Source organism: Muscardinus avellanarius, assembly GCF_963383645.1.
Source record: "Muscardinus avellanarius genome assembly, chromosome: 11".
In the NCBI taxonomy this organism is placed as follows: domain Eukaryota; kingdom Metazoa; phylum Chordata; class Mammalia; order Rodentia; family Gliridae; genus Muscardinus; species Muscardinus avellanarius.
The window spans coordinates 112,718,005-112,790,093 of record NC_137797.1 but is presented as its reverse complement, the minus strand read 5'-3'; the positions used below and the strand labels follow the sequence as shown (position 1 = coordinate 112,790,093).

Below are 72,089 nucleotides of genomic sequence, written 5' to 3'. Positions count from 1 at the left end.
GTGGCCGGGCCCATAGTGACGGACAGGAAGTCCGGAACCCCAGAGGCAGAACAAAAGTTCTGCGGTAATAGGGCGCCTGGCCGGGGCCCAAAGGGACGGACAGGAAGTGCCGGAACCCCAGAGGCGGAACAAAAGTTCCGCAGTATTAGGGCGCCTGGTCGGGGCCCAAAGAGACGGACAGGAAGTGCCCGGAACCCCAGAGGCGGAACAAAAGTTCCACGTTTATAGGGCGCCTGGCCGGGGCCCAAAGAGACGGACAGGAAGTGCCCGGAACCCCAGAGGCGGAACAAAAGTTCCGCGGTATTAGGGCTCCAGGCCGGGGCCCATAGTGACGGACAGGAAGTGTCGGAACCCCAGAGGCGGAACAAAAGTTCCACGGTAATAGGGCGCCTGGCCGGAGCCCAAAGGGACGGACAGGAAGTACCCGGAACCCCAGAGGCGGAACAAAAGTTCCGCGGTAATAGGGCACCTGGCCGGTGCCCAGTGACGGACAGGAAGTGCCCGAACCCCAGAGGCAGAACTTTTGTTTTGCGGTAATAGGGCGCCTGGCCGGGGCCCATACTGACGGACAGGAAGTGCCGGAACACCAGAGGCGGAACGAACCTTCCCGGGTAATAGGGCTCCTGGCCGGGGCCCATAGTGACGGACAGGAAGTGCCGGAACCCCAGAGGCGGAACAAAAGTTCCGCGGTATTAGGGAGCCAGGCCGGGGCCCATAATGACGGACAGGAAGTGCCCGGAACCCCAAAAGCGGAACTTTTGTTTCGCGGTAATAGGGCGCCTGGCCGGGGCCCATAGTGACGGACAGGAAGTGCTGGAACCCCAGAGGCGGAACAAAAGTTTCGCGGTAATAGGGTGCCAGGCCGAGGCCCAAAGGGATGGACAGGAAGTGCCGGAACCCCAGAGGCGGAACAAAAGTTCTGTGGTATTAGGGCGCCAGGCCGGGGCCCATAGTGACGGACAGGAAGTGCCGGAACCCCAGAGGCGGAACAAAAGATTCGCGGTAATAGGGCGCCTGGCCGGGGCCCATACTGACGGACAGGAAGTGCCGGAACCCCAGAGGCGGAACAAAAGTTCCGCGGTAATAGGGCGCCTGGCCGGGGCCCATACTGACGGACAGGAAGTGCCGGAACACCAGAGGCGGAACGAACCTTCCCGGGTAATAGGGCTCCTGGCCGGGGCCCATAGTAACGGACAGGAAGTGCCCGGAACCCCAGAGGCGGAACGAACCTTCCCGGGTAATAGGGCGCCTGGCCGGGGCCCATAGTGACGGACAGGAAGTGCCGGAACCCCAGAGGCGGAACAAAAGTTTCGCGGTAATAGGGTGCCAGGCCGAGGCCCAAAGGGATGGACAGGAAGTGCCGGAACCCCAGAGGCGGAACAAAAGTTCCGCGGTATTAGGGTGCCAGGCCGAGGCCCATAGTGATGGACAGGAAGTGCCGGAACCCCAGAGGCGGAACAAAAGTTCCGCGTTTATAGGGCGCCTGGCCGGGGCCCAAAGGGACATACAGGAAGTGCTGGAACCCCAGAGGCGGAACAAAAGTACCGCGGTATTAGGGCGCCAGGCCGGGGCCCATAGGGATGGAACGCATGCAGACCCAAGACAACAGCTCCCCACCTGTACCTATGGCTGAAGCCCCACAATCAGTGCACACACCGCTTAGGTACCACCTCTCCGAGGGCCAGGGAAGGTGGAAGGCCATAGACAGCACATCTCCCTTGCCCAGTGAAACCATCTTTTGTGTGTGTGTGTGGGGGTCTGGAACCTTAGGGGCATTCTACCTTGGAGATACAACCCCTGACCTATTTTTATACTTTATTTTGAAACAGGGTCTCACTAAGTTGCAGGGAACCTCACTAAGTAGCTGATCAGCTATCTCAGCCTCCTAAATGCTGGGATTACAAGCATGAGCTACCACGCCTGGCTGAAGCCAAATTTTGGGGAGACCTTCCCTGAGGAATAAGTTGCACTTACCAGATCCAGACGTAGATCATTCCCAAGCTGAAAAAAATTCCCATGAAGTGAACCACATTCTGGTGAAGAGTCCCTGCTGTGCTGATCTGAAGGACCCTGCAGGACTGTGCTGATCCTATGAGCCGGCCACAAGGAAGACAATCAACAAGTTCCATTTGAGATACTTGGGTCGCTCGCTGGGAACCATCTGTCCCTGCACCCCTCCAGAGCTCTCAGGAAGGGAGTCCCCTGAGTTTCAGGGTGGGGAGAAGATGCGCTGACTGCAGAGCCTCCCAGAAGCTAGGTGCCCTGTTGAGTCCTGGTTTCTCTGGCCTCATTGCACTGGAGAGAGTTGGAGGGGAGAGAAAGCAAACTTTGAGTGGTGAAAGATGGACAATTCAAAGGACATGCACAAGGCAAACCTGGTGGCACAGTATGATCTCTGGGGATGCAGAAATCCTATGTACTGTGTACCTGGAAGAACCTGAGAATGTCTGGGAGGGTTGCTATTTCCTATTTCTGATAATATGTTCTGTTATTTAACTTTTGTTCTGGGTTTACTCTTCTGATCACTTCCATTCCTGTCTATCGGTTCCAATAAATCGCTCTATTATATAACTTTTGCTCTGGGCTTTTCTGTTCCACTCACTTCTGTTCCTGTCTTTTTCTTTGCAGTACTCGAGACAAATCCCAGGAGCATTCTACCTCTAAGCGACACCCCCAGCCCTAAGTGAGTGTGTGTGTGTGTGTGTGTGTGTGTGTGTGTTACTGGGGGTGGAGCCCAGGGGCCTTGTACCTCCAGGCTCTACTCTCAGGCCTATTTTATATTTTATTTGGAAACATGTGCCACTACACCTGGCATTGTTCTTTTTGAAACAGGTCTACTGAGCTACAAGGGGCCTAAGTAGCTGAGGGTTCACAAGCCTGCACCACCACCCCTGGCTCCTGGGATTTCTTGGTTGTTGGGTTTTTGGGGTTTCTATCTGTGAAGTTTTATTTTGATCTAAGGATTTTCCTTCACAACAAATGTTATTATAGAAACGATAGCAAAACTGAACTTTTAGTTGTAAATATTACTCAGGCAGCAAACTAGTTGGTCAGTGTTGTTTTTGAAAATAGATCCCAGAGATCCAGCCTGTCATCCCCGTCCTTGGCAGGCTGAAACACGGGTTCACAGCCAGCCCCAGTAACTTAGAGAGGCCTTCACCAACTCATCGAGACCATTTCAAAATAAAAAATTAGCCAGGAGTGGTGGCACGCACTTATAATCCCAGTACTCGGGAAGCTGAGACAGAAGGATCACAGATTCACAGCCAACCTCAGCTATTTAGTGAGGCTCTCTGCAAGTTATAGTGAGTCCCTGATTTAAAATAATAGGGCTGTGGGTGTAACTTGGAGGTAGAATGTACCTAGGTTCCATCAACCACCAGTACCTAAAAAATAAATTTAATAAAATAAAATCAGATTGGGTGTATAGCTTGGAGGCAGAATGTCCCTGGGTTCAATCCCCAGTACCAAAAATATATATACAAGCTGGGCGTGGTGGCATACACTTATAATCCCAGCATTTGGGAGGCTGAGACAGGAAGATCGTGGTTCATGGACAGCCTCAACTACTTAGTGATGCCCTTTGCAACTCAGTGAGACCCTGCTTCAAAATAAAGAATAAAAACTAGCCGGGCGTGGTTGCGCACACTTGTAATCCCTGCGCTTGGGAGGCAGAGACAGGAGGATCACACAGGTTCGAAGCCAGCTGTGCTGGCTTAGGAGACCCTGTTTACAAATAAAAATGTAAAATTAGGTCTGGGAGTGTAGCCCGGAGGTAGAAGGGCTTCCAGGAACCCCAGTACCACCACAAAAATAAATAAATAAATAAATAAATAAATAAATAAATAAAGAGTGCTGAAGGTGTAGCTCAGAAGTAGAATGCTCCTGGGTTCAATCTCGAGTACAATTAAATAAATAAACAAACTTACAAATAAACAAAAAATAAAAATTAACAAAGAGGATAGGTGCCAGAGATCTGCTCCAGCCAAGCCAGAAGTCCCTGAAGGTGGTTGAGTCGGCACACGAGGGGATGAGAGATGATGCGCTTAATAGCAGGGGGAAGGTGTCCCTGCCTATGCCCTAGAATATAATTTATTTATACATGAGTCTAACAGATGACAGCAAGCCACGTCACACATACTTCTTCATCTAGTTTTTCATTAACCAAAATTCCATGAAGCAAGCATACCTCAGACCAGCCTATTTTTCCTGTTTTTGTTCATTATTAATTTGTTATGAGGTGAACTATAAAATGTACTACTACTCTACGTCACCGATGATAAACTTTAACTGAACCTTTCCTATCCTCTGTCTTAACTACTTAGTGCTAAACATACTGTCTCTGGTTTTAAAATCAACTGCTAATCTTATCTGCCATCCTAACCACTAGGTATTCTATTAACTTATTCTGTCCCAACCACCAATACCACACAACTTATCCAATTTCTCATAATCTTACAATGTCTGCACTTAATTTCCTATAACACCTATCAGGTTGTCTACCAAGAGAACTCTTTTGTGCTTTAGTGAGCAGGCACCGAGGAGATCCCTGCCTGCCCAACCCCCTGTAGGAACGGCAGAGTCCTGACGTCAAGCCACTTTCCATTAATATTAACTCTGCGCTTTCCATTCATCATACATTCCTGTACAGGAAAGTGCAGGGTCGGCTGGAGGTGGAAACGTATTCTGATGAGCGCCAGCCCCCCACGGGGGATAGCACAGTCGACCAACCACCGTTTTTCTTTTTTTGGTGGTGGTGGTACTGGGGTTCCTGGAAACCCTTCTACCTCCAGGATACATTCCCAGACCTATTTTATATCTTTATTTGGAAACAGGGTCTCTTAAGCCAGCGCGGCTGGCTTCAAACCTGTGCAATCCTCCTGTCTCTGCCTCCCAAGCACGGAGATTACAAGCATGTGCCACCATGCCCAGCGACCACCTATCTGGTGACATTCAGAAGGCCTTGCACAGTAGGTATAAATTTCCTAGAGTTAACTTTTCCTTTCATGGCTAAAACCTTATGTGAGTTAGGAGTTGTAAGCAGAGAAACAAAGAGCTTTTTTTTTTTTTTTTTTTTTTTTTTGCGGGTTTAGGGATAGAACCCAGAGGCATTTGACCTCCGAGCTGCACCCCCTGCCCTATTTTTTATTCTTTATTTTGAAACCAGGTCTCACTGAGTTGCAGAGGGCCTCACTAAGTAGCTGAGGCTGTCTGCGAACTGCGATTCTCTGGTCTCAGCCTCCCAAATGCTGGGATTACAAGCGTGTGCCACCACACCCGGCAGAGCTCCTTCTATATAGGTCCTTGAAAACTTCCCAACTACACAACAAAGAGCTCTTTCTACCTCACTCCAAGAAAAATTCCAATTACAAAAATAAAAAATATGAAAAATTTATCTTCTTCTTCGTGCTATTTCAAGCACAAATCTTAAGACATTTTCTAGTCATATTCATATCAACTTCTGGATTATTACAGAACAGCAATCTCTCCCACTCAAAGCAATTTTCAATTTCTTCCAAAGAATCATCAATATTATCATTATTATAACTGAAATCAAGAGGGATAACGGCTTCATTTTGGCCAGCGTCTTCCAGCCCTGCGGAATTTGCCTCAGCCGGGCTACACCGGCTGCTGGAGCGAGGCCTAGAGTGACCCTTTCCCAGAAGCTCTAGAGGGAGTGTGTCCCCACAGATAGTTGACCCCAGACCCTCCCTGCTGAGCAGAGGACACAGACACAGCACTCTGCCCATGGTCGGCCACCATACCAGGTGCGCCACCATCACCCTTATGGCCCCAAAGGCCACAGGTGCTGAGGGCAGCCACGTCCCAGATGACACTCTGGGAGGCCTGGTCTCCTCTCTCAACCTCCTAGGGAGAAGGAGGACCAAGATGGTGAGACCCAGCATCACTAAACCACTGTTCAGCCATGTCTGGAGGCCTGAAGGGTGAACAAAGTGTACCCTGATGTCTCCAATACCAACAAACACACACACCCACATGCATGCACGCACACACACACACACACACACACACACACACACACAATATCCAGTTTGGAGAGGCCAAGATAAAGCCCCTGTAAATCCCAGCCCTGATGCTGCCTCTGGAGGAACCAGAAAGGATGCTCTGCCTCATCATGGCATCTTGCCTGATCTGATGGGGATGGAACCTGTGTTGATGGCTAATAAGAACAAGCTTTGCTACTTAGGCAGAAAACAATACAATCCTTTTCTGTCTCTGAGCTCTCAGCCAGAGCTGCAGCCAAGGTTGACCTTAGTCAGCTCAAGGTTGTCTGTCAGCACAGCTGAACACTAAATGTTAGAAACACAGAACCTGGCCGGGCATGAAGGCACACGCGTGCCATCCCGGTACTTGGGAGGCTGAGATGAAAGGATCGTGGTTCTCAGCCAGCCTCAGCTACTGAGTGAGGCCCTCCTCAACCTCGGGAGACCCTGTTTCAAAATGAAAAGAATAAAGGCAGCAGAGGCAGGGCCGTTCCTGCTGTATGACAGTGTCGCAGCTGGGAAGAGAATTCCACAGGGATAGAAGACTCTTCCATTATGACTTGGAATCCTAAGAAATGGAGTACTCCATAAGACTCCATGATGCCTCATGATTTTAGTTGTACTAATGACAATATTAAAGGTTCTTCGGGGGAAATTGAAAATAGCCTTGAATGGAGGCTGCTGTTCTGTAACAAATTGGGAAATTGATTTGAATATGACTGGAAAATGTCCTAAGATTTGTGCTGGGAATAGCACTAAGAATATAACTCATGGGGAACTTTTCAAAGAGGTACGTAGAAAAGAGCGTGTTTTTTTTGTTGTTGTTTTTTTCTCCTCTGCTTACAACACCTAGCTCACCTAAGGTTTTAGCCATAAAAAGAAAAGGCAACTTTATTATTTATTTTTATTTTGTATGGGTCTGGGGATGGAACCCAGGAGCATTTGACCTCCAAGCCACATCCCCTACCCTATTTTTATTCTCTATTTTGAAACGGTCTCACTGAGTTGCAGAGGGCATCACTAAGTAGCTGAGGCTGTCTGCAAACTGTGATCCTCCCATCTCAGCCTTCTGAATTCTGGGATTACAAACGTGCACCACCATGCCCAGCTGAAAAGGTAACTCTAAATAAACCGTACTTACTATACCAGGCCCTCGGCATGTCACCTCCAAGATAGGGGGTCTGCTGTGGTATATCCCTCAGGGGCTCGCGCTCATCAGAATACTTTTTCACCTCCAGCTGATCCTACACTTTGGAAAGCAGAGTTAATATTAGTAGAAAATGGCTTGAGGTCAAGACTCCGCTGTTCCTGCAGAGGGTGGGCAGGCAGGGACCTCCTTGGTACCTGCTCACTAAAGCACAAGAGTCCTCTTGGTAAACAACTTAATAGAAATTATAGAAAAGTAAGGTATAGCTGGGCGTGGCGGCACACCCTTGTCATCCCAGCAGGAGAGGCTGAGACAGGAGGATCGCAGTTTGAGGACGGCCTCAGCTACTTAGTGAGACTCTGTTTTAAAATAAAAAATAAAAGCTGGTAGCTCAAAGGTAGAATGCCCCTGGGTTCCATCCTCAGTACCACAAAAAAAAAAAAAAGAAAAAAGAAAAGAAAAGTAAGGTATAGACAATGTATGTTGAGACCATGAGAAATAGAATAAGTTCAGTGTAGGTTTGGTGGTTAATATTAAGTTAACAGAATACCCCAAAGTTAAAATGGTGGATGAAAATAGCAGTTAGGCTTAGAAGTAGAAACAGTAAATCCAGCACTTACTTTTAAGATAGAGAATAAAAGTGAGTTGCAGTTCATCATTTTTGACATAAGGTCATAGGTTAAACATAGGTAAGTAAAAGTTTTAAAAGATTATAGATGAGAATAAGTTTTGTAGGTCACCTCCTAACAGATTTAAATGAAAAATAGAACAGAAAAAATAAATGGTTTTAAGGGTGACTGCTTCTTGAAATTTAGGTTAATAAAAATACCAAATGTAAAACAAAGTATGTATGACGTGGCTTGCTGTCATGTTTGGATTAATGTACAAACAAAGCATATTCTAGGGCACAGGCAGAGATGCCTTCTCTCTGTACTAAACACAGGGTTTCTCACTCTTCAATTTTTCTGAACCTACATCTCCTTCCAGACCCCTGGACTGGCCGAGGCCGGACATCAGCATGAACCCGGGCATGGTGGTGCATGCTCGTCATTCCAGCATTTGTGAGCTGAGATGGGAGGATCATGGTTCGAGGCCAGACTCAACTACTTAGTGAGGCCCTCTGCAACTCAGTGAGACCCAGTTTCAAAATAAAGACTAAATCTTCCTATGCGGCCACAATGAGACATGCCATTTGAAATCGCTGGTTCTCCCTATAGACACAATACCCAGGTATCCTCAGTCGATGGAAACTGCACAGGTAAGCCAAGGGGGACAGAAGTTACTCAGTGTAAAGGAAAGTATGTTATCTTACCTGATGCTCCTTTTGCTTCCTGGGAGGAAGAATGAAGGGGAACAAAGAAATTCCCCCATCCTATTGTGTAAACACACTTTTGTTCTTCAGAGAACTGACTGGCACTGCACATCTCAGTTGGGTAAAGTAATGCACCATGCAGTGTATGACTGTGTGTAGTACAAGCGTGCGTGTGTGCTATTGGGGACTGAACTCAGGAGTACTCTACCTCCAAGCCATAGCCCTGGCCTGTTTATTTTTTGTTTTTTTTGTTTTTGTTTTTTTTCTTTTGGTGGTACTGGGGTTCCTGGAAACCCTTCTACCTCCAGGCTACACTCCCAGACCTATTTTATACTTTGTATTTGGAAACATGGTCTCTTAAGCCAGGGGGGCTAGCTTTGAAACTGCAGGATCCTCCTGTCTCTGCCTCCCAAGCACACAGGTTTTACAAGTGTGGCCACCATGCCTGGCTAATGGGCACTTTATAAAGCAGGCAGTTACTATTCCTGTCCAATATTTGGAAAGTCACATTCTAGCGCACAAGTAAGAGAAGGTTATTCAGCCGGGGCGCACGCTTGTCATCCCAGCATTCGGGAGGCTGAGACAGAGGAACACGGTTCACAAAGAGCCTCAGCTACTTATTGAGGCCCTCTGCAACTCGGTGAGACCCTGATTCAAATTAAAAATAAAAAATGGCGAAGGGGGTGTAGCTCGGAGGTTGAATGCCCCCGGGTTCCACCGCCACACCTGCAAAGAAAAGAGAATGTTATCCCCTTTGGCAGCATGCACGGTGTCTCTAAGGTCTCTTTGCCTAAGTCGTGCTTACACCTCACTCCCAGGATTCGATAGCACTCTGCTTACTGTCTAAGTAGACCATAACCCGCTTCAGAAACACACCTGAGGGTCCTTCTTAGTGGACATATCCAGCCAGAACCTAAAGGTACTTGTGCTTGATCTAGAAAGTCGCTCAAGGACACGGCAGCAGCCCACACCAAGGGATGCTCACTCCAAGGGAGGTTGCAGGCCTCCAGCGCTCTGATGCAGCCCTGAGTGTCAGGAGCAGAGGGAAGGGGAGGGGACACGACCCCTCCCTGGCCCTTCTTCTGGTGATTCTAGGGATTGAACACTGAGCTGCAGCCCTTTAAACTGTTTACCTTAAAACAGGGCCTTGCTAAGTTCTATATCCCCTCCTTGAACTCATGGCCCTCCTGTCTCAGTCTCCCAGGAGCTGCCCTGCGGCCATGCTTGGCCTGGAGGTGGGGGGGGGCTCCCTACCTAATTTACCTCAGTCACTGCACTGGCCTTGCCTCCCACAATTTACAGATTTTTTTCTCTCCCTGCCTGTGAAAGATGTTCTTTTTCTCCTTCCTGGTGTGCAAGAAGGGCGAAATGGCCTGTAACACTGGACCCTCCTGGTGACCTGGCACAGTGGAAGGAGGCGGAGAAATCCCTCCACACAAGGCTGCCAGGAGCTCTGGAGCGGCTGCAGGCATCATCTGCAGGGTTGTGGGTCAAAAGAAACTTGTGAGGGGCAGGGTTGGTTAGGACAGGGAGGTGGCCCTGAGCAAGCATTACTTAGCAAGGCCGCAGGGAGGAAGGAGGCATCCAGCTCCAGTTGGCAGAGAGAACTTATTCAAGGCATCCAAGTCCAGGGCCAAGAGGAGAGTCAAGGGACTGGCCAAGACAGTGGCCACTGTTACTCCATGATCCTTCTGCAATGCGTGGGGTTCACTCAGAGTTCCCCTTTTCTGTGGTACTGAGGATTGAATCCCGGAGCATTCGAACTCTGAGCAGCATCGTCAGCCAATTTTTTTTTTTCTTGAATTTTAAAACAGGGTCTCACTAGGTTGAAGAGTTTCCCTACCTGGTGAGGCTGTCCTCAAACCATTGATCCTCCTGTCTCAGCCTCCCAATTACTGGGATCACTAGTATGTGGCACATGCCACACACCTGACAAGTCCTCACTTGCCACAGGAAAACCAACCTCCACACCATGTGCCTTCAGGACAGGAGACACCCAGAAATGGAGTGACAGGCACTCTGGAAGAAACTAAGTCACGCTTCATTTCTTCTTGTTGTGCATTTGTTCTGGAAGTTAGAGCAATGAATTTCTATTGCTGAGATATCTGGATGAGGTCTCCTAATGTACACTTGTAAAGACATGACTGGCAGGCACTCAGGTGACCTGGAGCTGCTTCGAAAGCACATGAATCTCCCGACCCTTGTTGCTAATGGCATCTTCCTTTGTCCTAAACACCATTCTCATCTGGCCACTAACCTCCTGAGAGCAGCCTTGTTCTGCATAAAACACTCCCAAGATGTTCCTACCATGGGGACTCTGTGCTGCTTTTGTTCTGACTGGGGTCTTCTTTACCACGATTCCTACCATGGCTCCTTCCTCTCTTCCTCCCTGAGCTCTCCCTGAGGGCCGCTCTATGTCACTCCCTCCACACCCACCCCACTCAGTTTTCCTCAGAGTGCCCACACTGCACTGTGTCCTCTCCCTCACTCTGTTCTGCAGTAGAAACGAGGGGATGGATATGGAGTGGAGTCTCCACTCTCCTGTATCCAAGGCCTCGGATGCTGCTCAGGCAAGAAATGTTTGCCCTCCTGCCATGGATCTGTCGCATCTTCTGGCCTAGAGCTTCTCAGCCCTGCTGGGGCCCCATCCACGTTGGCATGGCATCTCCAGGCAGGGTTCAGCCCAGCTGTGGCGTAAGGCCTGGACATGCCTCTTCCCCCAGGAGGACCCTCACTCATCACCTTGCTGTGTAGGGGAGGCATTCACAGCCACTCTGCGCAGAGGCTCCAGGCGTTTCTCAGCACACTCTGGTTGTGGTGACAGCGGGGTCCTCTCCAAGGTGAATTCTGAGTAAAGCAGCAGCAAAGGCCGCGCATTATGCAGTGACGGCCAGTGTGCTGTGGCGAGTCTAGGTGGGACAGCTCTAACTACACAGGTAACCCAACCTTCTCAAGAATGGGAGTGTGCACATTTGGGCCTGAGTCCACTAGAGCAACCTGATTATTCAGTGCTATGTTCCTAGTGTCCTTAATAAATTTGTATTATTTAATTTTGGTTTTCTGTCCTTCATCTTATTTTTTGTTTACAGGTTGGCTCATCCTAAACATCTAGGAATGGCTGGGTGTGGTGGTGCACACTTGTAATCCCTGCACCTGGGAGGCTGAGACAGGAGGGTCACACAGGTTCAAAGCCAGCCTCAGCTACTTAGTGAGGCTCTCAGCAATTTAGTGAGACCCTGTTTCCAAATAAAATATAAAATAGGTCTGGGAGTATCGCCCGGAGGTAGAAACCTCTGGGTTCCACCCCCAGTACCACCAAAATAAATAAATAAATAAAAAATAAACATCTAGGAATGAAAACTAGCTTCTTATGACATATAATTTCTATAATACCTATGCTAATTCCTCTAAGAGCACAGCCCGAATTTTCCAGGTGACACAGAAGAGGCTCTGCATTACTGCAAACTACAAAAGCAGTAAGAGCTTTTTATAAAAATGGTCCAAATGACGAGTGAGGCAGAGAAAACGTGTGCTTCACTGGGCCGGCAAAGCTTGCAGATGGACTTCCGGAGGACACAGGAATAAAGGTCCAATTTCCCTTTTTTTTTAATTTAGTATTCAGGGTAGAACCCAGGGGCATTCTACCTCAGAGCTACACCCCCAGCCCTAGTTTTTTATTCTTTCTTTTTAAACAGGGTCTCCATAAGTTGCGGAGGGAGGACCTCACTAAGTAGCTGAGGTTAGCTGCAAATCAAGGATCCTCCTGTCTCAGCCTCCCAAGTACTGGGATTGCAAGTGCCCACCACCACACCTGGCTCCAAAAAAGATTTCTTAAAATGCAATAGATACTGAGAGAGTTTATAAGGAATTTAAGAGTGTTTTGATGAATTAGTCATTTTAGGATAAACTCAGCATGAAAATTAACTAGATCAGCCACATGGAATATTTTACTTACTGTTTTTTCATTTACTTTTGTTTTTAACTCTAAACGTTCACAAGATGGGTCACAATTATTTTATCTCCAGATTTCTTGGTCATGGTTTTGGAAAAATCACACAGTGGCCTAGAAAGACGTTGGGCCTAGGCATTCAGGTCAGGGGAGGTAGCAGCAGGAGACTCTGAACTCCTGTATTGGGAGGACTCCAAGACTCAGTGTACTGTGCCTCGGGGGCAGAGTTTTGAGTTGTGGCTGAATTCTCCTCAAACGGTGTCCTGCTGCTGTGATACCTACAAGCCTCGCGGGTGTCTGCTCACGTGTTAGGGTCGCTTGTGTGCTGAGGGCTGCCATGCCCTTGATGTTCAGGAAGAACAGTCTGCAGGGCCTGGGTGCCGGGGAGACAGACTTGCTTCACTAGGGCCGTAACTGCTGTGACTATACATACAAACGCTGGGAGACCCTTACTGTTCACAGCCCCGTAAGTCAGTCTCAGGCTGGTTCATTTGGACTCTGTGTGAATGTAATACTTCACTTTGAACTCTAGGTGTTTCAAATTCCCATGTAGTCTCAGAAAGATAACCTTAGAAAACTGGAACTTCATGAGATACTCTAAGATAGTGCTGAGCATACCTTTCGGATATAAAATAGGATTAAAGCAGTTCATAATATTGGAATCTCTAGATATAAATGTATTGCTAACTTCAATAAAATTTAAGAAAGTTGTATAAAGGAAAATAGGAAAAGATTTCTATTACTATGCATGAGTGATACTGAGAAAGAGATAAGGGAAAGATTAACTACAAGGAAAGCATCAAATCAACGTGTCCGGCAGACATTCGGCTTTGAATTTATGAAGACAGAGTAAGGGAAATTCTACTTCATTTATAATAATTCCATGCAAAACATACCAACCAATACACTATTTTTCAAAACTCTGAAATGGGTTTGATAAATGGAAAAAGAGCTGAGTTGGGATTTGAACTCTTAATGACAGATACATACTCAGGAACTTTACAGGACATTAAAAATATATTTTTAAATTTTATTTTTTGGTGGGTCTGAGGATGGAACCCAGGGGCATTCATCCTCCAAGCTACACCCCCTGCCCTGTATTTTATTCTTTATTTTGAAAAAGGGTCTCACTGAGTTGCAAAAGGCCTCATAAGTACCTGAGGTTGGCTGCAAACTGTGATCCTCCTGTCTCAGCCTCCAAAATGCTGGGATCACAAGCGTGCGCCACCACGCCTGGCTTCAACTCTTACTTTAAATTGTTGTTCATCATACACCCATTTTCTCAAATAACAGGGAAAAATAATCTAGGGATAAAATATGAGATACATCTTCATGAGGACAAACTGCATCAAAATAAAAGTCTTTAGGGAGCCGGGCGTGGTGGCGCATGCTTATAATCTCAGACCCTGTTTCAAAATAAAGACTAAAAAATAGGGCTGGGGGTGTAGCTCAGAGGTCAAATGCCCCTGGGTTCCATCCCCAGACCCACACACACAAAAAAAAAGTCTTTAGGGCTAGAGGTACATGCCTGTCATGCCAGCTCTGGAGATGCTGAGTAAGACAGGAGGATAGAGCCAGGCGTGGTGGCACACGCTTGTAATCCCCGCGCTTGGGAGGATGAGACAGGAGGATCACACGGGTTCAAAGCCAGCCTCGGCTACTTAGTGAGGCTTTCAGCAATTTAGTGAGACCCTGTTTCCAAGTAAAATATTATAAAAAGGTCTGGGAGTATAGCCCAGAGGTAGAAAGCCTCTGGGTTCCACCCCCAGTACCACCAAAAAAAAAAAAAAGACAGGAGGATAACAGAATAAAGGCCAGCATCAGCAACTTTGCAAGGCCTTCCGCAGTTGTAGCAAAATCCCATTTCAAAATTTATAAAAATAGCCGGGCATGGTGGCGCACACTTGTCATCTCAGCGCTTTGGAGGCTGAGACAAGAGGATCGCACAGGTTCTAATCCAGCCTCAGCTACTTAATGAGGCTCTCAGCAACTTATGTTACGGTTTGGGAAACTGTCCCCAGGGATCTTTGTTAGACCCCTGGGAATAACTTCCTGAAAACTCTCCAAAGAAACAAACAAAAAAAAAAAAAAAAAAAAAAACAGAAAAAGAGAGAAAGATAGAAAAACAAAGAGGAAAAAGATAGAAATACAGGAAATAGTTAGAGCCCCATGCCAAAATGGCATTGTGGGGAGGGTGGCCCGGGCCAATTCACCACCTGCCAAGATACAGAACGTGGACCGGACTTTTTATACCCATGACCTCCATCCTGTTTGCATAATTCTGACCTAGTGAACACCCCTGTAAGGTAGCTCCCCCAGCAAGGTGTGGCAAGGTGTCTGCTTTCAGGAAGGTTGATCCCTCCCCTGTCCTAGCTTGCTTATCTAATCATGTAGATCTGTCTTTAGATAGAGAAAGGCCTACTTCTCTCCTATTGACTTGCTAATTACATTTAGCTAAGTCAGTCTAAGTTTCAATGGCTGTTTACTTCCTGACCAAAGCCAAGCCTCTCTCTCTCTCTCCAGGTCTGCTGCCATTTTGACACAATTATTTTTGAAATGTAATAATCAGCTTTCTCAAATTTTCCTAGGCCATTCCCAATACTGGTACACTTAGTGAGACCCTGTTTCCAACTAAAGTATAAAATAGCTCTGGGAGTGTAGCCTGGAGGTAGGAAAACCCCTGGGTTCCACCCCCAATATCACAAAAAATAAACTCAAAATTTATAAAAATAAATAAAACTATTTAACAAGTTAAACTTAATAGTCTTCAACCTAGGAAAAAGGAGATATGACAATGTCTTTGTGTGTCTTTAAATTCATGAGTGCAGTGTTGTGTGCTGTTTTAATAAAAGTTGATAATCAAAGATAGACAATTAATTTAGTTAATAACTAGTTAAGTAATAAGTTTTTAATGTCCTATATGGATTTGTGCTTGTAAGTTTTGTTTCAAAATTGACAGACAGAGAGCAGCTGCCCAGGCCTAGCCCGCCTGTGTGTCTTAGATAAGAAACCCCGCCTATGCCTTATTTGAAGTTAGATGCTTTAGGAGTCAGTTTAAGTTTTATAAGTTTGCTGTGACTAAAAATAAGATTAGCAATTGTGACAATAATATTATGTAATAACATTATATTATTGTATGAGATAATAAGAATCAATAGTATTGTGATCAGTAGTATTGTGCGCCAATAGTTCAATAGTATTGGGTGGTAATTATAAGCCTATAGTTATAAATTTAATAGAAGTTTGTAATAGCTAATAATAAAAATAAGATAATAGGTGATTAGAAAATGTTTTTAATTGTATAGAAGTTCCATAAGTTGTAAGCTCAAGTGGCCAATATTAATGGGCAAATTCCTAGAAAAGCTAAAAGTGTAGAGTATCCGCCCTGGCTAAGAGTGCCCGCCCCTACCAGGGCTGTAAATCTAGATAAGAGACCCTCTGCCCCTACCCCGGTATCTTAAAAAATGTCCGTACAGGTTAGGCAGGAAATGTAAAGTGAAGAATGTAAAGCGGGAAATTTACAAAACGTCATCAATGATGTAAAAATGACTTGCAATTTGATGTAAAACTATAAATTTGACCCCCAAACAGAGCTCTGGGCCCATGCCATTTCTGCTGTGCCAGAGGTGATTGGGTCCAGGTTCAAAAGTGTGGCTTGACGGACTAATAATTGGCTGTGGACAGTTAGGCTCGCTACATTAAAGCATCTAATATTCATGTGAAGTGGACCCTTCTTGTATCATACCACAAAAATAACAACCTAGAGAAACTTTAAATTTTTTTCTTGGTGGTACTGGGGATGAAACCCTGGCTACACTTCCAGACCTATTTTATATTTTTTATTTGGAAACAGGGCCTCTTAAGCCAAGGAGGCTGGCTTGGAACCTGGGCGATCCTCCTGTCTCAGCCTCCCAAGCATGGGGATAACAAGCATGCGTGACCACGCCTGGCTAAAGTAAATTTTTTAAAGCCCTAAATACCCAGGCGTGGTGACACACACTTGTAATCCCTCCATTTGGGAATCTGAAATAGGAGGACGGCAGATTTGCAGCCGGCCTCAGCTACTTAGTGAGGCCCTCTGCAACTTAATGAGACCCTGCTTCAAAATAAAGAATAAAAAAATCAGGCTAGGGGTGTAGCTCAGAGGTAGATTGAGCCTGGGTTCCATCCCCAGTACCAACAACAAAAAAAATTAATGAAAAAACCCTAAATTATCACAACTCAAGTTTCTGATGCTTCTCAGGGTCCCAGAAGCCACAGGGATTTGCATTATTCATTGGGGCTTCCAAACCATTACACCCCTTAAAAGAAACCAAGTGCAAAACAGACATATCTGTGCCAAGGCCCAAGTCCCTGAGCCATAAACAGGACACATCAGGAATATGTGAAAACAGATGCGGAAGCATTCCATACAAAGACCTTCACAAACCTTGGGGTGAGAAGCAGCATTTCTGCCTCTGGGCACTGGCCTTCTGCAAGGCTTCTCTCTCAAGCACACAGGGTTGCCAGCGCCCTCTTGCACTAGTGATTTTAGTGAGGCCCTTCACAACTCAGTGAAACCCTGCTTCAAAAAAAGAATAAAAAATAGGGCTGCCAAGCACCACGTATAAATAAATAATAAAAACTACTATGCCAGGCGTGGTGGCGCACGCTTGTAATCCCCATGCTTGGGAGGCTGAGACAGGAGGATCAGCAACTTAGTGAGACCCTGTTTCCAAATAAAATATAAAATAAGTCTGGGAGTATAGCCTGGAGGTAGAAAGCCTCTGGGTTCCACCCCCAGTACCACCAAATAATAATAATAATAATAATAATAATAATAATAATAATAATAACAACAACAATAACAACAACAACAACTATGAAAATAGGGCTGGGGATGTACCTTGGAGGTAGAATGCCCCTGGGTTCCATTCCCCAGTAACCCAAAAAGAACTATAAAAAAGGAATAAAATGCAGGATGAGGAGATGGAAAGCCTATCTTCTAATAAATCATGTCGATCTATTCTGTTATGCTGGGTCATGATGCAAATAATTTCCAGCAAACTTTAAGAAAACATGTCCCCTTTAATTTTAATAACAACTAAGCCAACTTCCCCTCATGACAAGAACACGCAGGAGGCACAGGTGTGAGTTCAAGCCCCGTTGGGGTCTGTGGCCCAGACATGGGGCCCGAGGGTGTGGGTATGTGTGTGTGGAGGAAGGGGGCCCGAGGACGCGTGGTGAGTGGGTGTGGAGGCTGGCGGATCCTGACACTGCAGCCTCTTGCCTAAGGAGGGGTGGGGAGCTGGGGCAGGGAGGGTGGGCTCACAGCAGTGTGCACAGCACGGGGTGTTTCTGATTCACTTGTCCACTGGGTGTAAGGGAGTTCTGGTAAGGCGCTGCGCAGAGGGGAGGGGATTTTACCACTGAACCAGAGTGATGGTCCCCATCTGCAATTTAGGGTTCACTCATGTTTCAGTGTTCCACAAAGAACTTAGGATTTGCTTGTGCTATTCTTATAAAGAACAAGCATTACAAGAATAATTCAAAGGTGTGGTGGTGCAAGCTTGTAATCCCAGCATTTGGAGGCTGAGACAGGAGGATGGCAGAGATCCCCTCAGCAACTCAGTGAGACCCTGCTTCAAATTAATGTAAAAAAATATAGGTTTGGGAGTGTAGCTGGGAGGTAGAATGCCCCGGGTTCCATCCATAGCATCACAGAAAAAAAGAATAACTCACAAAACGCAATGTTCTATACACCAAATCTTAACACATTGCACATCTGCAGTGCAGAACTCTTAGTTAGCTTGACTTCCTGGAGGGCTGGGAGTGGAGTGGAGGCCAAGGCCAGTGTGGTCAAGGCCTGGGCACTGGGTCCAGAGAGCACAGTCCCCAAGTCTTGGCTCTGAGGAAAGTGGGGCCGATATTGCAGTCTAAGATCTCTTGCTAATTAGAAACCAATCTGGCTGGGCATGGCGGTGCAGGCCTGCTACAGAGGATAAGGCAGGGGAGAGCAAGCCTGAGGACGGCTTGGGCCACTCACTAAGACTTTAGCCTCAAAACAAACTTTGTAAAGGGGGCTGGGGATGCAGCTCAGTGATTGAATACTTCCTGGGCACATGGGAGGCCCTGGGTTCTAATCCCCAGTGCTATAAAAACCAAAAACCTGGAATCCCAGGAGCTCATTAGGGCACACAAATAAAGAATCCAACCTGCAGCCACCCGCAGCCACCTTCTCTTAGTTCCTGGGCAGTGGACAACGCTGTGCCCCTCAGGACTGGTTCCTGTATGTGTCGCCGGCTCCCTAGGAGTCCAGCTGCCAAGCCTCCGCAGCCTGGGCTGGCCTTGCTCACGCACTGTGACCGCCCTTGTGGAGATGGACTCGTGTGAACACTCTGGGCTGTGTTTGCAGACAATGGATCGCTCAACGCACATCTATAGGGATGTGACGCTGGGCCAGGTGAGGCCGCCCATCAGGACAGCAAGCGCTCACACCACACGGGCATCAGTGAAGAAGGGCTTTTGTCACTAGGCCCAGCAGTATAAGCAGCGCCCTTTACATGCTGTGTGTGTGTGTGTGTGTGTGTGTGTGTGTGTGTGTGTGTGTGTACTGGGGGCAGAACCCAGGGCATTCTAACTCGGAGCTGAACTCCCGTTTCTGTCTCTCTGTTAGGTCAGCAGGGACAGTGGCTGCCCCAGCCCCTGGCAGTTCCAGCTGGCTGACGCATGTAGCTGCAGGTAAATACCAGTTTCCTACCCTGGCCAACACCGATGTGTGCAACCACAAACGCATATTACCCGGTTCCCAATACAGGTGGCACACAGTTCCAAGCACTTCAACACGAACCACTGCTTAAGAAATAACCACCTAACTGCCCGGAAAGCCCCCAACTCCTCACTCTCCCCCACCCCCAAAACACAGCCCCATAAAAAGTCCCAACCTGCCGCCCCCAGGCGCGCTGCCCTGGCCGCCTCTGGACTTCAGTGCAGAATAAAGCGCCTCTTGCTTTCCACTCGGCCACTGCCCGTTCCCTGCGTCATGCCTTCACACTCTTTTTTCCTTTTGTGGTATCTGAGACTAAACTCGGGCATTCTACTTCTGAGCTACATGCCCAATCTTATTTTACAGTCTTTATTTTGAAGCAGGGCCTATCAAGGTTGCTAAGAGCCTTCCTAAATTGCTGATGCTGTTTCAAACCTGTGACCCTCTATCTAAGCCTCCCAAGTATTAGGATTACTGGCAGGAGCCACCATACCCAGCTTCTCCTGAACAATTTGGGGGGGAAATGTCAATGTGGTCTTCAGACCTTCCCTGGAGAGAGAAATGGGAATAGAAATAACACCACAATATTATTAAACCACACCTGTTTAAGGATGTGGAAAAGAAATCCCCTGCAGACTCTGGGATTTTCTGAGTAACTTGTGTCCTTCAGGCTACAATCCCAAAACTCAGAGGAAGACACTGGAGGATTACAGGTTCAAGGCCAGTGCAGTAACCCAGCAAGGCCCATTTTCAAAAATAAAAGAGCCGGGCATGGTGACACATGCTTGTAATCCCAGCTTTTGGGAGGCTGTGACAGGAGGATCTGGTCCAAGGCCAGCCTCAACTACTTAGTGAAGCCCTTTGCAACACAGTGAGACCCTGTTTCAAAATAGAGAATAAACCGGGCGTGGTGGCTCATGCTTGAAATCCTAGCATTTAGGAGGCTGAGACAGGAGGATCACTGTTAAAGGACAGCCTCAGCTACTACTTAGTGAGGACCTTTGCAACTCAGTGAGACGCTGTTTCAAAATAAATAAAAGAATAGGGCAGGGAGTGTAGCTCAGAGGTAGAATGCCCCTGGGTACCATGCCCAGCACTGCGAAAATAAAATAAAATAAAATAAAGAGTAGAAAATAGGGCTGGGGGTGTAGCTCAGGTAGAATGCCCCTGGGTTCCATGCCCAGCACTGCGAAAATAAAATAAAATAAAGAGTATAAAATAGGCCTGAGGGTGTAGCTGACAGACTTACTATTGCTGAGGCTGGTCTCGAGCCTTGGTCCTCCTATCTAAGCTTCCAACTGTCCACTACATTTCTTTATTATCATTTGTAGCCAGTAACCGGCTCTGATCCTTTGCAGTTTTTTGTCCTCAGTAGTGAGTCAGTACAGATCATAAATTTGAGCATGAACTTTTTTAAAAATACAGCTAAGAATCCCACCAGCGACTCCTCCATGCTCCCTGCTCTGATCCCTGTGCTCCGGCCATCGAGCAGCAAAGGCTGGCAGGGCCTGGAGGGCAGTGCCCGTGGGCAGGAGCCCTCTGCAGGCATCACAGCGGAGTGGACTGCCTGCAAGGCCAAGGTCTAAGCATTTAAGCCGCTTTCTCCCCACCCCCACAGCACACAGCCCTCTGTGGAGCAAAGAGTTCACTCGACTGCCAGCCTACAGCCACAGCCCAGCAAGCTGTTTTGTTAAGTGGTCATTTCAGTTCGCATCTAAAAGTGGTTCCCACAGAAACCAGTTCAAACCAGAGGGACTTCATGTTCAGGTGTTGCTGTTTTTATCAAGCTCCCACAACTCCACAACATCCCTGAGTGTACTGAATAGGTTAGAGGTCACAGGAATCTTCAGAGCAGTTGACTACAGAAACCCTCCCTTCCCAAGGCTCAGCCCAAGGACACAGCCTCCAGGATGGTTTTCCTTTTTTTTTTGGGGGGGGGTGGAGAAATGGGGGTAGAAGGCAGCTGGAATTGGACCTCTAAACTACACCCCAGCCCTGGTTTTTATTGTTTGTTTAGCTGAGGCTAGCCATGCCGCAAACCAAAGATCCTCCTGTCTCAGCCTCCCAAATGCTGGGATTACAAGCGTGCGCCACCAAGCCTGGCTTATTTTTTTTTTTAACAAAGTGCAAATAGCAGAATATTTCACTAAGTAGCTGAGGCTGACTGCAAACCTATGACCTTCCTGTCTCAACCTCCCAACTAATGGGATCACAGCCATGTGCCACCATGCAAGGCTTAAACACCATTTCAAAATAAAAAATGTAAAGGGCTGGAGGAGAGCCGTGTGGTGGTACACACTTGTAATCCCAGTGCTGGGGGGAGGGGGGAGCTGGCAGGAGGATCACAGGTTCCAGGGCAGCCTCAAAAAGTAGTGAGAATCTAAGCTACTTAGCAAGACTCTATTTCAAAACAAAAACTAAAATTGAGCTCAGGTGTAGCTTGAAGGTAGAATGCCCCTGACTTCAACCTCCAGTAACACAAAAAAACTAGTAAGTAAATAGATAAATAAATAAGAAAAAAGGAGGCTCCTTCATACCTCTAAACAAGAATATATTCACCAGAAATAGTATCTTTTTTTTTTCTTGTTTTTGGTACTGGAGATTGAACCCAGAGGCATTCTACCTCTGAGCTACACCCCCAACACTATTTTTTTTTCTTTGCAGGTCGGGGGATGGAACCCAGGGGCATTTGACCTCTGAGCTACAGCCCCTGCCCTGTATTTTATTCTTTATTTTGAAACTGGGTCTCACTGAGCTGGCAAAGGGTCTCACTAAGTAGCTGAGACTGTCAGCAAACCGCGATCCTTCCGTCTCAGCCTCCCGAATGCTGGGATTACACACGTGCGCCACCATGCCCAGCTTCTATTATATTTTTAATTCAGAAACAGGATCTCACAGGGTCCTGAGAGTCCCACTACTTGCTGAGGCCGTCCTCTAAAATGAAACCCTCCAGTCTCTTTCTCCAAGTAGTAGGATTCTAGGTACTTTGCCTCCAGGGCCAGCTGTAAGAGACAAGGTATCTGGCACTGAAGGCCACTATGAAAAAATTCCTTGTCCAATCTACGGACTGGTGTACAACAGGCCCAGTGCCCTAGAGCAGACCTCAGGGCCACAGCGGGGTCTACTAACACTCTGAGACCCACATCGATCCAACAAGTTTGCACCCAAACTTACCTGAAATCCACCGTGGTGTGCTATATATCTCAAGGAATACACTTTCCAAAGAGCAATAGGGCCAGAGGAACCTGGACACTGCAGCACCAAGAAGCCTCTCCCTCATGCCTGGAGGGAAGAAAGCCATGTCCTGCCCTAGGGCAGGGCTGCAGGAGCACCGGCTTTCAGACCCAAGGAGACTCAGCAGGGGCAGGTCTCCACAGCTGAGGTCAGGTCCCCAAAGGCACAGGAGGAAACGGGAAGGTGTCTGGTGAGGTAGCAGATGCAGGGCCTGCAGAGCCCTCCTGCAGGAGCCCAGCTCCCTGCTCCCTGCAAAAAGGAAGAGGGCGTGCTCCACGGGGCTTAAATGCTTCAGGCTGCTGGGGGCGTGAGTAGAAGGCAGGGAAGGGGCTGCTCGAGCTAGCCTCCACCCTCAGAGGTGGGGCCTCAGCCCAGTGCTTCCCCCAGGCTTCTAACACTAGGAAGTGGGCCTGCTCTGTAATGGTGACATGTTATTATCTTTTAAGCTCCATCATCCTGACCAGCTCAGTGACCAACTAGACTTCTGCTTACCAATTACATTCTGCTTGACCTTTGGGGCAGAAGAAATACAACAATACAGAATACTCAGCACACTGCAGGTGTCTTGCATTTAAAAGAAACCAAGTCAAAAGCATTACTTAAGCTTCTCAAGAGTTTCAAGAAGACTTTCTGCACCTACTATGACATGAAATGTATACCTAAGCGACCACTTGTGCTGTCTCACTCCAGGTGTTACTGCAGCCCACAGGACGGTGTCTAGCAAGGAAAGAGGTCACCTGGAGGGAACCGAGGAGCCGGACAGCTGGCCAGGATCGATACCAGGGCACCCTTTGATGGGAGGTGAGTCTCAGCATTCTGTCCTCATCAATTCCAAAGCCTCGTCCACAGCAACAGGGAAATCCAAACACCACAGAATAGTTCACAGAAGTGAAGTTGTTTTCTTTTACCAGGTTCACCAGAACTGCGGCCATTCTGCTGCCGTGTGGTATCGGCAGGACAGAGCGAGCCGGTCATTCTCATAAAGCAGGAGCAGAAAACAAGTTGACTGCAGTCTTCCCATTTTCCAGATGTGCTCACAACCATCTTGGATACAACTTAACATAAAGATTTCCTACCAACCAAGAGCACAGCAATTTGCTTGGGCTTCCTAGGTAATTAGGTGTAATAGTAATAATAAAGCTAGGTCCTTCAGATATTCTGGTTTACCAAGTGAAGTGGTACTCTCTTACAGTCCCAGTACTTGGGAGGCTGAGACAGGAGGGTCACAGGTTCTAGCCTCAGCAATTTGGTGAGGCCATCTGCAATTTAGTGAAACTGTTTCAAAATAACAGAGGCTGGGAATGGTGGTGGAGGCTTGTAACCCCAGCATTTGGGAGGCTGAGACAGGAGGACTGCAGGTTGCAGACAGCCTCGGCTGCTTAGTGAGGTCCTTTGCAACTCAGTGAGACCCTGTTTCCAAATAAAGAATAAAAATTAGGGCTGGGGGGGGGGTTAGCATGGAGGTAGATGCCCCTGGGTTCAATCCCCAGTACCACCAAAAAAAAATTTTTAATCCGCCGGGCGTGGTGGCGCACGCTTGTAATCCCCGCGCTTGGGAGGCAGAGATAGGAGGATCGCGCAGGTTCGAAGCCAGCCGCGCGCTGGCTTATGAGACCCTGTTTCCAAATAAAAAAGTATAAAAAATAGGTCTGGGAGTGTAGCCCGGAAGTAGAAGGACTTCCAGGAACCCCAGTACCACCAAAAAAAAAAAAAAAAAATTTAATCCACCTTGATTTTTAAAATTTAATTCTTAGTAAAATAGACTTTAAACTGTGTATGAGAATAAGGATTCACAGGTCCTGAAAACAAGAAGAGGAAGCCAGATTGCTTTGGCTGATACTCTACCCCACCTCCCACCCCCAGGCCTAGAGGCCTTGAAGAGAGCTAACTTAGTGGAGAACAAAGTCACTGCCTCTGACCCTGAAATAGAAGCTCCTTTGCATTCCCTCCTTTTGGAACAGGGTCTTGCTGATTGCCTAGAACCTGCTCTACTCAAGTCTCAGCCCCTGGAGTAATGGGATTATGTGTGTGCAAGCCACACCCAGCACTTTTTATCTTAAAGATCTTAGAGAATGAATAAGACTATTTCCTCACTTTTGAGTCTCCTATTTACTGTTTGCTTGTTTGTTTGTGTGGTGCTGGTGATTAAACCCAAGCATTCTACCTCAAAGCTAAACCCCAGCCCTATTTTATATTTTATTTTGAAACAGGGTCTCAATAAGTTGCAAAGGGGCTCACACGTTGCTGAGGCTGGCTGTGAACCTCTCCTCCTGTCTCAGCCCCCCAAGTACTGGGTTACAGGCATGTGCCACCACGCCCGGCTTATTCTGATTTTAATGCATCTTTTTTTTCCTGTGGGTCTGGGGATGGAAGCCAGGGGCATTTAATCTCTGAGCTACACCTCCTACCCTACTTTTTACTCTTTAGCTTGAAACAGGATCTCACTAAGTTGCGGAGGGCCTCACTAAGGAGCTGAGGCTGTCTGCAAACCGTAATCCTCTGGTCTCAGCCTCCCAAATGCTAGGATTAAAAGTGTATGCCACCAGGCCCAGCTTACCTTAATGATAATAAAATCATTAATGGGTAATAATGCAAAAAAATACATAAATAAATAAATAATTTAGGATAGGGTGTGTAGCTCAGAGGTGAAATGCCACTGAGAACCATAACCACTACCACCAACAAAATTAATTAAAATGCACCTTAGCTGCCTTCATCCAGAATGAAGTCCAGTTCAGCATTAAAGAGAGGCCCAGAGAGCCTTTTGCCTGGATGGCATCCCATACTTTGCCCTTTGAGAAGGTTCTCTGCCCGCTCCACCAACTGGCACTCCATTCTGCATCTCATCAATGCCCATGGCTTCGCTGCCCGTGTAGCTTGGAGCGGCCCCTCCCTTAGCGAGCTCTGCCAGTGGCCACGTGTCATGGCCCTTGGGTCTGCAGACCAGCCTCCTCTTTTATCAAATTAGGGTGCCTGGGGCCAGGACCACCTGCTCTGCTCCCCTGAGAGCCACAGTGGGCAGAAATGGAGGACCTCCAGAGCTCCCGAGGAAGGGATTCACCTCAGTTTCAGGGTGGGGAAAAGCAGTGCTCTTTGACAAATGTACTGTTTTCATACCACTGCTGACTCCGGAGAGCCTCCCAGACTAAGTAGCCTGTTAATTCCAATTTTCTCTGGCCTCATTGGACTGGGGAAATGGGTGTGCACAGAGGGGGGAGAAAGCAAGCCTTGAGTGGAGAAAGAGGAACAATTCAAAAGGACGTGCAGAAGCCAAACCTGGTGGCGCACCATGATTCCCAGTGGCGCAGAGATCCTGTGAACATGGAAGAGCCTGAAAAGTTCTCTGTGTTTTGAGCTTATGGAGGGCCTGGCCTGCCACTACTACAGAGGAAGCTGTGTCAAATCAATTGCTAGCTCTAGCTGTCCAGTACCATGGCTCTGCATGCATTGGGCTCATGGGAATCTGGGGGAAATGAGACTTGTGTGGGGAAAGATGGACAATTCAAAAGGACAGGCAGAAGCCGAGCCTGGGGGTGAACCATGATCTCTACCCCACCAGAGATCCCGTGCAGGTGGACGAGCCTGAGAAGGTCTGAGAGGATTGCTGTGGACAGGTGCTCCTGGTGGCCTGGCCAACAACTACTCAGAGGCGGCACTGTAGAATCTGTCCCAAGCTCTGCTTTTCAGCACAACCGCTCTGCGTGTGTCAGTATCTTCAGTCACTACTGCCTTTGCTCTACTGCCAGTAGGAAGTTAAAACACTACATCAGGAGCAGCCACCACCGCCAGGTAGCTCTACCGCTTCTACTTGGAGGACAGAAGGTGGCTTATATAGCCTGACAACTCTCCTGATTGGTCCTTAGATCTAGACTCTGATTGGTCCTTAGTTCTGGGCTCTGATTGGTCCTTAGAGCTGGGCTCTGACTGGTCCATAGAGCTGGCCCGGATTGGTCCATTTTCAATCTCTTTTTGGAATCCCTAGTCTTGTCCTAGAGGTCAGGGGAGTTGCGACCCCAGACTGACTCCTTCTCCGGCCACCCTTCAACCTTTATCAGCAATCCCCAGATTGTACTGGTATTCCTAATTGCCCATAGGGAACAGAGGCAATGGCTGCTCCAGCTGCTTCCTTCTGAGAAGGGTCGATGAGGGGGAAGGATAGCTAGGGTTCAGTAGACAGGCAGTCAGGACTCAGATTCTGGAGAGCTGGGAGACTTCTCCTGGGCCATCCCTGTGGCTCTGTCTGGCGGATTATTTATAATTTAATTGCCTCTACATGGGAAGACATAAGACTAACGATCATGTTAAGCAAATATAAAGCACAGCTGAGCATGTGGCACACACTTGTTATCCTAGTATTTCAGAGGCTGAAACAGGAGGATTGGTGTTTGCAGACACCCTAAGCTACATAATGAAGCCTTTTGCAACTCAGTGAGACCCTGTTTCTAAATAAAGAATAAAGAATTGGGCTGGGGGGGTGGCACAGTAGTATGCCCCTGGGGTTCATACCCAGTAGAGCAAAAATAAATAAATAAATAAATAAATAAAGGAATAAATAAATGAGAATAGGGGCTGTAGCTTGGAGCAAGAATGCCCCTGGGATTCATCCCCAGTCCCCAGTCAATTAGGATATAGAAGACCTAGCAAATGGCCAGATCGGTGGTCCTGACCCAATTGTCTAAGTGGCTGAAACTTAGCCCGGCCAGAAGGAAACATTCCTCTGGCAGCTGCTGGAAAATTATTCTAAATGACAGTTGTGCTCATCGCCGTCTGACTCCCTGGACATGGAGCATCTGCACCTCGACCATCGATGATGGCTGTGACAGCGATCCTGAACTTCGATTACCCGCAGAGACCCATGCTGCCTCAGGTAACCAATGCTATCTGGCCAGTGGCTTACTTAGAGAAGGATAGGAGTGTAATGAGCATTATAAAATAAACCAAGTATTCCTGAAAGACATTCTGTGTGACCCGTTATTCTTGCCAGTGTGTCAGTAAGACTCATAGCATTAACTAATTAATCAATAAAAATGCACTTTAGCTGCCTCTTTACACATCCAGAATGAAGTCCACTCTGGAATGAAAGCCCTGAGAGCTGTTGCCTGAATGGCATCCTGTATTTAGCCACTCTTTTGTGTGTGGTACTTGGGGTTAAACCCAGGTGCTTTTCTCGCTCCAGCCCATACTCTTAGACCTATTTCATATTTTATTTGGAAACAGAGTCTAAATTCGCTCCGCCGCTCCTTTGCCTGGCTGCTTCTACTTGGAGGGCAGAAGGCTGGCTTCTATAGCCTGACATTTCTCCTGTTTGGTTCTTGGATCTGGACTCTGATTGGTCCTTAGTTCTGGGCTCTGATTGGTCCTTACAGCTGGGCTCTGATTGGTCCATAGAACTGGGGCCTGATTGGTCCATTTCAATCTCTTTTTGGAATCCCTAGTCTTGTCCTAGTAGTCAGGGGAGCCAGGCCCAGCCTGACTCCTGCTGCAGCAACCGTTCATTTTTTATCAGCTGCCACCAAATTGTACTGGTATTCCTAATTGTCCGTAGGGTACAGGAGCAACGGCTGCTGCAGGTGCTTCCTTCTGAGAAGGGTTGGCAGGGGAAAGATAGCTAGAGTTCAGTATTTGTGAAAGACATGTGTGACCCGTCCTTCTCGCCAGTGTATCAGTAAGACTCATAGCATTAACTAATTAACCAATTAAAATTAGCTGCCTCTTTACATCCAGAATGAAGTCCAGTGTGAAATGAAAGCCCTGAGAGCTGTTGCCTGAATGGCATCCCGTAAATTGCCCCACTTTGTCTGTGGTACTGGGGTGGAACCCAGGTGCTTTTCTACCCCCAGGCCATACTCTGAGACCTATTTATTTTTTTATTTGAAAATAGATTCTATGTTCCCCAGGGCCCTAGGCCACGCGACTCTGCCGCTCCGCCCTTCCGCCTCTCTGCCGCTCCACCGCTCAGTCCCTCGGCGCCTCAGCCCCTGGGCTCCTTGGCCACTCCGCCAATCCTTTGCTCAGCCCTACAGACCCTCAGCTCCACGGACCCTCGGCTGACACACCCCTCAGCCCCTTGACTGCTCTGCTGCTCAGTTGCTTTGCTGCTACTACTTGGAGGGCAGAAGGCTGCCTTATATAGCCTGACAACTCTTCTGTTTGGGCCTTAGTTCTGGACTCTGATTGGTCCTTAGAGCTGGGCTCTGATTGGTCCATTTTCAATCTCTTTTTGGAATCCCTAGTCTTGTCCTAGTAGTCAGGGGAGCCCCGGCCCAGCCTGACTCCTGCTCCACCACCGTTCATCCTTTATCAGCTGCCCCCAAATTGTACTCGTATTGCTATTTGCCCATAGCGTCCAGGAGCAACGGCTGCTCCACGTGCTTCCTTCTGAGAAGGGTTGACGGGGGAAGGCAGCTAGGGTTCAGTATTCGTGAAAGACATTCTGTGCCACCTGTCCTTCTCACCAGTGTATCAGTAAGACTCATAGCATTAATTAACCAACTAAAATTCACTTTAGCTGCCTCTTTACATCCAGAATGAAGTCCAGTGTGGAATGAAAGACCTGAGAGCTGTTGCCTGAATGGCATCCCTTATTTTGCTCTGCTTTGTGTGTGATGCTTGGGGTGGAACCCAGGTGCTTTTTTACCTCCAGGCCACATTCAAGACCTATTTCATATTTTATTTTGAGACAGATCTATGTCCCCTCGGCTCCACAGCTCACCGCTCTGCCCCTCGGCCCCTAGGCCGCTGCCGCAGCTCAGCCCCTCAGCCGCACCACGGCTCGGATGCTCGGACCCATGAATGACTGACCCTTCAGCCCCTTGACTGCTCTGCTGCTCAGCTGCACTGCCGCTACTACTTAGAGGGCAGAAGGCTGCCTTATATAGCCTGACAACTCTCCTGTTTGGGCCTTAGATCTGGACTCTGACTGGTCCTTAGAGCTGGGCTCTGATTGGCCCTTAGAGCTGCACTCTGATTGGTCCATAGGACTGGGCTCTGATTGGTCTTTAGAGCTGGGCCCTGATTGGTCCATCTTCAATCTCTTTTTGGAATCCCTAGTCTTGTCCTAGTAGTCAGAGGAACTCCAACCCAGCCTGACTCCTGCTGCAGCCACCGTTCATCCTTTATCAGCTGCCCCCAAATTGTACTCGTATTGCTATTTGCCCGTAGGGTCCAGGAGCAATGGCTGCTCCACGTGCTTCCTTCCGAGAAGGGTTGATGGGGGAAGGTAGCTAGGGTTCAGTATTCATGAAAGACATTCTGTGTGACCTGTCCTTCTCACCAGTGTATCAGTAAGACTAATAGCATTATTTAACCATTTAAAATTCACTTTAGCTGCCTCTTTACATCCAGAATGAAGTCCAGTGTGGAATGAAAGACCTGAGAGCTGTTGCCTGAATGGCCTCCTGTATTTTGCCCCGCTTTGTGTGTGGTGCTTGGGGTAGAACCCAGGTGCTTTTCTACCTCCAGGCCACACTCCAAACCTACTTCATATTTTACTTGGAATCAGATTCTATGTCCCCTTGGCTCCTCAGCCCGCCGATTCGCCGCTCCACCAGTCTGCCGCTCGGCCCCTAGGCCCCTTGGCCACTCTGCTGCTCCGCTGCTCCAATGTTCCAATGCTTGGCCCATGGACCCTCAGCCAACTCACCCCTCAGCCCCTTGACGGCTCTGCTGCCCAGCTGCTCTGCCGCTACTACTTGGAGGGCAAAAGACTGGCTTATATAGCCTGACAACTCTCCTATTTGGGCCTTAGTTCTGGACTCTGATTGGTCCTTAGAGCTGGGCTCTGATTGGTCCATTTTCAATCTCTTTTTGGAATCCCTAGTCTTGTCCTAGTAGTCAGGGGAGCCCCGGCCCAGCCTGACTCCTGCTCCACCACCGTTCATCCTTTATCAGCTGCCCCCAAATTGTACTCGTATTGCTATTTGCCCATAGCGTCCAGGAGCAACGGCTGCTCCACGTGCTTCCTTCTGAGAAGGGTTGACGGGGGAAGGCAGCTAGGGTTCAGTATTCGTGAAAGACATTCTGTGCCACCTGTCCTTCTCACCAGTGTATCAGTAAGACTCATAGCATTAATTAACCAACTAAAATTCACTTTAGCTGCCTCTTTACATCCAGAATGAAGTCCAGTGTGGAATGAAAGACCTGAGAGCTGTTGCCTGAATGGCATCCCTTATTTTGCTCTGCTTTGTGTGTGATGCTTGGGGTGGAACCCAGGTGCTTTTTTACCTCCAGGCCACATTCAAGACCTATTTCATATTTTATTTTGAGACAGATCTATGTCCCCTCGGCTCCACAGCTCACCGCTCTGCCCCTCGGCCCCTAGGCCGCTGCCGCAGCTCAGCCCCTCAGCCGCACCACGGCTCGGATGCTCGGACCCATGAATGACTGACCCTTCAGCCCCTTGACTGCTCTGCTGCTCAGCTGCACTGCCGCTACTACTTAGAGGGCAGAAGGCTGCCTTATATAGCCTGACAACTCTCCTGTTTGGGCCTTAGATCTGGACTCTGACTGGTCCTTAGAGCTGGGCTCTGATTGGCCCTTAGAGCTGCACTCTGATTGGTCCATAGGACTGGGCTCTGATTGGTCTTTAGAGCTGGGCCCTGATTGGTCCATCTTCAATCTCTTTTTGGAATCCCTAGTCTTGTCCTAGTAGTCAGAGGAACTCCAACCCAGCCTGACTCCTGCTGCAGCCACCGTTCATCCTTTATCAGCTGCCCCCAAATTGTACTCGTATTGCTATTTGCCCGTAGGGTCCAGGAGCAATGGCTGCTCCACGTGCTTCCTTCCGAGAAGGGTTGATGGGGGAAGGTAGCTAGGGTTCAGTATTCATGAAAGACATTCTGTGTGACCTGTCCTTCTCACCAGTGTATCAGTAAGACTAATAGCATTATTTAACCATTTAAAATTCACTTTAGCTGCCTCTTTACATCCAGAATGAAGTCCAGTGTGGAATGAAAGACCTGAGAGCTGTTGCCTGAATGGCCTCCTGTATTTTGCCCCGCTTTGTGTGTGGTGCTTGGGGTAGAACCCAGGTGCTTTTCTACCTCCAGGCCACACTCCAAACCTACTTCATATTTTACTTGGAATCAGATTCTATGTCCCCTTGGCTCCTCAGCCCGCCGATTCGCCGCTCCACCAGTCTGCCGCTCGGCCCCTAGGCCCCTTGGCCACTCTGCTGCTCCGCTGCTCCAATGTTCCAATGCTTGGCCCATGGACCCTCAGCCAACTCACCCCTCAGCCCCTTGACGGCTCTGCTGCCCAGCTGCTCTGCCGCTACTACTTGGAGGGCAAAAGACTGGCTTATATAGCCTGACAACTCTCCTATTTGGGCCTTAGTTCTGGACTCTGATTGGTCCATAGAACTGGGCCCTGATTGGTCCATTTTCAATCTCTTTTTGGAATCCCTAGTCTTCTAGTAGTCAGGGGAGCCCCAGCCCAGCCTGACTCCTGCTGCAGCCACCGTTCATCCTTTATCAGCTGCCCCCAAATTGTACTGGTATTGCTATTTGCCCGTAGGGTCCAGGAGCAACAGCTGCTCCACATGCTTCCTTCCAAGAAGGGTTGACGGGGAAGGCAGCTAGGGTTCAGTATTTGTGAAAGACATTCTGTGTGAACCGTCCTTCTCGCCAGTGTATCAGTAAGACTCATAGCATTAATTAACCAACTAAAATTCACTTTAGGTGCCTCTTTACATCCAGAATGAAGTCCAGTGTGGAATAAAAGACCTAAGAGCTGTCGCCTGAATGGCCTCCCTTATTTTGCTCTGCTTTGTGTGTGATGCTTGGGGTGAAACCCAGGTGCTTTTCTACCTCCAGGCCACACTCCAAGACCTATTTCATATTTTATTTGGAAATGGATTCTATGTCCCCTCGGCTCCACAGCTCACTGCACTGCCGCTCTGCCGCTCTACCCCTCGGCCGCTCCGCGCTCCACCATTCCACCACTTGGCCCCTCCGCCGCTCTGCCACTTCGATGCTCGGACCCACGAAGCCTTGGCCAACAGAACCCTCAGCACCTTGACTGCTCTGTTGCAAAAAGAACCCAGGTGCTTTTCAACCTCCAGGACACACTCCAAGACCTATTTCATATTTTATTTGGAAACGGATTCTATATCCCCTCGGCTCTTCAGCTCGCCGCTCTGCCCCTCAGCCGCTCTGTCGCTCCGCCATTCTGCCGCCGAACCCTCGGCCCCTCTGCCGCTTCGATCCTTGGACCCAGAAACCTTGGCCGACTGACCCCTCAACGCCTTGACTGCTCTGTTGCTGAGCTGCTCTGCCGCTACTACTTGGAGGGCAGAAGGCTGGCTTATATAGCCTGACAACTCTCCTGTTTGGGCCTTAGTTCTGGATTCTGATTGGTCTTTAGAGCTGGGCTCTGATTGGTCCATAGAACTGGGCCCTGATTGGTCCATTTTCAATCTCTTTCTGGAATCCCTAGTCTTCTCCTAGTAGTCAGGGGAGCCCCGGCCCAGCCTGACTCCTGCTGCAGCCACCGTTCATCCTTTATCAGCTGCCCCCAAATTGTACTGGTATTGCTATTTGCCCGTAGGGTCCAGGAGCAATGGCTGCTCCACGTGCTTCCTTCTGAGAAGGGTTGACGGGGAAGGCAGCTAGGGTTCAGTATTTGTGAGACATTCTGTGCCACCTGTCCTTCTCACCAGTGTATCAGTAAGACTCATAACATTAATTAACCAATAAAATTCACTTTAGCTGCCTCTTTACATCCAGAATGAAGTCCAGTGTGGAATGAAAGACCTGAGAGCTGTTGCCTGAATGGCATCCCTTATTTTGCCCCGCTCTTTGTGTGGTGCTTCGGGTGGAACCCAGGTGCTTTCCTACCTCCAGGCCATACTCTGAGACCTATTTCATATTTTATTTGGAAACTTATTCTATGTTCCCTCAGCCCCTCAGCCTCGCCGCTCCGCCGCTCGGTCCCTCGACCCTTGGTCCCTCCACCCCTCAGCCCCTCGGCCCCTCAGCCGCTCAGCCCCAAGGACCCTTGGCCGATTGACCCTTCAGCCCCTTGATTGCTCAGCTGCTCAGCTGCTCCGCCACTACTACTTGGAGGGCAGAACGCTGTCTTATGTAGCCTGACAACTCTCCTGTTTGGTCTTAAATCTGGACTCTGATTAGTCCTTAGTTCTGAGTTCTGATTGAGCCTTAGAGCTGGCCTCTGTTTGGTCCTTAGAACTGGGCTGTGATTGGTCCTTAGAACTGGGTCCTGATTGGTCCATTTTCAATCTCTTTTTGGAATCCCTAGTCTTGTCCTAGAAGCAGGGGAGCCCCAGCCCACCCTGGCTCCTGCTGCAGCCACCTTTCATCCTTTATCAGTTGCCACCAAATTGTACTGATATTCCAATTGTCCATAGGGTACAGGAGCAACAGCTGCTCCAGGTGCTTCCTTCTGAGAAGGGTTGATGGGGGAAGGTAGCTAGGGTTCAGTATTTGTGAAACACATTACATGTGACCCGTCCTTCTCACCAGTGTATCAGTAAGACTCATAGCATTAACTAATTAACCAATTAAAATTCACTTTAGCTGCCTCTTTACATCCAGAATGAAGTCCAGTGTGGAATGAAAGCCTGAGCGCTGTTGCCTGAATGGCATCCTGTATTTTGCCCTTCTTTTGTGTGTGGTACTTGGGGTGGAACCCAGGTGCTTTTCTACCTCCAGGCCATACTCTAAGACCTACTTCATATTTTATTTGGAAACAGAGTCTAAGTCCTCGGCCACCCCACCGCTCCCTGGCTCCGCCATTCTGCTGAAATAAATAAATAAAAATATCAACACAACCCCTAACAAACTCCCCCACCTTTCAGTCCATACCTCAAAAACCCTATATAACCAGACTGAGAAAGGGTCCCAGCTGCTGCTTTCTCACCTTATGCCAGTATTGGAAAATTGCTTTGATACTAATTTCAAAACTGTAAAATTAGTCAGGTTCTGAAGACTGTGCAGGCACTCAGGCAGGGAGGGGGCAGCAGCTGTTACAATGCAGAGCCCTCCTCTTCCTTTACCCTTCCTTCTAATGCTTTACCTAAAGTCTTAGAGACTATTAAATCCTTTAGCCCCCAAAAGTGTATAGAGGCCATCAGTGCCTCTTTGTCTCCTCTCCTCTGTGACCTGGCCTGGGTATAGCAAAGGTAAAGTCTGTGGGCTGCTTCATAGCACCCATAGTTGATGACCAACCAATGCTGCCCAATACAATAGAGGCGAAGGCCAGGGAGATTCTTGACCCTGCACTTAGCAAGTGCACTGTCCAGAGACAAAGAGGCACCACCTGCCTAAGGAATAAGACACTAGCCCGTTGCCTTGGTAACACTGATAAGACACCAGTACAAAATCTAAATAAAAGCTGAGGTCCCAACAAAGGGGCCAGAGTTCCACTTTCCGGCTCTCTCCAGCATGAGTGTCAGCATGCTGCTTTTTCCTTTTCTTGTCTATTTCCTACTAATTTTGTAATAGATTTGTTAAAGCTGCACTGAGCTGTGTATTAGTTTTAACTTTTCTATTCAACAAACTTTAGTTGAATAAGAAAAAGAGTCCTCTGCATTATTTAAACCATAACAACCTGAAACAGCATTTTAGGGTCCTGACAATAAACTCTCTTTTTAGCTGAGTATGGTGGTGCATGCTCATAATCCCAGTACTTAGGAAGCTGAGACAGGATTCAGGTTTGCAGCCAGCCTCAGCTACTTAGTGAGGCCCTTTGCAACTCAGTGAGACCCTGTTTCAAAATAAAGAATAAAAAATAGGGCTGGAGGTGTTGCTCAGAGGTAGAATGCCCCTGGATTAAAAAAATAATAACATTGTTGGGGGTATAGCTCAGAGGTCAAATGCCACTGAGTTCAAACCCTAGTACTGCAAAAAAAAAAAAATGTTTTAAAGCCGGGTATGGTGGTGCACTCTTGTAAAGCCAGCATTTGGGAGGCTGAGACTATAGAATCAAGATTTGTGCAGACAGCCTCAGCTACATAGTGAGGCCCTCTACAACTTAGTGAAACCCTGTTTCAAAATAAAGAATAAAAAATAGGCAGGGGATGTAGCTCAGAGGTCGAATGCACTGGGTTCCATCCCCAGACCTGAAAAAAAAAAAAAATGTTTTGAAGTAAATGTAAAGAAAGGGAGGGTGCTAGGGGTAAAGCCCAGGGGCTAAAGGGGGTTGACTGCTAAATTTAAAAAAATACAAATAAAAATATTTAAAAACTTATTAGCCGGGCATGGTAGTGCACACTTGTAATCCCAGCATTCAGGAGGGTGAGACTAGAGGATCATGGTTCACAGACAGCCTCAGATACTTAATGATGCCCTCTGTAACTTAGTGAGACCCTGTTTCAAAATAAAGAATAAAAAATATGGCAGGGGTGTAGCTCAGATGTCGAATGCTCCTGGGTTCCTTTCTCAGGCCTGCAAAAATAAATAAAGAATTAAATAAATAAATAAAATATAAACTTATGGAAGCACAGTGGAAGACCTGGGAACAGAAAATAAAAGATCATTTGCATCTCCTCTCTGTGAGGTTGGGGAAAGTAAGCAGAAAAGTGAAAGACTGTTGAGTCCCAGAAAATCAAGGCCCTGACAAGCCTTCAAGATAGCAATTCCAATTAAGGTAAAACAAATACTTAGACATACCTATGTTACCAGTTGGCTTTTCTCCAGCAGAATTTCTAATATTTGTAAGATGAAAATTATTTTCCCAAACCTAGGCATGAAAAGACAGAAAGTCATATGTGTTGAAGCATGACACAAAATACATTTTCTTCCTTAAAATTCTCCATAGCTTAAGAAGTATCCATGGTGTCCCATGGCTAGAGTCCAGCTTTTGCCTGCAGATGTGCTTCTGAAGTGCACCTCTGATCTCCTCTGCACTTCTAGAAGTTTTTCAGGTAGCTAGTGTCAAGCATATCTTTTCATGGCTTTGATTTGGCTATTTCAACAAATAGCCCTATTTTTGCATTAAAATTATGTTTTCTATTCTTGCTATCTTGCTGTTTTTATGTCTTCAAAGCATCTTTTCCTTAGGGAGAGAAATGGAAAAAAGGAATGAAGGAGGAAGGAAAGAAAAGAGGATGGAAGAAAAGAAGGGAGGGAGGGGAGGAGAGTAGGGGAGGAGAGAGGGAAGGAGGGAGAGAAGGAGAAATGAAGTTAAATTAGGAGTGTAATGAATTCCCCAATATTTATAGCTTGGCATTAACTCTCCAACATCCACAACAGGACATTAAACTTTGTGTTTTTTGTTTGTTTGTTTGTTTGTTTGTTTGTTTGTTTGTTTTTTGTGTGGATCTGGGGATGGAACCCAGAGGCATTCGAGTTACACCCTATTTTTTTTTTTATTCTTTATTTTGAAACCGGGTCTGAGTAGCAAAGGACCTCACTGTGATCCTTCAGTCTCAGCCTTCCAAATGCTGGGATTACAAGTGTGCGCCACCATGCCTGGCTCATTAAACATTTCAATTGCAGTTTGTTTGGAGGGAGACACAGATCTCTTGAAAGCAAGATAGATTATTTAATGCCTGCAAACTGCAAAGCAGGTGCAATATCAGCCTAGTGGCTGTCCAGAGACTGAAGCTTCGTAGCCATAGAGATATTACCTCACAATGTTCTAAGGAGCACTGTTGGCCAGATGTGGCCACTTGTCATAAAGGTCACTTGGCAGGTTACTTCCCTCCCTCCTGACCTGCTTCAGTGATTGCCACATACCTTCACCTTGGTTGGGCTCATACCCTTAGTCAATAAGCTATCAGCTATGTCACTACTTACATATTCACCTAAGAATTCTGTTTCTGGCAACAATGCAGCAAAGAAATAGAGGTGATCAACTGAAGATATATTAGCAGGTGGGATCACTTTAAGAAGACATTCTGCCTTGAACTTCAGCTATATCCATTGCTTACTGTCATGATCTACTTTCCTAGGAAAGAGAAGAGACCACTTATCTAGCCATGATAAAAGATGCACAAGACATTCAGGGTGCTTCAGAAGGCCCGAAGAGTAAAGCTGACAGGCAGGAAGATAAAATGGAGAAACAAGAGGGGTAAGAATGTCATAAGAGAGGGAACATGGGCTGAGATTAGAAGGACGGTGATGGCAAACTCAACTTCTTAAGTGTAAAAAACACCTTATGAAGTAGTTAGAACTAGAATAAATCTCATAAATTTTCTAAAATAACAAATTATAGCATATAATTATATTGTAAGGTTGCTGTCTTTGAGTTATATAAAAACTTATCTAGACTTATGTCTACCACATAAGACCTGGTTGAGATTCCAAAGTTCCCATAGAACATGTTAAGGCCACTGACATGTGACTTCTTTAGAACTATATGAATAACCTGGGGACAATATATATATAATTTTGGTTTGGGAACTGTTAGTAAGGACGTTACATAAAATTGCAACTTTTTACTATTAACCCAAGTCCTTTTTTCAACTAAAGCATTAGCATTGGTTTTCCAATGTTTTCTTGAAAATAAACATTGCTATTGAGTATACATAATTTAAAGCTATTTTTTAAACATTAATGTCCTAAATTTACTGTGCAGTCTAAGTCTGTTTTTTAATGGTTGCCCTTTAAGGTGATAAATAATTGTCAGTTTTATCCAAGGCAGCACTGAGATGTTGGAATAATCTTCTGTAACTGCTCTGGCTCTGTGCCTAACAACTATAGAGCACAATGGCAAAAGGGGCTTGGAAACTTATGGTAAATAAAAAGCTAACTAAGCACTAAGAGCATCTCTCCCCTTCCAAAATGGCTGCATGGAAGCCTCATTAATCTGCCGCATCATACCAGTCTGTTCACAATGAGTTCAAGCTCCTCCAAGATGTGGATGGCCATCAGATGCTTCTCATCCAACTACCAAACTTAGAAAGCCTTGTACCCCTTGGCAGATTTCTCTGATTGCAACATTTGCTAAGGCTTACTTGGAATTTTTTGAGGAACTAAATTTACTTAGAAATTTTGCTGATGAAAAAAAAATTGAAGACTCACAAAATGACTGGGCTGAAAAGATGAATGAACATCCTCACTCAGACATGAGGAGTGTTGGAGAGAGAAGATCTCTTCCCTGTCCAGTCCAGACAGTGAGAGAGAGAACACTACCATGATTCTGCCTCTGCTGGACAAAGGTGAAGGGCTGGAACTTTGTCTTCTGTCACCTAAGAGAGGTCACACTTATCCTGAAAAATGTGATGCTTGCAGTGCCAGCTGCATGGCAAGAACTCAAGTTCACTAAAAGAACTGGATCCGTAAAACTTGTTTTGCAGAGCCAATGTCATTTAACTCTGAAAAATTCACCCGAGATGACTGAACCTTCTAAGAGGTACATGTAGAGCAGTCTCTCTCTCTCTCTCTCTCTCTCTCTCTCTCTCTCTCTCTCTCTCTCTCTCTTTTTTTTTTTTTTTGGTGGTACTGGGGGTGGAACCCAGAGACTTTCTACCTCTGGGCTATCCTCCCAGACTTACCTATTTTATTTTTTATTTGGAAACAGGTCCCACTAAGTTGCTTAGAGCCTCACTAAGTAGCTGAGGCTGGCTTCAAACCTGTGTGATCCTCCTGTCTCAGCCTCCCAAGTGCTGGGATTACAAGCATGTGCCACCACACCCAGCTGCAGCAGTCTCATTTTTAATAGAGAGCTCACTCTCCAGGTTCAATATTTCTGATGAAGAAACTTTTACATTGAAGAAGAAAATAAATGATTGTGAATACCTCTTGATCCACACAGAAGACTGGAGGAGGAAAAATGCCAGTCCTGGTCCCCTGGCAGACATGGAGACACACACATATGCCCAGTCAGACACAAGCTGAAATGGTTATATGTGTTCTTGAAAACAAAATAAGCACTCACAGAAACACACTTGCTTCCTGACTTACGTGGATAGGCACACTGCCTTCAGAAAGGTAGGAGGTGAACTGGCCATTTGTCCTGACTCCAGAGTGATGAGTTTTAGGGCATTTGTTCACAGTATAAATATCACACAACACACACACACACACACACACACACACACACACACACACACACACTTGCCTAAAGGGCATTGGGGGAAGAATCAGTATGACTCATAAAATGGAGTTTTGCTGAGCATGGTGGTGCATGCTTGTAATCCCAGCATTCGGGAGGCTGAAACCGGAGGATCGTGGTTTGCAGATAGCCTCAGCTACTTATTGGGCCCTTTGCAATTCAGTGAGACTCTGTTTCAAAATTAAGAATAAAAAGAATGAAAAATAAAGCTGGGGGTGTAGCTCAGAGGTGCAATGGCCCTGGGTTCAATTCTCAGTACCACAAAAAAAGAAAAAAAATGGAGTCTCATAAGCCTTTTCATAAGCCATATAATTTATTTAAAAAAGCACAATCTATATTCATAGTAAAACTCACTTATTGTAATGGAAATTATATTCTTCATTTTTCTCACTCTGTACAACACACACACACACACACACACACACACACACACACACACACACAATTTCAAAGTAGATATTAACTATTGGGGTACATGGGGGTTAAGAAAACATGGCCTGACCACAGAGAACTGGCTTTATTTAGGAATAAAACCTGAAAGGAGGCATCTGACTTAGGAGAGAGCCCACAAGAGTCAGAAAACTCACCTCCTTACAGGCTAGGGGTGTTTTATGGGGCAAGGAAAGGGGGTACAGGAGTAGTCATATAAGCCATTAGTTGGTGTGTAGTAGCCAGATCACCTCAGGGCAGGGCAATAGTCAGGGGGATTTCTCTTTGTTCCTTTGTTCTTGCCCTCTGGCCAGACCTCACAATCAGACCTCACAATGCTCACATTCCAGAGGTTTTATATTTATATTGAAAAAATGAGGCACCAGTTTTGTTTGCGCTACTTTTTGTTTGACAATGGGATGGAGGTGGATCTAGGGCTAGGAGCTGCATTGTAGGCACTGTAAAGGTCTTAGAGGTGCTGTGTGTTTTGGAGAAGGGTGAATAGTTAGTGATTTTTTTGAATTTGTGACACAATTGGGTTGATTATACGTGGCCCAAAAAGTAGGATGCGGAAGAAAATGAATAAAGGAATTGCAGAGGGTAGGAGCCATGCTAGGAGGAACCATATCTGAAAATTCCTCTAAATTGGTGGATATCATCTAGTTTTTTTTTTTTGTTGTTTGTTTTGTGGTAGTGGGGATGGAACGCTTCTACCTTCGGGCTATACGCCGACTTATTTTATATTTTTTATTTGGAAACAGGGTCTCAAGCCAGCGATGACCTGTCTCTGCCTCCCAAGCATGAGGATTACAAGTGTGTGCCAGCACTCCTGGCTAGTTGTTTTTTTGTTTTTTGTTTTTGTATGTCAGATATTAAACTGGTTATCCTTTTTGAATTTTTAGAAATATTAAAACAATACATTTTAGGAAATGCCTGATATCCCAAATGATGGAGTAAGAGTAGTAATCAATTTTTGTCCTATTCTTTAGTTTCCTGATGTAGCTCTCAGAATTTTTCATTGATGGTTGGCAAAGTTAAGGCTGTGTGTCATTAACCATTTTGGTGACTAGGCAGACTAGCTGATTTATTCAAATATAAGCACCTCTCATTAATTCAGGAATGATAAAGTAGCTGGAAATTCTATGACAAAAGCTGGACACCAGAGATGTAAACTGCTATTACAGTCAGAGAATAGGGAGCATAACTCATGAATAAGTTGATAACAAAGGTAAAATCATTGCAAGTATGCCAATATAACAACAGGTGGTCCTGCATTAGTGAGCTGACTAGAATAGGTTGGCTGTTCCAGCAGCTGATTTTCACTTACAATATAACCCTTTGACTGCTGAATCCTGCTAAAGTGTGTGTGTGTGTGTGTGTGTGTGTGTGTGTGTACGCACGTGTGTGTGTTATGAAACAAAAAGGGCTGGTGCTGAACAGAGGCTTGGAAATAAGGCACAGTTTTCTTTTAAATGCACCATCTGGCTTTGTAGCACTGAAGAACTTGGAGTTACAGATTCCTGGCATACCATGAGATAGGGCCATGACACTTTTGTGACTCCCCTCCCCCAATGAAATTAGAAGAGATCTGAGCTGTACAGGCAGCATTTTGTGAGCTGCTCACATACTGGGAAGAAGAACAATTTGATAACACTTGAGTGTGACAAGCAGTAAGAAACTAGAAGTCTGATTGGCATATGGTGGTTTGGTTAATGTCTGGTTTCCATTTTTGGGGGCAGGCTTAAGTTGAAGACCAACAGATGGATGTTGGGAAGTCAACTCTGAAACAGGCAAGTGTAAGGAGAAAATGAAGAGAGGACTGATTGTGGAACTCCAGTAACTGACAAGTCGGGAGTCATGGGTTAGCCTGAACTTTGTCCACCTGCTCCAAGGGCCAGTTGCAGTTCCTGGTGCTGTATTTGGGAGATATTTGGAGCAGTTAAAGGAGAAACTTGGGGCTATGAAACAACTATAGGATCAAGGACATACACAGGCAAAACAGCGTGCTGACCTTGCACCACAGGCAAATGATGGGCCTGCATCAGCCTTGCCTGATGTTACAACCCTGAAATTTGCTTTAAAACATAACTTGGGTGTTATACTTTGTTTAAACACAAACAAGTTACCTTTTTTTTTTTTAGAAAAAATACAAAACAGAATTATCAGGAATAAAATAAAACTTATTCGTATCTTTGCATAAACCTGGAAGAGCTATCATAATTTTATTTTATTTAGATGTGATTACCTTAGTAATCTTACATTTTATGTTTTAGGAGTCCTGTATATTTGGGGAAGTTATCAATATACAGCAGGAGACATAGGTCTTATAAAACTTTGCCAAAGGCAGATCAACATTGTTAAGAAATCCAAAGTGTTTTAAACCTAGGATACATAGAACAAACCTTATTACATATTAAAAATTTTATATATTTTATCATTTATTAATCACTTGCAAGGTTCTTAAACCCTCTGCAACTTAACCTCTGATTTTTGTCATACAAAATTTTTTCGCCTAAAAGCATTTCCCATTCTTTTAACTTTCTTTCATTATTTATTGATTTTTTTTATTGGTGCACTGTTTTCATGCATCATAATGGGACAAAAAAGAAAACTTCTGTAGACATACATGCACACATCGACCAGTTAGCCCCTACCCGATCCCCACCCCACTTTCTGCCCATCCCTCCTTCCCATGCTTGGCTTAGTGGTTGACATCTAGTATTATAGCAATTTATCCAAAATTAACAATGATAATATCACATAACAGATTCATTTGTCTGATACCAAGCTTTTGATGACTTAAAGATAACATTTCAATATTTCTTTTTGCTTTCTTTCTTACCAGAGGATATTTTTTCATTTTTTAAGGTGAAACTATCATACATTTATTTATTTATTTATTTATTTTTCAGAAAAAATCTATCCTAATATAAAATATGGACTCTAGATACCCAAAATGATCTTGAAAAAGAACAAAGCTAGAAGATGTATATTTTCTGATTTCAAACCTTATAAAGCTACAATAATTGAAACAGTGTAGTACTGTTTTAAAGGCAGATATATAAACCATTGGAGTTAAATAACAGCCTAGAGATAAATTCTTCCATAAATTGTCAAGTTATTTTTGACAAGGTTTCCACGAACATTTGGTGAAGGAAATAATCTTTTAACTAAATATTATTGAAAAATAATGATTACATGGAAAAGAATAAAATTGGACCCTTTCCTATACAAATATTAACTCAAAATAGATAAAAGACCTAAATATAAATCTTAAGACTATAAACTTTTAGAAGAAAATCTGGGTCATAAAACCTCACAAGCTGGGTGTGGTGGTACATGCTTGTAATCCCAGCATTTGGGAGGCTGAGACCAGAGGATCACGGTTCGAGGACAGCCTCAGCTACTTAGTGAGGCCCTTTGCAACTCAGTGAGACTTGGTTTCCAAATAAAGAATAAAAAATAGGGCAGGGGGTATATCTTGGAGGTTGAATGCCCCTGGGTTCCATCCCCACACCTGCAAAAAAAAAAAAAAAAAAAAAAACCCTCACAACATTGAAATTGGCAGTGATTTCTTGGATATGATTTCAATGGCACAGGCAACAGAGGGGTAAACAAACTCCCTAAAAAAAATATTGTGTATCCAAAGACAGTGTAAACAGAGTTAAAAGTTACTGATAGAATGGGATAAAATATTTTCAAATGCTATATCTGAAGGTATATTAATATTCCAAATAGAAATCCTAAAAATTAGCAACAATAAAAGCAAACAATACAATTTAGAAATAGGTAAAAGACTAACATAAATAATGAATCTCCAAAGATAACCAATCTTAGTTGTCTGCTGGATGGAAAATCTTGTTTCTCTGGTTCTGGTGTGTGTTACCTATTTCTTCTTTGTAGTTAATCTCTTTATTTTCTCTAGCACTGGTTTTGAAGACATACATTCCTTCAGTTTCTGTTTGTCATGGAAGCTTATTTCCCCATCTAATTTGATAGAAAGTTTTGCTGGGTAGGAAATTCTTGGCTGGAAGTTGTTTTCTTTCAGAGTTTGGAATATGTTACTCCAAACCCTTCTGGCTCTCATGACTTGGTTTGGGAAGTCTGGAGTGATTCTAATTGGTTTGCCTCTGAATGTCACTTGGCCCTTTGTTTTTGTTGCCTTTAAGATTCTCTGCTTGGCTTCCACATTGGTCATTTTGACAATTATGTGGCGTGTTAATCCTCTTCTCTGATCCTATCTAAAGGGAGTTCTATAAGTTTCCTGGACCTGTGCATTGACCTCTTGCTCTATGTTTGGAAAATTTTTCTGCTATTACTTCCTTGAAGAGATTGTTGATCCCTTTGGTTTCACCTTCTTTTCCCTCCTCTATTCCAATTATTCTTAGATTAGCTCTCTTAAAACGGGCCCATATTTCTTCAATGTCAGATTCCTGCTGTCAGATATTTTTTTCTAATTTAGAAACTATGTGTTCATTTTTGGAGTGACCATCTTCTAGGAGCAAGATTCTATTCTCCATGTGGTCTAATCGGTTGTTTATACTTTGAATTGAGGCCTTTACTTCATTGATTGCATCCTTTATCTCTTTTTGGCTCTCTCTGAATTCTTTTCGAAACACCTCTATTATTTCTACAGTTATCTTCCTGATTTGATCTTCTAGAAATCTCTGAATTTCTGTTTTATCAGGTTCTGATGTTGCAGGGTTGTGGGCATTCATTGCTCCATTGTTATTCCTCTTTCCCATGATTTAGGAAATTTGTGCCTTCTCTGGGTTCTTCCCTGGGTCACTATGACTTTACTTAAGGTGCTCTGGATCTCGAGTCTGTGGTATCTCAGTCACCACTACTCCTTTACTGGGTTGTATCGCAAAGTCTCAGACCCAGGGAGTCAATCGAGGCTGCATTAGACCATGGGGGAGTGCCAGGTTGGGCGTTCTGTGGGGAGCTGTGACTATTGTGTGATATCTCTGCCACCGCCACTCCTCCACTGGGTCAAGTCCCTGGGAGTGCAGTACTGGGATTTCTCCTCTAGGGGCCACAATTTGACTCACTGTTGTTGAGTGCGCTGATGGAGCTGTAGTGGACTCGATGAACTCGCTGCTGCCGCCACTGGCAATATGGCACTGCTGCCACGCCCTCGGCCGTGAGCCTGGCATATTTCTTCTCTTGTTTTGAGCTCCACTCTGAGTCCCTGCAGGGTGTGCTGAGCCCAGCCCCTGGGAGCTTTAGATGCTTCCTGCGCCGAAAAATCTGCTGAGTTCCACTGGCTGTTCCGCAGCTGCTCACCTCGGCTTGCTGTACGCCCCTCCTCTCTGGAGCCTAGTGCGCTGTTGAGTGCGTTGGTCTGGAGCTGTATGGTGAACTCGCCACCACCACCGGCAGTAAGGCACTGCTGCCGCTTCCTCAGCCATGAGGCCAGCGTATCTCCTCTCTGGTTCTGAGTCCCCTTCCTCTTTTGGGCCTGGTGCTGCAAGGGAAGATGGCGCCCGCCCCACTCTGCACCATGGCTCTGGCTGCAGCACTGCGGTCTGGTTTCTTTCTGGTGTCTCATTTTTCCAACCCTCTTTTTCTCTGTCCCTTGTATTTACATTTTTTGTTTCTCTGCTGATGGTGCTTTCTGGCTATGAAAGGCGCTGATTTTGTGGTAATAGAGATTAGTTGTTAGTGGGGGCTCATAAGCACCGCTTTTCTCTGTCGCCATGTTCCTGGAAGTTCCCTAACTTTTTTATTATAAATGTTACCAGTGTCACAAAACATTTTTTCTGCCTAAGACACCTTTAAAAGCAATATTGTATTTTAAAGAATCCAACAGAGGAAAATGTAATTTTTTTTTTTTTTTTTTTTTTTTTTTTTTACTGGGGTTCCTTCTAACTCCAGGTTACACTCCCAGACCTATTTTTTTTTTCTTATATATTTTTATCTGGAAACAGGGTCTCTTAAGCCAGTGCAGCTGGCTTCAAACCTGCGTGATCCTCCTTTCTCCACCTCCCAAGCACGGGGATTATAAGCATGCGCCACCACACCTGGTGAGGTAAATGTAATCTTGATTGACTTTTTTTCAGGAAAAAGATAGGAATTAATAATTTTAAGTACTTTTTTAATTTTATGAAAAATCTTAAATTTATTCAGTTGATAGATTTTATTTAAGTTATGTGAACTCAGAGGCATTTGATCTCTTTTTAATTTTATAAGCACTCACTTGTTAATCTAATTTGAAGTACCATGTAGACAGACACATTACATGTATAACATAACAACATCAACAAGTAGGGGACAAAAGGCTTACACATAACCCAGTGTGAAACCAAGTCTAGAGCTTTTGTAAACCAAAACATACCTTGCCACAGATTTTTTTTTTTTTTTATATGACACAGAGATAGGGAAAACCTGTGCAGTTGGTCATGGTCAGTCTGCCAGTCCTGGGTGATTGAATCAAACTGAATCAAACTGATTTGCTTAGTCTCCCATGACAGGTAAATGCCCCAACCATTGCCACTCAATATGTCCTCCTCCTAGGATACCAAGCAGAGAATTAACCCTTGAGTAGAGGTCTGGAAAATACAGGAGAAGAAAAACAGACACTTAGAGAGCCTCTATTCAGACAAAACAAAAATAAATCAGAAAACATATGCAAACAAACCAAAAATCCTTAAGCTCAAAATTTGAAATGGTCATATGTCCCTGTAATAAAAGGCTATATTTTGCTATAAGTTTATATAGGTGTTTGTGTAAGAAGACTGTTTTTGAAATAACATTAAAAATTGGAATTATAAAATTTTAAAGCCTGAGATATGCATCCCTTACTATATTTTAAAAACCAAACCTTATTTTGAGCAGGGGTCAGTAAAGGATGAGTGAGGGCCTTTTCATCTTGAGTTAAGTTCATCATCTGATACAGCCTTAAGACTTTTTTGGCACAAGAGTTCTGGAAAACATTTTTGTTAATTCCTTCAGTACCTTAAAGGGTAAAGACTTATATCTTAGATTTTGTTCTCAAACACTGATGACAAACAAGGGAGTACAGCATTTTTCTAACCTGAGGTGTCAGTCTGCGGGTTGGGGGTTGGTCTCTAACCAAGGACCAACCCAGGCCACAGCAGTGAGAGCAGCAAATCTTAACCACTAGACCACTCTAGCTCTGTTAGGAGAGTGAGTGGAGAAAATGAGTAAGGAGTGGAGAGACAGGGTGAGGGCAGAAGCCTAGGCACGGGCAGGGAGTGGCTGCAGCAGAGCAGTACCGCTGTGGGCGGTGGGTCACCAGCAGCCTTGGAAGTGGGAGCTGGTGTCTGTGGGAGGTGGGATGCTGACAGCCACAGTGAAACATGGCATGGCCACCGCTGTGGGAAACCGTGCAGTGAAAGCAGCTGGGGAAATCAGTGGGGCAGCAGCAAGAGGCAGAGGAGGAGCTGGAAAGACGGGGAGGTGGAAGGGGCCAGCGAAGTGGGTGGTGGGGAGGGCGAGGGCGAGGTTTTGCTTTAAGGAGAAGGACTTGGCAGAGAAAGCAATTTATTTTTGCAGAGTAAGAGCCGAAGTGGAGAGGAGAAAAAGCTTAAAAAATTAAAGCACTCTTCTTCTGTCCTTGGCAGCTCTGGGAAATGTAATTATCTAGGTTTTGTAGGATTTGGGGGTCAAATGTGCCAATTTTAGGCAGGTCACTGGCTCCCAATGAAACGTGAAGTGTTTTGCTTTAAATTCCTCCTTGCTGCAAAGTGGAACGCTGTTTTTTTAAAGTCATGCCTAAGGAGATTCTGGGGAAATCTTGGAAATTCGAGAGGGCCAATAAGATGCGATAGCCAAAGGACTGAAGTAACAACTAACCAGGATCCCATGTAAAGATACTGCTCGGTCCAGGTCACCTGCCTAGTGGTTGGGTGGGGCCAGGACCCAACGAAAAAATCCCTGGGGCTTGGGAGGGAATTTCCAGAGCCAAGAATCCCCTGGGCTTTTGGCAGGAGAGGGGGATCTCCAGAGCCAGGAATCTTGGGTGGCAGGAAAGGATTGGGGGGAGCCTTTCTGGGTTTGTCAAAAAGGCAAATGGTGGCTGGACCTAACAGACCCAAACTGGTGGTCAGTGTTGGACGAGGAGCCAGAAGCAGTAAAGGGCTTCCTGTATCAGAGTTTTGTGAAGAGGAGGAGGGGAAGGGGGAAATGGCATTGGTCCATAGGAGAACGGCCAGCCAAAAATCTCTCCAAATCAGGTCACAAGGAACAATTTGACAATCATCTCCATTCTGACTTTTGGCACCATAATGTTGGGATACATGAGGGCAAAGAAAACACAGACTAGCAGCAGAAACCAGCTAATTTAGGGATAAACCTAGAAGGCATCTGACTGAGGGGAGAGCCGCAATGCAGAAAACCCGCCTCCTTACAGGACGGGGGTGATTTTTATGGGCAAAAGGAAAACCGGTAAGCCACCAGTTATATGCTAGCAGCTGGGTCATTTGAGGCCAGGGCGATGGTCAGGGAGCATTTTTTGTTTGTTTCTTTGTTTTCCATCCTCCTCTGGCATGACCTCATGGCCAGACCTCACAAAGCCTCCATTAGCTATAGAATCTTTGTTAATAAAAAAATTAAACAGTAACAAAAATTAAAGAACAAGTTATAATATTAAACACATGATTTTTGTTAATGGAAGAGGATATATAACTGAAAGTAGTGGAATGGCTTACAGACTCAACTTTAAGTAGAATGTGTATTTAAAAACCTGTAAAGAAAGTCGAGCGTAGTGGCACATGCTTGTAATCCCAGGACTTGGGAGGCTGAGACAGGAAGATCTGGGTTCGTGGCCAGCCTCAGGTACTTAGGCCCTCCACAACTTAGTGAGACCCTATTTCAAAATAAAGAATAAAAAATCAAGCTGGTGGGGTAACTCAGAGGTAGAATGTCCCTTGGCTCAATCCCCAGCACGACACCACACACACACACACACACACACACACACACACACACACACACATTTTAAAGAAATGGTGAAATCTCTGGCTAGTGGCATTATAGTTCTTATTTTCCCTTCTACAGATTTTCAAGACCATCTACAATAGAAATTCATTAATTCTTAAAAGTAATAATGTTAAAGTAGATCTAAACTTAAAACTAGAAATTAAAAATATTCTGTGCTTGTGTCAGATGTATAATGCCTTTGAAAAGTAGAACTCTAGGTCTTGTATTCATAATCATTTTTACTTTATTGTTTATTGTAATAATATCTGTACACAGAAGAGAAGACAAACTTAGAGTTCCCCCGATGAAAAAACCATCTTCAGTACATTTTTTACCAAATATCATCAGTTCAGATGCCACAACACTGCCACTGTCACGGTCCTTATCCTATGAAATGCCTTTTGGTTACTATTTGTCCAGTGCCCAGATTAGTGGAGTAACTTTATCAACCACAGGAGCAATAGCTTCCAAATCTACTCTAGCCAACTCTTCCAGAGCAGACAACAGATTGGGTAAGTAAGATATATGTCAACTACGTTTGGACTGTTTTTTTTTTTAATTTTTTGTGGTACTGGGGATGGAAACCAGGAGCATTCTACCTCCCAGCTACACCCCCAGCCCTATTTTTATTCTTTATTTTGAAACAGGGTCTCACTGAGTTGCAAAGGGCTTCACTAAGTAGTAGCTGAGGCTGTCCGCAAACCTTGACCCTCCTATCTCAGCCTCCGAATGCTGGGATTACAAGCATACACCACCACACCCAGCCATTTAGACTGTTTTTAAAGCATGTATTTCTAGGTCTGAGAGTGTAGCCCGGAGGTAGAAGGGCTTCCAGGAACCCCAGTACCACCCAAAAATTAATTAATTAGTTGATTAATTAAAATAAAGCATGTATTTCTTTCTTTTTTTTGTGTGTGTGTGGCACTGGGGGTGGAACCCAGAGGCTTTCTACCTCTGGGCTATACTCCCAGACCTATTTTATATTTTATTTGGAAACAGGGTCTCACTAAGTTGCTGAGAGCCTCACTAAGTAGCTGAGGCTGGCTTTGAACCTGTGCGATCCTCCTGTCTCAGCCTCCCAAGCTCAGGGATTACAAGCGTGTGCCACCACGCCTGGCTTAAAGCATGTATTTCAATAGGTCCTTTATCATACCTCACAACCAGAATGACATTTATTACTTGTCCCTAGTAGTGCTAATTTCTTAGTGCTATATGCAGAGAAACTTTACTACTATACCCACTAATTCTAGAGCTGGAGTCATAAATGCAAGCCATATAAAGGCAGGTGCACAAATACATCACTGCATGAAATGTCTGGAGTAACCATGGCAGTCTGTGGTAGACTGCTGACCTGCTCTGGAAGGGCTGGGGGTCAAAATAGCAGTGTGTAACATTAATAGCCTTCCTCTGGATGCTGCCAGAAGGACACAGCAACATCTTGAATACTTTAGGGGAGACTTAGGACTCAATTAAAGAATAGACAAACAAGGAAGGGAAGAGACATAAAGTAAATAATAAATGACAAGAAGGAGGAAGCAATAGAGAACTTTCAGAGAAGGAAACAGCAAGTACTAAATCACCAAGAAGTAATGACAGGTGTCAACGAAGCGCTCAGAGATCCTCACCAGATTAAGGGTCTCACTTGGTTTACAGAAAACAGCTCTGTCCCTGCAAACACAGGACAACTGTTTTTCTACTCTCTACAATGTAAGTCATCAGGAAAATATATTATCATCCATGGGTCTCATGTTCCCCAAAACACTATGTCACAGGGCTATCCTAAGGATTAGGGGAGATATACATGAAAATCTACTGCTGCATAATAAGTACTTGATAAAAGCTGTGAATCATAACATACCTGTAAACACCAGCTCTTAGAATAGTCTGGATTTGGGTTCTGTATTTCAACCAACAAGCAGCTAACATACTTCCAGACTGTCAGCACAAAAGCCTTCTCTTTCCTCTGCCATTTTGTGATTTACAATTTGGCTGTTCCTTTCTCTGATTTTGTTTCTTGTATTTTCCTAAGCCTTCAGCAGGCTGCACAATGTTCTGTTCTGCTATCTGGATAGTTACACTCACTGTGTGGAATTGTGTGGCTATAATCGATTTTCAAAAAAAGCCTCTTTTAAAGCTTATACTAAGCTCTAGCATTTTTATGCTTAAAAACACAAAAACAAACTTTAGATTTACGAAGGGAATATTTTGCATAGTTTGGCGCTATATTATATGCCATTATGAAGGGTGTTCTTAATTTGTGTTAAACTGTAACCACTCTTAATCATGGAAGAAAAACACAATTCAGTGGTTTTCCTTTGCAGGGAGAGGATAACTGGGATACAGGCTCAGTGATTCTGTAGACAAGGTGGCCATGATGCTTGCCCCCTTAAGGGCTACTGCCCTCTGTTGTTCCAGATTAAATAATAGTGTGTTCTTTGGGAATGCAAGGTTTTCACTCTCAGGATGAGCCGTTAAGGGTGCAGATGCTTCTTCTCACAGGAATCAAGGATTGTGTGAACAGCCATTTGACTGAGAATGAACTCATTTAATTCCAAGTGCTGCTTCTCAATAAAATACTTTGAGAAATCATTTTTATAGGGGTGTAGCTCAGTAACAGAGCATGTGCTTATTGTATTTGAGGGTCTAGGTTCAATTCCTGCCATAGCTCAAATTTTAAAAGAGAAAGAAAAAGACACAAAATAAAAAGACAAGAAAGAAAACTGTGGTTTTATTCCTTTGTCTTTGTTTCTGTTGAAGATATAAGAATCTAAAGCAATTTTTTGGCACTGAGGAATCTATCTCTAAACTATACCCCCAGATGTTTTTTGTTTTGTTTTTGCAGTGCTGGGGATGGAACCCGGGGCATTCTACCTCCGTGCTACACCCCAGCCCAATTTTTTATTCTTTATTTTGAAACGGGGTCTCACTGAGTTGCAGAGGGCCTCACTAAGTAGTAGCTGAGGCTGTCCGCGATCCTCGATCCTCCTTTCTCAGCCTCCCAAATGCTGAAATTACAAATATGCACCATCACACCTGGCTCTCTTTTTTACTTTTTATTTTGAAACAGGGTCTCACTGAGTTGCAGAGGCCTCACTACGTAGTAGCTGAGGCTGTCCTCGAACCATGATCCTCTGTCTCAGTATTCTATCATGTCTCAGCTTCCCAAATGCTTTGATTACAAGCATACACCACCAGGCCTGGCTACCCCCAGCTATTTTTATTTATTTTTATTTTGAAACAGGGCCTCATTAATTTGCTGAGGCTGCCCTGAACCTGCAATCCTCCTGTCTCAGCTTCCTAAGTACTAGGATTACCAGTGTGCATTACCAGTGTGCATTGAGCTAAGGAAAAAACCTAGATTGCCTTAACCCTCTGAGGATTTTGGACCTAGGGCCACATTAACCAAAGCCCTTGCACTGTACCACTAGCTTCATTTTCCTGTACCAGCTAAATACTAAAACTGTGCTGTACACTTACCTGCTTGATCTCCAGTCCTTATGTCTCCTACACATGGTAGTATTGTCCTTATTTTATGTTCAAGAAAACTGAAACTTAAAAGTCTAAATCACTTGTCTGAGTAAGTGATAGAGCTGGGCTCCTGTGGCAGATCTAACTCTGAGACATGTAAGTCTTGCACATCCCTGTCATGTACTGCCTCTCTGCTGACACCGTCTCAGATTCATCCTGCCTGGTTTACTGAGAAAAATCACAAAACTAATTTTGTATTTGAATATTCTTAAATTTCAAGAGCAAACTTCTAAGCTGGGCATGGTGGTGCACGCTTGTAATCCCCGCGCTTGGGAGGCTGAGACAGGAGGATCACACAGGTTCAAGCCAGCCTCAACTACTTAGTGAGGCTCTCAGAAACTTAGTGAGACCCTGTTTCCAAATAAAATATAAAATAGGTCTGGGAGTATAGCCCAGAGGAAGAAAGCCTCTGGGTTCCACCCCCAGTACCACCCAAAAAACAAAAACAAAAACAAAAAAATAAGACCTAACTTCAAAAAGGCTGTTAGAGTCTGATTATCTCTTATTTTATCTCTCTAATACACTACATATTTTAGTTGAGAAAGTGGATGTCTTTATCCAGCAAGTACTAAGCATTAGTAGAAAATTACTTATGTGCTTTAATTAATGGGTTATAATTTGAGAAAATATGAAATAGAATATGACTATAATGGCCAGGCATGGTGGTGCATGCCTGTAATACCAGTAGTTTGGAGCCCAAGACAAAAGGATTACAAGTTCTAGGCCAGTCCCAGCAACTTAGTGAGACCCTGTTTCAAAATAAAATAGGGCTGGGAGTGTAGCTCAGAGATACAATGCCCGTGGGTAGGGGAAAAAAAGAATATGACCATAATTGCACATCACAAATCCAAATTTGACAGACTTAGATGTTTCAACTACTCACAAATTAAAATATATAAAGAAATATAATTGTACAGGAGTAGGGAATAAAGATAATAGCTCGGGGTTCTTTTAATGTTTATCTACTTTATTCTCTTTAATTTGCTTCTCTCTGTACTTCTTTGAAAGGAATCAACTGCTTCATAGTTCCCAAGAAAGAGCACCCATTAAGCTTTGATCCTGAGTCACCTGTGTTTGGGGAAGGAGAAGATTATTTTCTTTCTTTGTTTGGTGATTCAAAGAAACTTAATTCCTGTCCAAGTCCTGCTGAGGAAACCTGTAAACACTTTTCTATGATTCTCGAAGAGGTTGGCCAAGCAGTATCCAGGTACATATTCTATTTGACTTACTTAATATCATCTGCTGAGGTAGGACCAGGTAAATAGAAAATAGAGTTCTGGTCTGTTGAAAGATCCATAATTTCAATTAAAACACAAAGAAAGTTCTTGAAATATAACAGTTACCACTTCTGAGCAATTAAAAGAAATTGATATAACTTTTTAGGGAACCAAATCTTCTTCAAAGTTGCCAGAGAAAACAGTGCTACAAAATCCCTACAAATATAACTAACTCAATCAAGAAAATTTTTAATAAAATATTACTCACTTATTAAAGTCAATGTTCAAGCTGGGGCTATGGCTCCATGGAAGAGCCCTGTTTTAATCTCCAGAATCAGGAAAATAAATGTTCAAGGGATATAGGATTTGTAGGCATGGTAGTACACTCTGGTAAAGACCTGCAAGTTCTAAGCCAGGCTGAGAGGCTTTGTAAAAAGAGATGGAGTTGTAGCTTAGTACTAGAGCATCCTGGCTTTAATCTCCACTACACATATATGTATGCATACACACACACACACACACACACACACACACACACACATACACACACACACACACACGAGTGAAGGGAAAATTTTGCCAAAAAATACTAAGTATTATCAGCACAACCTTTCTTAAAGAGGTATAAGCCACAGGGGTTGAGGAGTGTAACTTGGAGGCAGAGCTATGGCTTACCAATGGTCTAGGCCCTAGGTTCCATTCCAACATGGAAAAACTTTGCTGCCATAAGTTAGGTTGACTGGAGTATTACCTGTACCCTGGGAGGCCTGGCAGACAGTCCACCTAATCAGGCCTAGTTCCTGCTGCACCATGGGAGATTAGAAAGCAGCATGGGTTCTTCTGTGGATACTCTCCCTCCCAGGGTCATCCAGCCACTTTTAGACTCAAACCTCAGCAACTGCTAGAGTCTCTTCAGGGCATCATTCATGCCCAAGGTTAAGTGGCATGGATACTCTAGGAAACCTAGAAAACATGTCTGTAAGAAGTCTAAATTTCCTTAGTCTAGAGGCTAGGAGTGGTAATTTCACAAAGTGCAACAAGAATGTCCCAAGCAGTGGACATTAGTTATTAGAAAAATGTAGAGAATAGGACAAGAAATGTTCAGTGTCCTCAGGAAGGGTACCCTGTGTAACCAGGGAATGGTACCTTTCCCACCCACCCAGCTTCTGTTCTGTTTAGGGCGGGCAGTGTGTAGACAAGCTCCATGAGGAAGGGGATTGCAGTCCATCCCCTCCTCTCAAAAACATGCTGCTCTTACTTTTTAGCTTAGAAATTGTCTCTCCATGGGGCCTGACAGCTTGGAACGTTTGTAGAGCTAGATAGCAGGGTAGGAATCTAGGAAATCTGGGTAAGAGTTAATGCTACTGTAGGTCCATACAAAAAGACTCCTGGGATGTGTTCTTCAGATAGTGAAAGCCTAGTTTTACTGTTGTGAATCAGTCTGATGCATTTAATATTTTTTCTTCTCCTTGCCTCTTGAGTTCAAGACAGAGGAAAGAGATTAATTTTTACCTCATTTAGCCCTTATTATAGTGGCCAGTAACTATGACAAAAGACTGGTTCAGGAAGAAAGTTGGTATTAGCACTGAGGAACTGGCGTGTCCAATTGTTCACTGAACACTGCTCACATATTACATGAAAAACAGAATGAATTTTGGAGTGTTAGTGATGAACATGTGCTGATATAGGGGATTAGAGAGTTAAAAGAAGTTGTTAGACAGATTTGAGTGCTGGATATTAAGGGATTTTTTTATACCATGTTCCCTAAAATAATCATTCATGCCCTACAGCCACTGAATTGGTTATGCCTTCAACAAAATCTAACACCCATTCATGTTAAAGCACTGCAGAGGGTTGTCATAGAAGGAACTTAACATCATAAAGACAATATACAACCAACCCACAACCAACATCATATTGAATAGGGAAAAACTGAAAATCTCCTTTAAAACTCGGAACAAGGCAAGGATGCCTGCTACCTCCACTCCTTTCCAATGTAATGCTCAAGACTCTAGCTGGAGCACTATGCAAGGGAAGGAAATCAGAGAAATGCAAACAGGAAAAGAAGAGGACAAACAACTGACATTCCACAGTGCATTATGTTGCTGTGCTTTGACGCTCAGCTTAGGTGTATTGAGTATACGTTCAACTTACTGTATCTTCAATGTATAATGGATCTGTCAGGATGTATTCCCATCATAGGTTGAGATACACCTGAGATTATATATATATATGGTATATATTCAATTAATAAAGGGATAAGTAAATCCTTAAAATATTAAAGAGAAAGTATTGCATTAAGAGCAGGGCAAGAGTTCTTATATAGAACACCAAAAAAATCAGAAACTGTAAGGAGAAAGATTAATGAATTTCATCACAGTAAAAATTTTAGTTTATACTATACAAGACATGCTGGATGATGATTTTTAAGTTTCTCCTTGGAGAATATATATGTGCACATATTAAATATTCTTATTTAATATTCTACTATAACCACTATAAATCAGTTATGAAAATTCAATACAACATATAGGAAAGTGAGTAAAACCATATGAACACACAATTCACCAAAGATAAGTGCCAACTGGGCAAAGAATAGCTTCTTCAACTGCACTATAATCAAAGAAAAACAAACTGAAATAGTGAGGTCTCATTGTAGCACCCATGAGAGTGAAGACATTAAGAAGTCTAAAACTGGAAGTGCTGGTAAGAATGTGGGGAGCAGAGGAGGGAAGACCTCCAGTGAGCAGGAGAAGCAAGGGCACGAGTCAGGTGCTTGCAGAGATTCTTCATGGTTGCAGTTTAAGGGTGAGATAGGAAGTAGTAAAAAGGAGACTGACAAGACTGATAGGCTTCGGGACCTTGTTTCCATCCTGTGAAGTTTTAATTAAAAGGAAATGGTACAGTGAAGGATTTCCAGTAGAAAAGTGCAGTATCAGCCAGGCGTGGTGGCGCACACTTGTAATCCCAGCATTCGGGAGGCAGAGACTGGAGGATCTCAGTTCATGGACAGCCTCAGCTACTTAGCAAGGCCCTTTGCACTCAGTGAGACCCTGTTTCAAAAATAAAAAGACTAAAAAATATGGGGGTGTAGCACGGAGGTACAATGCCCATGGGTTCCATTCCCAGTACCACAAAAAAAGAAAGAACAAAAAGTGCAATATCAAGTTTGCATTACACAAAGACTGCTCTGGAAACAAAACTAAGAAATATGCATCATGGCACACACCTCTAATCCCGGTACCTGGGAGGCTGAGTCAGGTTCAAGGACAGCCTCAGCAATATCGCAAGATTCTCAGCAACCTAACCAGAACCTATCTCAAAACAAAAAGGTAGAAGAGGCTGGGGATATATCTCAAAGGTAGAATGACCCTGGGTTCAATCCCCAGTAACAAAATCAAAACAAAAGAATGTTTAGGTGCAAACAAAGCTGAAGAAGCCAATTAGGATATCGTGGTGCTGTCTCACAGAGATGATGAGAGCCAAAAAAGACAGCAGTCATGCAGGCGGGAGACCCTTCTATCTCACCAATGAGGAAGCAGAACTCCACACCTGCCATGTAGAACTGATCCAATCAAATACACAGTGCAGGGGTAGCTTTCAAAGCACTTTTTTTTTTCAGTATTGGGGATGGAACCCAGGGGCATTGCACCTCCGACCTACACCCCCAGTCCTATTTTTTAGTCTTTTTTATTTTTTGAAATGGGGTCTCACTGAGTTGCGAAGGATCTCACTAAGTAGCTGAGACTGTCCCTGAACCATAATCCCCCCTCCCCCGTCTCCGCCTCCTGAGTGCTGGGATTACAAGTGTGCGCCATCACACCCGGCCCAAAGTACATTTATTATTCAGTTCTTAAAGTGAGCCAAAGACATTCCTATGCAAAGTTATTTTTATAATCTTTGTGTTTTATTTTTTAGTTCTCTTGGAGAAATTGAAATAGCTGAAGTGAATGTCAAGGGTTTATTTGTGAAGCTCATTAATTCTTCCCTTGACAAAGAACTGGAGATTGGACGTCATATTCTCCAGCAAAATGTGAAGGGGCAGGCAGTTTCTTTGTACCAATTCGTTCCAAATGTCACAATGCAAGCCAGTTCCTCAGTAACTGTGAGTATGAGGTGGCGATGCTACGTGCTAGTTACAGAGGCAAAGCTCGTTCTTGCCACCAGCAGCCACATCATCCCTTGATCTGTATATAAAGTGTGGGTGATCTTGTTGGTGATGATTAATTGTACCATTTGGTCTATCTTCTGGGTGTGAATTTATATTCACAATTAAATTTTCAGTTTTCTTTAATGTATAATGCCTTTTGTTTTTGTCATTTAACTATTATAAAATCCCTAAGTTCTTAAAATTAAGTAAACATGTTCTTAGAAGACAAGCAAAGAAATTATTTGCTCCAAAACAGGTAATTAGTTGGGCTTGAGGATGCCCTCTATGCTTTCCTGTAAACCATGAGCAGTAGCTATTTGGTATTACACAGCTCAGCATTATATATTATAGAATCATGATATTTTCAAACCCATCTGAACCTGGGCATGGTAGTGCCCATCCATGGTCCCAAGTACTTGGGATCAGATGCAGCGAATTGCTTGAGCCCAGGAGCTTGAGGCCAGCCAGGGCAATGTAGTGAGACTCCATCTTTAACAGTAAACAAAGAGCTTTAAAACCTTATTCATTGAGCAGGGTGAAGAAAGACTGTAACTTACAGAACACTGTTGACCCAGTGCCTTGTGTCCTTGTAGGTCTGGGCAGCGGCCTCAGAAGCAAAGCATCATCCCCCTTCTGACTTTCTTTGGAAGGAGCAAAACAAGTTTAGAACAAGTCCAGATTGTACCACAATCCTGTGCAGACCCAACGGGGAAGTCAGTGTCTGGTTTGTAGAAGTAGTGCTTATGGGACTGGACAGCCCTCCTCTGTTTCTCTTCTCCTCTGGGCCCACTCAGTTATTTTCTACCATGAAAGGCTTGGGAGTTATCTCAAAATGCCAAAACACATCCCACAGCCCAGCAGTACCCTTTCCAGTGTGAGAAGGGCAGAGCTGCCACACCTTGGTAAAAGTAGTTTTGATATCCCATATTTCTTAGAAGCTACTTCAAATTTCAGGGTCCAGGAGGGATTTTATTTATGATATTTTCCTGAAGAGTAGAATAAAGAAAATAGTACATATGGCCGGGCATGGTGGTACACGCTTGTAATCCCAGCATTTGGGTGGCTGAGACAGGAGGATCGCGGTTCGCGGACAACCTCAGCTACTCAGTGAGGCACTCCTCAATTCAGTGACAAATGGTTTCAAAATAAAGAATTAAAAAAAATAGGGCAGGGGCTGTAGCTCGGAGGTTGAGTGCCCCTGAGTTCCATCCCCAGACCCACAAAAAAAAAAAAAAAAGAAAGAAAGAAAGAAAGAAAGAAAGAAAAAAAGAAAAGAAAAAAGAAAAGAAAATAGTACATATGCACCCTTTTCTATTTATTTATTCATTTCTCAGATATTTGAGCTGCTTCTTTTATTTTTAGGGTTGTATTAATTCCTGGTACCATAACATAAAGACATAGTATCTGCTCTCAAGGGACTAATATTCTAGTAAAACATTAACAGTCTAATCAGGCATGGTGGCACATACCTGTAATCCCAGTACTGGGGAGGCTGATACAGAAGGATTATAGGTTCAAGGCCAGCCTCAGAAACTTAGTGAGGCCCTTGGAAACTTAGCTAAATCCTGTTTCAAAATAAAAAATAAAAAGGACTAACAGTATAGCTTAGAGGTAGTCTTCCCCTGTATTCATTCTCCAGCACCAAAGGTAAGACTGTTGGAGATATAACACCCCTGAGCTCAATCTCAAGTACCACTAAATGAATGAATTAATTAATTTAAAAATGGGGCAGAGCCGGGCATGGTGGCACATGCTTGTAATTCCAGCGCTTGGGAGGCTGAGACAGGAGGATCACATAGGTTTGAAGCCAGCCTCAGCTACTTAGTGAGACCCTGTTTCCAAATAAAATATAAAATAGGTCTGGGAGTATAGCCCGGAGGTAGAAAGCCTCTGGGTTCCACTCCCAGTACCACCAAATAAATAAATAAATAAATAATAAAACATATAAAAATAAGAATAATAAAATGGGGCTGGTGTAGCTCATAGGTAGAATGTCCCTGGTTTCAATCCAACAAAAACAAATACTAATGCAATAAGTATATGTCATTAAATATATTTAATTCCAATCATTTTAATATTAACAAACCATTTTTGTTAGGCTATTGCCTGGTATACTCCTATTCACTGGAAACAAGCATGGGAAAAATTAGAGACTGACATTGAATTTGACAGATGTTCAGCAGTAACTTCAACTTTTGGAAAGCATATGTTCCGGTGGACAACATCTGCAACTACAGTAACTAAAGAAAAACAAGATCTACCTAAGAATGAGCTCTCCGAATGTCAGGTGGACCGAGTTCAGCTTTCTCTTAAAAGGTAAAGAATGTATGATTCTGTTTTATTGAGTCCTTCCCCAAAGTAGTAACTAAGCACATGGGAATGACTGGGTGATATTCATGTGATGAATAAATATATAAAGCAGGCTGGGCATGATGGCACATGCCTGTAACCCCAGTACTCAGGAGGCCAGGATAGGAGTATCACAGGTTCAAGGCCAGCCTCAGGAACTCAGCAAGACCCTCTCAGGGAAGAGAGAGCCTGAAATAACTCCTATGGCCAGGGTCCTCCTCTCAGCAACCAAGCTCCAACATCACTGTCTTGTTTCTGTGAGGGAGGGCTGGGGAGACATTCTAAAGCCTAACCATTACACTCTGCCCCTGGGCCCCAGACCTCACAGCCACCTTACAATGTAAAATACATGCAGTCCACTTCCAAGAGTTCCCACAGTCTTAACAGTTCCAACATTACTCAAAACCCAAAGTCTCCACTGAGTCTCAAAGTAAACTCTTGGCTGTGAAACCCTGTAAAAACAAAGCATATTACATATATCCAATGTACAGTGGCACAGAATGAACACTTGTATTTTGAAAGGGAGGAATAGAACCAAAGAAAGTGGGAATGGCCCGAGACAGTATTGAATTCCAGGAGGGCAAACATTTGACCCTGCAGCTCCAGTGGCATCCAGACTGCAGGTAGGACGCGATCTCAAGGCCCTCGGCGGCCCCGTCCCTATGGCCTGTTGGTGCAACTGGCAGTGTACTCACTCTCCCAGCCTGGCTTCATGACTCACAGCTTGCAGGCTTTCTGTGAAGTTGTTCCACATTTATTTCTAAATCACAGGAGGTTTGCTTGCAAACTTTGCTTCACCCTCACGGCCTGCTTGCAAGGATTCAACCCTGACATACGTGGCCTGGCTGCTCAGACCTTCCTTCGGAATCCGAGGAAGACTGTTGTTCAAGCAAAGCTAGCATTGCATGAGCGCTCAAAGGTAGCAATCCCTTTCAGTCATTGCCACTCAGCCCTTATCCATCAGAGCTGCTGACCCCACTCCATTTTGACCATGGCTAAGACCGGCACCATGGGCAGTACTGGGCCTGCCTCCACCAAGACCACGGGAAGGCATCCAAGTGTCCTTCTTCAAAATGGACACCCATGTTTCCATGGTTACAAACTGCCATGACCTCATTTCATTCTTTTTTATGCAAATCTTCAACTGCCCAGACTGCATTCCTTCGTCTTTAATCAAGACATTATACCTTCCTCAGTAATTTTAATTTCTTTTACAGCACCATCTCTCTGAGCTGCAGCTTTAGACATTCCTTTCTGGCCAAAACGCAAATATATAAAGTATCCCAACTTTACTTTCTACGTGCAAAATTTGATGTACAATCCACTGAGTGCAGACATCAATATTCTATAATGCAGTTTGAATACTTTGCTGCTTTGAAATATCCTCTGCCAGTTTAATCAGTCCACTGTTTTTAAATCTGACCTCATACAGTTTCAGAACATAGGCAAAATGCCCACAAGGCTTTTTTTTTTTTTTTGCCAGAATTTTACATGTGAGGCTTCTGCTCTATCTATGAAGTCCACTTTACCCTCTGAAATATCCTGACACAGTCTCAATTGTCTGCCTTTCTAGCCGTATTCTGACCCTCCAACTTCTTCTCATAAACCATTTCCAATGACTCATAAAACACATGATCAGATTTAGATCTAGCAGTGTCTTCACTCCTCTGGTACCAATTTCTGTCTCATTCAACATCTCACTGCTATCATCCAAAATGACTAGTCACACAACTTAGAGGAAGGAATATTTATCTGCTCACAGACTTTTGGAGACTTTGGATTCAGTTAATATGAGGCTGGAGTCCGAAGCTCAGAGCACGGTGTTGGGAAGTGGAGCTCTGTTCTCACACCATGAAGGCCAGAAGCAGAGCGAGCAAGGGGAGGAGAGAGTCTGATCTGATCCCCAAGACCATGCTCCCAGGAACCCCCTCTCAGCAAACAAACCCATTTCCAACATTACTACCTCGCCCTGTTTCCATGAGGGCTAGGGGAATATTCTAAATCCAAACCATTACTGGGGTGTAGCTCAGAGGCAGAATGCTTGTGGGTTCAATCCCAGCAACGCGCGCGCACACACACACACACACACACACACACACTATAAAGAATGGTTTAAAAACTCCTATTTTGAATAGAATAGGTATGAAAAGCATAAAAGCAGGCAGTTATATATGGATGGACAATCAGTACTAACAGTCTTGGATAGGTAACATTGTTCTTGGCACAACTATTTCTGGTGAGACTATGCCCACATCTTCAACAGTGCTTGGGTGCAGCTGAGGTGTGTCACCTAAGAATTTTATTTTGGACCAAGAGATAACTATGGACAGGAGTCACAGAATGTAATTCATTTGTAGGTAAATGATTCTGAGATCATGATAACTGTTCCACCCACAAGGTTTGTGTGTGTGTGTGGAGGGGGCTCCTAGGGACTGAACCTAGGGACATTCTATCTCAGAGAAATATCCCCACCCCTATTTTTTAGTCTTCATTTGGAAACAGGTCTCACTAAGTTGCAAAGGGCCTAAGTAGGTGAGGCTGGCCACGAACCTATGATCCTCCTGTCTCAGCTTCCAAGTACTGGGATTAGAGGGGTGTGTCACCATGCTCGGCTTACCCACAGGCCTAGAAAGGCCATTTTCTCTTGTGTTTTAAATGTTTTCCGTGTAATTGCACTTTTAATATTAATGTCACATCATAAACATCCTTTTCAGTTCAATTTATAATTTTCTTTTACAGAGAAAAGGAAATCCCACCAACCCTCTTCCCAAATCACAGCCCCTGGTGCCGCAGCTCCGGGGTCGCCCCACACCCTTATGGTTCTCTAATTGAACCCTGTGGAACATGTACTGGAATCAGCACAAGTAGACAGCCCCAGGCCCAGGTGACCAGGCCTGATTCTCGTAAGTCAGAAGGATATTTATTGCAGTGGCAAGTAAGAAGTGTGTGTTGGCTAAATATTAAAAACTATTCGGGCCAGGTGTAATTGGGTACACCTGAAATCTCAGCTACTCTGGAGTCTGAGACAAAAGAAATCACAAGTTTAAGTCCAGCCTGAGAAACTTAACAAGAGACTTGTCTTAATATTAAAAAAATAAAAAGAGCTTGGGGTGTAGCTCAGAGGCAGAATGCCACTGGGTTCAATTCCCAGTAGAGCAAACAGATACTATTCAGATCTGCAAGCAAGGCTCTTAAAAGCAAGTATTGTAAAAATATCACTTGAATTTGCTTAAGAGCTATCTCAACTTCTTCCACAGTTTTTTATGGACATCTATTGAATAAATCAATAAATCAAAGAAATAGTGTAGCCAGGAGGATCACAGACAACTTAGAGAGACCCTCTTTCAAAAAAATTTAAGGGGATCTGGGACACAGTTCAGAGGTAGAATGCTCCTGTGTTCAATGCCCACTGCCTCCCAATAAAGAATATGGAACCTAGGTGTCTGTTAACAAATGACTGATAAATAAATGTGACATCTACGCACAACACCAGTAGAATTTCTTTCTTTTGTGCACTACTGATAGAACCCAGGGGTGTTCTACCTCTGAGCTATACGTCCAGTCCCATAAAACAGGGTCTCACTTAAAAACTTGAGTTTTGTTTTTTTGTTTTGTTTTGTTTTGATTTTTTGCGGGTCTGGGGATGGAACCTAGGGGCATTTGACCTCCAGGCTACACCCCCTGCCCTATTTTTTAATTCTTTATTTTGAAACCGGATCTCACTGCAATGCAGAGGGCCTCACTAGGTAGCTGAGGCTGTCTGCGAACTGCAATCCTCCGGTCTCAGCCTCCTGAATGCTGGGATGACAAGCGTGCCCACCACGCCCGGCTAAAACTTGAGTTTTTAAGGATTGAACCCATAATCCTCCTGTCTCAGCCTCTCAAATCCTGGGGTTATAGGTGTGCACCACCATTTCTGGCTCACAACAGAATTTTTCTCAACCATAAAGAAGAACAAAATTTTGTCATTTTCAAGAAAATGACTGGAACGAAAGAATATTATGCTAAATGAGATCAGCCAGCCTCGGAAAGTCCAGGGTCGTAGCTGGGTGATGAACACCTATAATCCCAGTACTTGGGGGTGAGGCTAGAACACCTATAATCCCAGTACTTGGGGGTGAGGCTAGAACACCTATAATCCCAGTACTTGGGGGTGAGGCTAGAACACCTATAATCCCAGTACTTGGGGGATGAGGCTAGAACACCTATAATCCCAGTACTTGGGGGATGAGGCTAGAGTGTCGAAAGTTCAAGAATAACTTCAGCAATTTAGAGACAACTTTAGCAACTTAACAAGATTATGTTTCAAAACAAAAAATAGAATTGTGCTGTGGGTCTAGCTCAGAGGTAGAATTCTCCTCAATTAAATCTCCAGTACCCGCCCCCCAAAATCTGTCAAGAGTCATACATTTTTGCTCATATGTGGAATCTGGAGATAAAATAGGAAACAAAAGATACCCCATAGAAATAATGAGAAAGACCAGTAGAATAGCTGAAGGGGTTGGGGGAAGGAGGAAGGAGGGCAAAAAAGGCGACTGAGGAAGAAAACGGTTCAAATAACGCCATGCCCATCTATGAAGGCATCACTACCAACCTCGCTAACATTGCAGGGGAGGGGGAAGGAGGCAGGAAATGAAGCAAGTGCTGTGTGCATGTATGTCTGTACCACTTTGAACCTCACTAGGGTGTATAATTACAGTGCATCATTTAAAGAACTCCAAAAAAACCCACAGTTTTTCAAAGAAATGCCACATGGCTAACTATCCAGTACCTTTTTCCTTCTCCCTCCAACTCCTCATCTTCCTCCTCCTTTTCTTCTTGTTCATACAAAAGCTCCTCGTTTTTGGTACCATTATTGATAACAACATGAATAGCATTCCCTGTAGTTTTGCAGTGTTCCTATAAGTTATTATTTTCTACTCATTTTTATATTAAGCACTCCAAGTAATTAGCCTTTTCTATTCCATAGGATAGTCAGACTTTTTTGTTGTTTAAAAATTTCTATATATTGATTCAATAAAAATATTCAGGAAAAAAATGTATCTTGCCAGGCATAGTGGCACACATCTGTAATCCCAGTTATTGGGATGCTGAGACAGGAGGATCACAAGTTCCAGGCCAGCCTCAGCAATTTAGCAAGACTTTGGCAATTTAGTGAGGCCATGTTTCAAAATAAAAATAGTAATAATTTGAAAAAACTGGAGGTGTAGCTCATAGGTAGAATTTCCATGCCAAAAAAAAAAAATGCATCTCTACTAAACATATACAGACTTTTTTCTCATTATTCCCTGAACAGTAAAGTATAACACATATTTATATAGCATTTTTATTGTATTAATAATGAGTAATCTGGAGATTATTCAAAATATACAGGAGGATGTGTTTAGATTTTACTCAAATACTATGCCACTTTATGTAAGCAACGTAAGTATCTCTGGGGATGCTGAGGGTGCTGGAACCAACCTCCGGAAATGAGGTGGCCCCATGCTTGTCACTGCCCCCCAGACCACCAGTGGGTGTGGACCAAATGGCATGCAAGACAGGGGCCCTCTGTCCATGCTTGCTTCTGAGTCAGCCCCACTTCTCCAGTGCTTCCCCTGCCTCTGACGCCATTGCGGCAGGGCTAAATGTGGAAAGGACCTGAGGGATTGAGTAGGCCTGTCAGACCCTGCAAACTTCTGGTTTTATATAAAATTATATATCTTCCCTTAAGGATTCGATTAATTACTTCTTGAAATATATGCTCCTTTTCAAAATTATTCATTGAAAACTTAGATTTAGTAACTAAGTTTTCCAAAATCTTTGAAGCTACTTGGTTCATATTGCCATTAAATACTGTCCTTAAGCTGTAGACTTCCTCTTCAAAGAAAGAAAGAAAGAAAGAAAGAAAGAAAGAAAGAAAGAAAGAAAGAAAAGAAAGAAAGAAGGAAAGAATTCTAGTGTGGTGGTGCATGCTCGTAATCCCAGCAGTTGGGAAGCTGAGACAGGAGGATTGTACAGGTTCGAAGCCAGACTCAGCTACTTAGTGAGACCCTGTTTCCAAATAAAGTATAAAATAGGTCTGATAGCCGGGCATGGTGGTGCACACTCATAATCCCTGCGCTTGGGAGGCTGAAACAGGAGGATCACACAGGTTTGAAGCCAGCCTCTGCTGGCTTAAGAGACCCTGTTTCCAAATAAAATATAAAATAGGTCTGGGAGTGTAGCCCGGAGGTAGAAGGCCCCTGGGTTCAATCCCCAGTACCACAAAAAAAAAAAAAAGAAAGAAAAAGAAAAAGAAAAAAAATCCTTATGTTAGTTTATTCTAGGGTTTGTTTTAATGTAAAAAATAAAGGCAGTCAGTTCTTGGAATACTGGACTGAACTGTTCTTACTTTTCTTCTCCACTTTTTTGTGTTTAGGAACCAAGAAAAAAAGGAAATCTAAGTTACAAACACAATAGGCAATCAACTCAATATTTAAAGGTAAGTAGCAATATTGTAAATTTGCTTTCTCTTCAGAAAAATAATAAAATAATTTGCAGAAGTATCTTCAAAAGCCATGAGAGCATGGTTGTTCTTATTTATCCTGTAGGCACTAATTCTTTTAAGTATTTGTGTTGCTTTAGGGTCAATTATTTTTTCTCTCCAAAGCATAATTCACTAAGAATAGAAAATCATAAAATTTCACATTTTTTTGGTACAGGGATCTTGTAAAATTATATATATGTACAGAGATTGAAGCCAGGAGCATTCTACTTTGAACTACAACCCACAGCCCTTTATATTTTGAAGCCGGGCCCCACTAAATTACTGAGGGTCTTGTTACATTGCTAAGACTGTCCTCAAACCTGTGATCCTCCTGGCTCAGCTTCTTAAATCCTGGGATTATAGGTGTGCACTAACACACCTGGCTGAAATGTCACATTTTTAACTTCTGCCCCATATTCTATTCTATCCCTGTTGATGGGTAAATAATGAGCCACTGAAACCCAAGAGTCTCTTTAACACACACACACACACACACAATGCTACTCAGAATGGAATTCTACTCAGCCATAAAGAAGAAAAGTTATGTAATTTTCAAGGAAATGGATGGAGCTGGAGAATACTATGCTAAGTAAGATTAGTCAATCACAAAAAGGGAAAAGTCAGATGTTCTGTCTCATATGTGGAAGCTAGGGAGAAGCTGAGACACAGGAGGGGCTCCTGACAGAGGAGGAAAAGCCTACCTGATGCACTTACACAGATTTATCAGTGCCAATCCCAATGTCATGCAAGAAGGGAAGGCGGAATCAGAGGGAGAGGGGTAGGGGCTCACAGAGTCCTGTGTGCATACATCCCTCTACCACTCTGAATTTCACTGTGAAGGGTGACTACAAGCTGGGCGTGGTGGCGCATGCTTGTAATCCCAGCATCCAGAAGGCTAAGACCAGAGGATCGCAGTTCGTGGACAGCCTCAGCTACTTAGTGAGGCCCTTCGCAACTTAGTGAGACCCTGTTTCAAAAAATAAAAAGACTAAAAAATAAGGCTGGGGGTGTGGCTTGGAGGTAGAATGCTTCTGGGTTTCATCCCCAGTACCACAAAAAAGGGGGTAACTACAATGCACCAATAATTTTTTATTTTTTTTTTTAATTTTTTTTTAAAGGTTAAAGGTATAAGTTTTATTTGTATAGTTTTATTTGTATGTGAACTGACCAATAAGATTTTTGTTTTTTTTTTGTTTTTTTTTTTCTTTTTTTTTTTATTGGTGCACTGTATTCATACATCATAGTAGGATACAAACTTTTGTAGACATACATGCACACTTTTCCCAGTCAGCCCCCACCCAATCCCCACCCCATTCTCTCCCTATCCCTCCCTCCCATGCTTGGCTTAGTAGTTGACATCTAGTATTATGGCAGTTTATCTAAAATTAAAAATGATAATCTCACATAACAGTTTCATTTGTCTGATACCAAGCTTTTGATGACTTAAAGATAACATTTCAATATTTCTTTTTGCTTTCTTTCTTACCAGAGAATATTTTTTTCTATTTTTTAGGTGAAACTATCATATATTTATATATTTATTTTTCTGAAAAAAATCTATCCTAATATGGAATATGGAGTCTAGGTACCCAAAACGATCTTGAAAAAGAACAAAGCTAGAAGATATATATTTTCTGATTTCAAACCATATAAAGTTACAATAATTGAAACAGTGTAGTACTATTCTAAAGGCAGATATATAAACCATTGGAGTTAAATAAAAGCCTAGAGCTAAATTCTTCCCTATATTGTCAAGTTATTTTTGACAAGGTTTCCATGAACATTTGGTGGTGGAAATGATAATCTTTTAACTAAATATTGTTAAAAAATAATAATTACATGGAAAAGAATAAAATTGGACCCTTACCTAATCCCATATACAAGTACTAACTCAAAATAGATAATAGACCTAAATACAAATCTTAAGACTACAAACTTTTAGGAGAAAATCTGGGTCATAAAACCTCACAACATTGAAATTGGCAGTGATTTCTTGGTTATGATTTCAATGACACAGGCAACAGAGGAGTATACAGACTCCCTAAAAAATAAAAAATAAAAAAATTGTATATCCAAAGACAATGTAAACAGAGTTAACAGTTACTAATAGAATGGGATAAAATATTTCCAATTGCTATATCTGAAGGTATATTAATATTTCAAGTAGAAATCTTAAAAATTAGCAACAATAAGGGCAAACAATACCATTTAGAGATAAGTAAAAGACTAACATAAATAATGAATCTCCACAGATAACCAATCTTAATTGTCTGTTGGATGGAAACTCTTGTTTCTCTGGTTCTGGTGTGTGTTACCTATTTCTTCTTTGTAGTTAATCTCTTTGAGTATTTTCTCTAGTGCTGGTTTTGAAGACATAAATTCCTTCAGTTTCTGTTTGTCATGGAAGCTTCTTATTTCTCCATCTAATTTGATAGAAAGTTTTGCTGGGTAGGAAATTTTTGGCTGGAAGTTGTTTTCTTTCAGAGTTTGGAATATGTTACTCCAAGCCCTTCTGGCTCTCATAACTTGGTTTGGAAAGTCTGGAGTGATTCTAATTGGTTTGCCTCTGAATGTCACTTGGCCCTTTGCTTTTGTTGCCTTTAAGATTCTCTGCTTGGCTTCCACATTGGTCATTTTGACAATTATGTGGCGTGGGGATCCTCTTCTCCGATCCTGTCTAAAGGGAGTTCTATAAGTTTCCTGGACCTTTGTACAACCTCTTGCTCTATGTTTGGAAAATTTTCTGCTATTACTTCCTTGAAGAGATTGTTGATCCCTTTGGTTTCACTTTCTTTTCCCTCCTCTATTCCAATTATTCTTAGGTTAGCTCTCTTAAAATGGGCCAATATTTCTTCAATATCAGATTCCTGCTGTCGGATATTTTTTTCTAGATTAGAAACTATGAGTTCTTTTTTGGATTGCTCATCTTCTAAGAGCGAGATTCTGTTCTCCATGTGTTCTAGTCGGTTGTTTGTGCTTTGAATTGAGGCCTTTACTTCATTAATTGCATCCTTTATCTCTTTTTGGCTCTCTCTGAATTCTTTTCGAAGCACCTCTATTATTTCTACAGTTATTTTCCTGATTTGATCTTCTAGAAATCTCTGATTTTCTGTTTTATCGGGTTCTGATGTTGTGGGGTTGTGGGCATTAATTGCTCCAGTATTATTCCTCTTTCCCATGATTTCGGAAGTTTGTGCCTTCTCTGGGTTCTTCCCTTGGGTCACTATGACTTCCCTTAAGGTGTTCTGAATCTCGAGTCAGTAGTATCTCGGACCCCAATACTCCTTTACTGGGTTGTATCACAGAGTCTCTGACCCAGAGAGTCGATAGAGGCTGCTTTAGACTGTGGGGGGTGCCAGGTTGCACGTTCTCCTATGGTGTGATATCTCTGCCACCACCCCTCCCCCACTGGGTCAAGTCCCAGGGAGTACAGTACTGGGATTTCTCCTCTGTGGCCCGCAATTTGACTCACTGTTCTTGAGTACGCAGATGTGGCTGTACTGGCCTCGCTGAATTCGGTGCTGCTGCCGCCGGTGGCAATATGGCGCCGCTGCTACACCCTCGGTTATGGGGCTGGCGTTTTTCTTCTTGATTTTGATTTCTACTCTGAATCCCTGCAGCGTGTGCTGAGCTCGGCCACTGGGAGCTTTAGATGCTCTCTGCGCGGAGAAATCCCACCTGGCTGTTCCGCAGTGGCTCACCTCGGCTTGCTGTAGCCGTCCCGTGAATTCGCCGGTGCCTCCGGCAGTATGGCGCTGCTGCCGCGTCTGCCACGTCCTCGGGCGCAAGGCCGGTTATCTCCTCTGTGGCTCTGTTCTCAGTCCGCTTTCTCTCTGGAGCCTGGTGATTTTTTGTTTCACTGGTGATGGTGTTTTCTGGCTATGAAAGGCGCTGATTTTGTGGTAATGGAAATTTGTTGTTAGCGGGGCTCTTAAGCCCCGCTTTTCTCGGTCGCCATCTTCCCGGAAGTCCTACAATGCACCAATAATTTTTTAAAAGGTTGCCACAAATACTGTAGTGAGACCCACCTGTCTTCCTAGTACTTGGGAGGCTGAGACAGAAGGATTTCAAGTTTGAGGACAACCTCAACAACTTACCCTCAGAAACTTATCAAGACCATTTCCAATTTTTTAAAAAATTGTCTAGGGTAAAATGCCCTGGATTCAATCTTTAGCACTACAAAAAGAAAAAAGAAAAGAAAAAAGAAACAATGCTGCTGCTATCTATTTTAATTCCTTTAAGCAACAAACTATTACTTGTGTAACAGAAACTATTCTGTCTAAGGAGTCACGGATGCTCTGTGGTTGCACATTCTTAAGTGGCACTAAGAGGAAGGTTAGGAGCTCTCCCACTGCTGTCCAGATGCCAAATGACTGGTTTCATTTGGTCAGTGGCGCCCTCTGTTGCTTCAGGTTTTTCATGATGATATTGACAACTAAGAAACTGAAGATCATAAACTCAGTTTTCGATTTTTTTAAGAGATAGTGTTTGAGCCAGGTGTGGTGGTATATACTTGTAATCCCAGTGTTTGGGAGGCTGAGACAGGCAGTTTGCGGACAGCCTCAGCTACTTAGGTCCTCTGCAACTCAGTGATACCCTGTTTCAAAATAAGATTAAAAGCCGGGCGTGGTAGCGCACGCTTGTAATCCCAGCATTCGGGAGGCTGAGACCTGGAGGATCGCAGTTCGTGGACAGCTTCAGCTACTTAATGAGGCCCTCTGCAACTCAGTGAGACCTGGTTTCAAAATAAAGAATAAAAAATAGGGCAAGGGGTATAGCTCGGAGGTCAAATGCCCCTGGGTTCCATCCCAGACCTACAAAAACAAACAAACAAACAAAAAAAAAACAAAAAACAAAAAACAGTAATGTCTTCTGTGCACCACATTGCAGCCCTGGTTCCAGCATTTTATTTCATCAGGACTAAGGGTGCCTCCCTTCCTAGTATCTAGGCTCCCAGGAAACAGGAAATGGAAGCTGGCAGTCCTGAGGGTCTGAAATGCAATTTCAGATGTTGCCTAGTGGTTTTACTTGGTAATTGTTCTCTGGAAAGAAGAAAAGACTGTTATCTGAGCATCTGCCTCATGCCCAGTTGCTGAACTAGCTCTCTCTCTATCCTCAGGCCTCAAGGACCTCAACTCCAGCCCAGCTGGGCTCAATGGCGGCTGTTCTGTCCACATCTGGCACCTGCTCCAGGTTCACTTGGGCCAACTGGCTACTCCACTGCTCTTTCATAAAGCATGCGTCTTTGCCTCCTGGTAGCCTGGAGTGGTGCTCATCAGAGATCAGTCCTGAGCAGTTCTACCGTGCCAGCTGAGAGCTGGCAGGAAACCAGTCCTCTAGGCCTACCCCAGGCCTAAGTAGAATCGGAGTTAGAGGAGCTCACAAACACTCATCCATTAGGTCCTTGTTCAAACAGCTGGGTCTGTGGCTCACCATCAGGGGATGTTGACAACTGTGTCCTCAGAAGGAAAAGCAAAATAACTTAAGAGTACAAAAGTAAACAGAAAGCAATGGATTTTATTCTAAATTTAAGCTATTTGCAAAATATTTTTAAATG

General features: G+C 44.3%; 1 protein-coding gene across 1 annotated transcript; it reads left to right on the top strand.

Annotated features, from left to right (window-relative positions):
• Positions 1-27,202: 27,202 nt before the first annotated feature.
• Positions 27,203-62,856, top strand: LMNTD1 (lamin tail domain containing 1; the record flags this gene model as incomplete). Its single annotated transcript, XM_080705049.1, has 9 exons — positions 27,203-27,259; positions 37,304-37,422; positions 49,057-49,292; positions 53,317-53,515; positions 57,444-57,630; positions 58,269-58,388; positions 59,774-59,991; positions 60,796-60,943; positions 62,764-62,856. The coding sequence occupies 9 exons, from the start codon at positions 27,203-27,205 to the stop codon at positions 62,854-62,856; spliced, it is 1,377 nt and encodes a 458-aa protein (XP_080561175.1).
• Positions 62,857-72,089: the final 9,233 nt, after the last annotated feature.